The 60948-nt window shown below is 47.9% G+C and overlaps 1 protein-coding gene and 1 long non-coding RNA gene across 2 annotated transcripts; one reads left to right on the top strand and one right to left on the bottom strand.

Annotated features, from left to right (window-relative positions):
• Nucleotides 1–1758: 1758 nt before the first annotated feature.
• On the bottom strand, nt 1759–11199 carry LOC308617120. Its single transcript, XR_014015822.1, has 3 exons — nt 10393–11199; nt 8815–8906; nt 1759–2932 (listed from the first exon to the last, which is right to left on the bottom strand). It is a non-coding gene; the product is annotated as an uncharacterized lncRNA (long non-coding RNA).
• A 209-nt stretch (nt 11200–11408) lies between these two features.
• LOC308616212 (uncharacterized protein C1orf198 homolog) lies at nt 11409–45312 on the top strand. Its single transcript, XM_081232387.1, has 4 exons — nt 11409–11792; nt 24100–24150; nt 39212–39751; nt 42445–45312. Exons 1-4 carry the CDS (start codon nt 11460–11462, stop codon nt 42499–42501), a joined length of 981 nt encoding a protein of 326 aa, XP_081088513.1. The 5' UTR covers nt 11409–11459; the 3' UTR covers nt 42502–45312.
• Nucleotides 45313–60948: the final 15636 nt, after the last annotated feature.

Genomic DNA, 60948 nt, shown 5'->3' with positions numbered 1-60948 from the left:
TTGTTACTCAAAATGTGGTCCACAGGTCCTCAGCCTCAGCCCTGGAAGCAGGGTGGAAATGCAGAGTTTCAGCTGCTGAGGGGTAGCATTCACTCACTATTCCTTGGAATCCTAAGACACGCATTTGGAGGAGAGGCAGTCAGTGTTATAGGTAATCCTCAGGCAGGGAAGATGATGAGAGAACAGAAGGCCAGGGCTTGGGCCTTGGAGAAGAATAGGAAAACAGGGAAGGAACGGTGAGAAAAGCAGAAACAAATCCAGGATGGCAGCACAGCAGTGGAAGCCTGAGAGAAGAGAGTTTCCCACCAGGTCCCAGAGCAACCAGGCCTGGCTGTCTCGTTCAGCAGGGGGGACCCTGAGGCTTGGCAATTAGGGGACAGGGTACAACAGCCAGGTGTATTCAGAGGGGTTTGTCTTACAGGGCCAGAGGGCAGGGGAAGATGATAAGAATCTGAAAGTGGTGAGAAAGAAGAATGAAATAAATAAGGAAATAGAGAGGAATTCAGTCTACTTTTTTTCTTTTTTTTTGCAGTACGCGGACCTCTCACTGTTGTGGCCTCCTCCGTTGCGGAGCACAGGCTCCGGAAGCGCAGGCTCAGCGGCCATGGCTCACGGGCCCGGCCGCTCCGCGGCATGTGGGATCTTCCCGTACCAGGGCACGAAGCCGTGTCCCCTGCATCGGCAGGCGGACTCTCAACCACTGCACCACCAGGGAAGCCCAAGTGCTACTTTTAAGAGACAAAACAGCTAGGAAATGTCCCCCACACATCTGAATGATGAAGGGACCACGGTGACAGCACAGCAGCCCCAGTGCTTTGGGGGAAGCAGAGAAGGATCTTGGGCAGAGGGTGAGAACCCAGCCAGTGTCAAAGAAAAAAGAGAGCTGGACACCAGTTAAAGGGATAAAAACAGATTTCATTCGGGACTATTGCAATAGGGCAAAAGACACCTCAGTATAGAACAGGGCTCAATTCCGAATACAACTGGGCAAGTGGGAGTTGATAGCCAAGGACCAGAGTGGGGACCAGTGGATGGACAATTATCCATGCATGGAAAATTATTATTATGGCCAAAGGTCCTCTGGGGGATGTGGGGAGGGAGTGGTGAGGAACCCTATCAGATATGGAGGGTGAGGTTCTGGTAGAACTGACTTAGCAAGGTTCTTGCTGAAACTGGATCTTACAGAGAGGTCCACAGATGGGCCTAGGAGAAGGTTCAGGAGTCTGACTAAAGTTTGGCCAACAAAGAATCTTTATCCCTGGAGATGGGGGGGCAGCTTTGGTCCCTCACAAGGTGCAAACACCCAGCCGTCCTAGAATAACCCTGTGCACCCCACACTCCTCTCCACATCAGGCTGCCACGGCCATCGCTCTCATCTGTCTCCCTGGGCCCAGCTCCCTGGCCTTCAGAGGTGCTGCCAGCTAAGCCACAGAGGGCTTCCTCGTTTCTCAGCCTCCTCGGCTAAGTAAGGATGTTCCTGGTCTGGGTGAAGACAGGAGAGGCTCCATGGTAAGAGGCCGCACTATCTAAAAACCCATCTGGGTGCCATCTCCCTTGCCTATGGTTCTGAGACCATGGGAATCCTGGCAGTAGTGGCTTTTCTGGGGCAAGCCGGGGTCCCCTTTGGACCGCTGAGGCTTCTGTACTCCATGTTTCCTTCCCAAATCTAGCTCCTCCAGGCACCGAGGCTCTGCTCTCCACTCCCTCCCACAGTGGCAGCCCTCCTCCTTGACCTGGTTTCCACCCTCCCACAATCACCCTCCCTTCCCTCCCACCCTTCCCCCCGTGATCCCAATCTCTTCCTGCTTCTTCCTCTACCCTTCACAGCCCATTCATATCTTCTCTGAAATCTGGCAGCTCCCAGAACTTCCTCTCTGGTCCTCAAGAGTGGAGGTCTCTGCACACAATGTTCCTTATGAACGCGCGCCATCCAGTCATATCCCACTCTGCTCTGGTGATGGAATTTAATTCTGAGATCCTAATAGCTTTGAGAGCTTAATCTGTGCCAGGCATTCTTTGAAGTACTTTATATATGTGGAAATTTGTCCACGTCACACTGCACCGACAGTGGTGACAGTACCGGGATGCGGGCTGCCTTTTTCCACATCTCACACCCTCTGCCTCTATGAGACATGCTTTCTCTTCGCAGGCCATGACCTCCTCCACTGGGGGAGACACAGTCTTCCGGCTGGGGAACATTGGCCCCCATGGAGGAGAAGATGCAAAAGCACCCAGCAGAATGAAGGGCCATTCGTCTTTCTCAACACAGAAAAAGCAGGAAAGTTGACATCCAAGATGTTTCTGACTTATATGTGCCAGGCTCCATGTGTATGTAGGAGAAAGTGGGATTTTTGTTTTTCTGAGTTTCAGAAGCTTAGCTTTGAATGTCAGGAGGCAAACACTTCACGTATGGAGCTCAGGCTACAAGGATGAGAGGGGTCGACAGCACCGTGATGGAGGTGGCAGGCTGGCACGGCCGGGGGAGGAGAGTGATGCAGTGGACTCCCGGTGCGAGCGGGCCAGGGTGGAGACTAGTGGACCTGCAGGGGATGTTGAAGAGCCCCCTGGTGCTGTGTGACCCTGCAAAGCTGGCTTATTCTTTGGGTGGGAGTTTGGAGACTGTCCTGTGGTCTCCTCCAAGACCGTGAAGTCTGTTTTCATGTCTCCGGGACCATTCGCCTGTTCTCCTGGATGAACAAGCGAGGAGAGACTCAAGTGGCATCCAAAGGACACTTGAGAAAAAGCAGGCACTGTGGCCCAGGCCAGGGCTGGACTGCCCATGGGAGGCGGGTCCTGTGAGTGGGGGGACATTGGCTGCAGGGTGAATGGGCACGGGGGAAACAGCAGCATGTCGGGTTCCTGCTCTGCACGTGCCGGTGGGCAGCCTCTGAGCTTCCATGTCCTGGCTGGTAAATCTTTCCTTCACGAGGTGCTGTGAGGAGGAATGCCAGACATGGTGAGGACTCAGTGGAGACTGCTCCCTTAGACCCACCCTCGTTACTTTGTCCACACCTATTAGATGATAAGCTGGCTGAGGGCAGGCCCTTGCTCACTCTTGCTTCCCGTGACTAGCCCTGTATCGGGCTCACAGTGGATGAAAGAACAAATGAACATCAAGGAACAGGCCGTGAGGCACACCAGCGTGAGACACCGTCTCCGCCACTGTGTTCCCTGAGTGCAGGTAAATCACTTTTCTCTGTCTTTACTAGTTTCCCCACCATTGGGGGAAGACAATGTAACTTCCCTCTGTTTAAAATTTTTTATTAAAAATTTTTGCATGAAGGTATAATTGACATATTAGTTCCAGGTGTACAATATGATTCAATATCTCTATACATTGCAAAATGATCACCATGATAAGGCTAGTTACCATCTGTCGCCATTATACAGCTATAAAAACTTTTTTCTTGTGATGGGGACTTTTAAGATTTAATCTCTTAGCAACTTTGAAATATGCAATGCAGTATTATTAAGTAGAGTCGCTGGGCTGTACATGGCATGCCCAGGACTTGTTCCTCTTGTAACTGGAAGTTTGTACCTTTTGACCCTCCTCACCCTCTTTGCCCTCCCCTCACCCCCGCCTCTGGCAGCCACCAAGCTGTTCTGTATATTTATGAGCTTGGTGTGTTTTCTTTTGTTTGTCTTTTTCTTAATAGGGGTGTTATCAGGACCTAGGTGCTAACGTGCTTACAGCACGCAGAGCTTCTTAGATGAAAGTTTCTATTAAACAGATGAGCTAAGCTTCAGAAAATTCCTTGACTTTGCCCCCAAATATATGATACACAGCAAGCTTGGCTTTTGTGTTTCTGACTCTGGTTCAGAGGAGAATGCAGAGATTGTGCAATAGTTGGTTCCATCTAGCTCTTGGTTATTGATATAAAAACATAAAAACATAACTAATATTTCTGCAATGTAGTTTTCTCGACCTCTCTCTGGCCTCTGTTGTATGATGTTTTCAAAACAGCTTAATCAGAACTCTCCATATTTCTGGGGTTTTAGCCTAACAATTCTTCTAGGGACCGAGGGAGGTCGCTGAAGGGTGACAGCCTATGGGCGCTGGACCAGCAGGGAGAGGGGCGGGGCTGGGGGTGGCTGTGTGGAGGCGGGCAGGGAAGCTCCCAGCGGATGGCTCGCCTGTAGGCGGGCATGCAGCAACCTGTGTAACCACGATGGGTTCCGCGGAGCCACTCAGGTCAATGCCCATGGTGTGCTGGTGGGCATGGATGCTACGGTCACCACACTACAGCGAGAGGGGATGCAGTAAGGGTCAGTGACATGGCATTTAAACCAGACTTTCAAGAATAGGTAGAATTTGGACAGGTGATCATGAGGAAGAAAGACTTCCTAACCAAATAGACGGCTGGGCACAGAGCTAGGAACGAGGATGAAGGTGATTGCCAGAGAGAGTTTGGGCCTAAAGTGGTAGCAAAAAGAATGAAATTGGGTCATCTGTAGAGACGTGGATGGACCTAGAGTCCGTCATACACAGTGAACTAAGTCAGAAAGAGAAAAACCAATACCGTAAATTAACGTATTTATGTGGAATCTAGAAAAATGGTAGAGATTTACAGGGCAGGAATAGAGATCCAGACATAGAGAAGGGACGTACAGACACAGGGTTGGGGGAAAGGGGTGGGTGGGATGAATTGGGAGATTAGGTTTGACTTATATACACTACCATGTGTAAAACAGATAGTTAGTGGGAAGCTGCTGTATACATAGCACAGGGAACTCAGCTCGGTGCTCTGTGACCCAGATGGGTGGGGTGGGGGGGTGGGGGGGAGGTATAAGAAGGAGGGGATGTATGCATCCGTACAGCTGATTCACTTCGCTGTCCAGCAGAAACTAACATAACAGTGTAAAGCAACTATATCACAATAAAAATAATGGGAGACACCCAACTGGAGGTGCTGTGAAGGAGGAGGCTGGCAGAGGCAACTTGGAGGGAGTGGCTTGGAGTTGGGAAGGCCGGCCACGCCAGGACGGACGATGGGACCTGGAGTATGGTGGGGACATCGGGAAAAGGATGAAGAGATACTTCGAAGACCATTACGAATGTGATACAACTTGTTTTTTGAGTCGACCTCTAGGATGAAGTTGTGAGCTGTATCACAACATGATGGGGGCCAAGTTGTTGGTGAGATTCCCTCCTCCACCCGCCTCTCATCCGTTTGACAAGTATTTATTAAGGGCTCCCCTTGGCCACTGGCCAGTGACTGTCATTTACTCAAAGGCGGGAGCTGCTCTCCTTTACTTCCTGTCTTGCAGGTTAGACGGGGTCAGCACACATATTTCATATTTTCAGGGTTCAGTAGCATCTCACTCTTTGTTTGGAAATGTGAGTGACTCACAGTACTCGACAATTTTAATGTATCAAATGTTTAAACAACATCTTCACAAAAATTAAAAAGTAAAATACAATCACAGAAACTTAACAGACAACTGTTTTCATTTTTCCATAGTCATTTTCATTCTCTATAGCATCTTGGTATTTTGATAATATTTCAAGTTAAAAAGATTCAAGGACATAGATCAAATCCAAACAGGGACCATAGAGTGAAAATACTATGGTCCCCGAAAGTCAGTCTTTTTTAACTTCATAAAGTTTTAACCAAGTGCCTGAGCTCTGGCCAACGATGAAACAGGTCAGGAGAAAGCTGGCTAGTGTCTCCCGTGGAGGAGAGAGCTCCAGGGGCTTCTACTGAACTCCCCCAGGGAGCCTGGACAACCAGCTACAGATCTCAAAGTGGTGACATCCACAAGCCAAGAGCCAGGAGCCCATGTGACAAATGTCAGGGCAGCTGACATGAAGAGAAGAACAGAAGGAAGAAAAACACATTCCACATGTGGGAGTGTGTATAAGTTGAGAGCAGATTGTTTAGAGGAACAGAGAGAGAGGAATTCCCTTTACTTCTCAATCAATAAATCATTGCCACATACTTTAAAAAAATATGTGTGTATATATATATATATATATATATATATTTATTTATTTATTTTGGCTGCACCGGGTCTTAGTTGCGGCATGTGGACTTCTTAGTTGTGGCATGTGGACTTCTTAGTTGCAGCATGCAGACTCTTAGTTGCGGCACGCAGACTCTTAGTTGTGGCATGCATGCGAGATCTAGTTCCCCGACCAGGGATCAAACCCGGGACCCCTGCACTGGGAGCGTGAAGTCTTACCCACGGACTGCCAGGGAAGTCCCCATTGCCACATACTTTTATCTCTTCTCTCCCTCAGCCATTTATCATCTCCTTCATCCTCTAACTACATCTATACACTCTCAGTAAGCCAAAGATTTTATATGAATTTGAAGCCATTTCCACATTGTCTGAGTTCAGGCCGCTATAAGGATACAAACAACAAATATTTATTTCTCACAGTTCTGGAAACTGGGAAGTCCAAGGTCTAGGTGTCTAGACCTAGCAGATCCGGTGTCTGCCTGCTTCCTGGTTTGCAGATGACCTCATGGTGTCCTCACACGGTGGGGAACTGTGAGAGAAGCAAGCTCTCTTGTATCCTCTCATCAGGGTACTATCCCATCACGAGGGCTCCATCCTCAGGACCTAATCAGCCCCCAAAGACCCCACCTCCAAATACCATTCCATTGGGAATTAGGGCTTCAACATGTGAATTTGACCTACAGTCCATAACACACATGTACAATGCCAAAAATGTTGGCATTGTTCTTCCCAGGACACAAAAGACTATCTGAGGGTGGTCCAGTGGTTAAGAATCCGCCTTCCAATGTGGGGGACGTGGGTTTGATGTCTGGTTGGGGAACTAAGATCCCACATACTAAGGGGAAACTAAGTCCACGTGCCGCAACTACTGAGCCCGTGTGCTCTGGAGCCCGCACACCGCAACTAGAGAGAAGCCCTCGCGTCACAACTAAGACCTGACGTAGCCAAAAATAAATAAATATTAAAATAAAAAGGCCTACCTGAGATCAAATTATAAAGGAGACAAACTGTCTCTTTTGTGCCTACCTACCTTCTTTTCGGTGTGGGTGGTCATGAGGTCCTCATTTGGGCTAGGTCTTAAGGATGGAATTTCTATAGTTGGCGACAGTGGGGTGGGAATTTCAGGTGAAGGGGAAAAAGTGAACAATTGCTTCTGGACTTACTTATATTCTTACGAAGGACTAAAAATTGCAGAGGCTTTTCTAAATGGAAAATTTTGGACAGGTAGGGTCTTGTTGTTTTCAAGAGGTCTTTCAGCATTTTTCACAGAGCAGTTAAGCCGGTTGTCTTTGCTATGTAAAGTATGGTGTTGACAGGGAAGGACCCAGTTTTGAGCCTCACGTGGATCATGCGGCCTTACCCAGAGAACGTGATTCTGCTCCTGTAGGCTCAGGGAGTGTCTCACAACTGCCCGGACGTGGTGACAGACCATGGTTGTGTCAGTGAAATCTCTCCCTACAATTGCAAAAATAACCCAACCCTTCAAAATATTCAAAGCACATTTCCTGCCCATAGTAGATTTGTAAATTCATCTCTTTGTATTTTCTTTCTTGCTGCATCTCTTTTTTGTCTTGGTCAAGAACACTGCCCTCCAATCATACAGGGAAGTCGGTCTTCTAAATACACCAGGCCAACTCTCTTCCATGTCCTGTTCTTTCTGGGTGTGGGAGTGAAGAACAGAGAATAGTCCTCTTTCAGGGCAGCATCTGGAATAACCAGTACCAGATGCAGGAATGAATCATCGTCCTCAGGGAGCCTGCCTGCATCCAAGCTGAAAGCGTCAGTAAGGAAGGCTGGCTTTATCTACCAGCCTGCTATGTCACCAACAGAGTCCCTTCCCAAAACCGTCATCTGTTTGCCACAGTGCCTGGAATTTCACCATGAGCTTCAATAACCGGCTTGTAAAATGTCACAGCTGGTCACTCGGCTCTTAGAAGCAGGGCTAGAATGCGTGCCCTATGGTTTTCCATGAGCTGGCAGTGTCTTCATGGGGGGAGTGGGCTCACAAATGATTTGTTTGGGACAACAAATTCATTCAACAGACATTTGTACTAACTGGCTGAGGGAGGGTCTTTCGCATGTGTCACCCACCCCTCTCATTTGACATGCTACCCTTGAAGGCTGGTATAGTTGTCCCTGTATCAAAAATGAAGGGATTGAGGCTTCAACAGGTTTTGAGCACCTCTCTGGTGGACAGGTGCCTGACCACGGTGCCCCACTTCAGGTGCACCAGACTTCATTGCCTCTGGGCTTTTCCCCAAAGCCACTGAATCTTGGCAGCCCCCGGGTCTCCCAGAGGTGCCTGCAGGGCAGCCTCCAACCCTGGGGGATGGCCTTGCTGTTTGCGTCTCTGTCAATAGGTTTAAGAAAGGTGCTGACCTGGGGAGAGGAGTTCCAGGCCGGCAACTGTTAGCTGAGATGTCTGATGTATAATGGGAATGTTGGTGATCGTCTTGGGTATTCAGTTATTATACTGAAAAAATTAGTACTGTCTTTTACTAATGAGTAATTTGGAAGCTTTAATAAACTGTAGCCATAAACCCAGTTTATTATTAATAATCCAGTAATTGGGCTTCCCTGGTGGCACAGTGGTTGAGAGTCCACCTGCCGATGCAGGGCACACGGGTTCATGCCCCGGTCCGGGAAGATCCCACATGCCGCGGAGTGGCTGGGCCCGTGAGCCATGGCCACTGAGCCTGCGCGTCCGGAGCTTGTGCTCCGCAACGGGAGAGGCCACAACAGTGAGAGGCCCGCGTACCACAAAAAATAATAATAATAATAATAATAATCCAGTAATTAACCTTAGACACATTAATCTAATGTTAGAGATTTAACAAAAGGCAAAGGAACCTCTGTTTTGTGACTCTCCGTTCCATCACATGAGGGGCGATGGGGGATGATCTCAGGTGCATTTTTTTCCTTTGATGGCTCAGTATCTTTATCTGTAAAGAGGGGATAATAATGTAAACTATGCAACATTCATTCATTTCGTCATTCATAATTCATTCAGCAAAGAGTCACTGAACCCTTAACTCTGAATCAGGCACATGCTTGTTCCCAAGAGTAAACAAGACAGATAAGGATCTCCCTACTGTGGAGTTTACATTCTGGTGGGGACTCAAGAACTCTTCTGAGAAAAATAGCTGAAATGACACTGGCCAAGAAAGAGCTCCACAGTTCAAGACACCGAGACAGTTTAAACCTTAGTTAAAGCACTCTTTGCTATGTCTCCCTAGTTCCTAAGAAAAGCCTTCTAGGAACAAACACCAAATGCCTCAATAAAATGTCGATGAATAAAGGAATGCTCTTTGGAACAGTGCAAGGTTTTAAAGCATTTCAGAGGGTCAGTGACCACGTGCTTTTCTCTTCATTTTGTGAAGAGCCCACTGGCTAAACCAAATCCACAAAGGACAAGGCAGCCTGCCTCTATCCAAACTCTTGCCTAAGAAGATGCTTAGCATTAGAATCATCCCATTATTTCACCTTACTACATATTTGGAGTTGGGCTATCTTTATTTCTTCTCTGGAGTGAATATCTATCTATCTATCTATCTGCCCATTTATCTCCTAATTTCAGCAAAGTCATCTGTCAGAGCCATTTAATTCCCCTGAGTGTCTTCTTTTAATCTGGAAGAAATTTTCTTTTAGTGACCCCTTATCACCGAGATCATGGATTTTACATACTTTGGCTGATGTCCCTGATTTATTTCATACTATATTTATATTATGGCTTCTCTAGTAATAAGTTATATTTGATCTGAAACACTTAATTGGGTTGTGCTTTTCTGCAATCAACATTTATTTTTGCAATTGCTGTGAAAACCACATGCAGCCAAGTTTCTAACAGCACAGAACCCTTTCTATGTGACTTTCAAAGCAACCTTGAAGAGGTTAAATTTCAAGAATACATCTTTAAACATCACCCACCTTATTAAACAAGTCTTAGAGGTGAGAAAGTAGGATTCAGGTTGGTGTATTGAGCTTATATAAAATAGACTTATCTAGAGATAGAATAGTACCAAAAAACTCAACCTCCTGGCCTCATAAATAGACCTTCAAATACTGTGCAATCCAGGCTATTACTTGGTGGCTTTTCCCACTGCTTTTCAATATGGTACGCTGATAACACTGTTGAGAGCAATATGTTTTATTGCAGAGCTTGTCACATTCATGGCAGTCTAAAAATATTTTCTAAGGAATTCTGGGCCAGAAGATAAGGCCGTCTCACATTTAAAACAGAACCCTGCAAGTTATTTCTATGACTGTGTTCAGAATTATCCAAGTGCTTTATTGTTATTATTTGAGGTAACACTGTTTTATAACACTATATAAGTTTCAGAATTAGCCCAGTGTTACTTCAGAGGCAATGACCCTAAGTAACAGCTGAAATGCAGTTTTTTGTTTTAAATGTGGACATTTAATTCTCACCTGAGACCTGTTACAGTCAAATCAGCCAGAAAGTAAAGCAGATGAGGGCTCTGCATAATTTTAATCGTTGTGCTCTGGGACACACTTCAAAATGGCCCGGCTGACCTGCCTATGAACACTTTCTGCCGCTCTTCAGTTGGTTTGCAAACATCAAGCCGCCTAGAGTTCTCGTGATTTCTGAGATTCCAAGAGAGAGCAAAGGCCCTGCGGCCGGCTCGGGGAAAACGTCTTCACCTGCAAAAGCAAAACGAAGTGCAGGCGCACCAGCCCGCTGGCCCCAGATGCCTGCCGGCAGTTTCCTTTTAGGGAAAGGCGCTGTGAGCTACCCGGCACTTCATTTTACTCCTCTCTTTAGGAGGCACAGAAACCGATTTTCTTTCGCCATTCCCGACACCAGTCCAGTCTCCCCAGCTCGTACCTTCGGCGCCCTCGCTGCCCCGAACCCCCAACCCCCTTCCATCAGCTCACCGCGCCAGGACCCTGACCCAGGTTTGGGACAGCTCAAAGAAAGCGAAAAAGATTGCTCGGCAGGGAAAGGGAATACAATAGGCATAGGGCGGCCGGTGGCTCGGACCAGAAATGCCGCACTTCGGAAGGAGAAAAAAGTTTCCTTTGTCAAACAAGTGACCACGTGGCGCTATGGCGCTCATCCCCAGCAGTCCCGTCAGGCTGCCAGGCGCGGACCTGGGGACGCGCCAGCCACCTCCGGCGCTGGCCGAGGGGAGCCCCGAAAAGCGGGGGCCCCGCAGTAAGCCCTGAGAGCGCGGATCCGGAGGACGCAAGGAGGCGCGACACGGTGGCTCCGGGAGCTGCGCTGAGGGCGGGGCTCCCGGGGGGAGAGGGGCGAGGAGCGTAAGGTTCCCGGAAGCAGCGGGGCACAGGGGGCGGGACCCTCGGGGGCGGTGGCGCGGAGGGCGGGGTCCCCGGCGTTGGGCGGGCGCGGGGGGCGCGGCTTCAGGGACTGGGCGGGAGGCGGGGTCGCTGGGGCCTTGGGCGCTGGGCTCCGGGCCGCGGAAGGGCGCCGTTCGCGGGGCTGGGCGGGGCGGGGAGCGGCGGACAGGCCGGGCATGGCGTCCATGGCGGCGGCGATCGCGGCCTCGCGCTCGGCCGTCATGAGCGGGAACCGGCCTCTGGACGACAGGGAGCGGAAGCGCTTCACCTACTTCTCGTCGCTGAGCCCCATGGCCAGGAAGATCATGCAGGACAAGGAGAAGATCCGGGAGAAGTACGGGCCCGAGTGGGCGCGGCTGCCGCCCGCGCAGCAGGACGAGATCATCGACCGGTGCCTGGTGGCGCCGAGCGCCCCGGTGCCCCGGGACCCCGGGGACCCCGAGGAGCTGGCGCGCTTCCCCGGCCTGCGCGGGCCCACGGGCCAGAAGGTGGTGCGCTTCGGGGACGAGGTAGGTGCGGAGCGGGCCGGGCTCCCCCGTCCCCCGAGGCGCCCCCGGCCGGGCGGACCCCAGCCCGCTAGCAGCCGCCCCCGCCAGGCGCGCGGGCAGGGGCTGGAGAGGAGAAGGCGCAGGAACCGATGTGGGTGGGACGGGCGGCCCGGAGCCGGAGGTCCGGGGCTGGGGGGCTCCCCGGGGCAGTTCGTGGAGGACCGCCGAGAGAAGGAAGGAGGTCATTCCAGACCCTCCATCTGGAGCTGCCCCGCCGGGCCGCAGGGGACCCGAGACTTGTCAGACCAAAGTGCCAACAGCAAGGGATTTTAAGCCAGGCAGGCCTGGGTTCTGATCCATTCTGCCATTTAGCGCTCTGGCCGTGGGTGACCTAACCTTTTAGAGCCTCAGTTTCCCCCGGGAATAATAATATCCACCCGAGGCCTGCCAGGGAAGGCAGTCAGCCTTTTATATGTAATAATATTAATATTTGTGATGAGCTGTGTGCGGAGAGTAAAATTGTCCAGCAAGGTAACAAGAAGGAAGAGGTGCCTTCCAAGATTAGGAGGCAAAACCCGAAGCCCTAAGATGTTTCCGAGTGAGCCCGATGTGTTGCTTAGTTTTGGGAATGAGTACGGTGGCCTCCTTTTTCCAGTGAAAAACGAGGGATACGTTCAAATGAGCTGGTACATATAAGGGCATGCCTGGGCCTCTGACCTAGACACTCCGCTGGGCCTTCTAGAGGGCCGGACATTGTGGAGGAAGAAACACTGAAACTAGAAAAAACTCAGGGGTGACCCATACTAAGTCACAAAGGCCTGAGTATTCTGTGCTTCTCCGAAAGTCGGCCTTTTCCTGGAAATGTGTTTAACTAAAACCTGTTTGGTGCCAAATCTGCGGCTCTTTGGCCTTTCAGACTCAACTTTTGTGGTGAGGGTCAAAGTCCAAAGGAGCCTGCAGTATACAGGGAAATCCGCAGCCCTGAGAGCTCTGAGGCTGCAAGCAGGAGGGGCTGGGCTTGGAAAGGTTTTCCAAGGGAGTCGTAGACTGTGGAAAGAATTCTAGTTGAGGATGAGGTTTTAATCTGATTTTCCGGCGTGGGTGTGCTGAGGCATTTATTAATACAAAATGTTTGTGGTCATAAACCCGCTTTCTCGTGGGGGAAGTGTGAGAGAGCAGAACTATGCTTCCAACATTGCCTTATACTGAGAGAATTAAAAGAAGAGTCTTCCATGGATTTTAAACTCTGAAGGCTTCGCCAGGAAAAAACGAGGGTGTGGTAACGGAAGAGATGAGAATATAGGTTTAAAATGTAAGCCCAGAGCTGAAGCATTTTTAGTGTGAACATATGCATCTCTCTAAAGACATTCGCAGGGCTGGGGCTCAGATTTGGGTGATGGAAAAGCAGGCAGCCCCTCTTTGGAAAAGTCACGAATAAATAAACTGTGAGAAGAAATAAATCTGCAGGTACTTACAGATGTTGCAGGGTCCCTGTCATTTTCCCTTAGCTTGCTGTCCGGCTAAGAATATCCACATGCCCGTTCACCATCCAAAAGCCCGTGCCATATAAGGGTCCGGTGTGGCTGATAAGGAAAGATGTGGCCAAGTGAATTTTGTGCTCCGATTCCTTAACTGGGTGCCAGACTGAGCTGTTTGCAAATTTGTAAACGCAAAGCGATTTAACGGCCAACAGAACTTTTTGCTGTGGGACCTGCATGTCCTTCCAGGAGCCCTGATTTTCAGAATTGAACTCAGCTTTGCCAAACGGGTTGCGAGTATGTCCTGGAATGCCTCCGACCAACTTCTCAGCACGGATGGCGGAGAGACAGTGAGTTTGAGGACAGGTACAGAAGTACCTTGCCCAGAGCTTTTGTTGTTGTTGTTGTCTCCCCCTGCCCTCCTGCAGCGGCTGTGTGATTTCATCCCACTAGGGAGTTTAAAATGTGTTACCTGGACTTGGCAAGAGGTTGGCACCAAAGTGGAGTTGGTGGTCTCGTGCCCAAGAGGAGGGTTGTACTCGGAGGAGGGTTGGCTCCTGTGCACAAGGGGCGATGATAAGGACAGGGTGGCGGGTGACCCCTCGGTAGGCTGCTGGACAGAGTGGCCTGAATAGGTGGCCCCAGGTTTGTCCAGAAGGGCCCCGAACCAGACTGAGTCAGGCACTCTGACCCTTCCTGTTTGATGTGTCCTCAGATGTAGTCCGTGGGGCCTCCACGGCCAATCTGGCAACAGAATCCTCCTCCTAGCTCTGCCACTGCCAGCGTCCACCGTGGGCCCACTGAAGGACGGGTGCTTAGGTGCACCCCAGCTCTTGCTTTAGCCAGCATCTGACCTTGGATGATAAGCAGGGTGGGCCCCGTAGATACTTGGGAAAGACCACCTGGGATACTGGGTTCTGAGGGCCTTTCCTAAGGCTGTAATAGAAAGCGCCTGGGCTTGGTTGTGAGTCTTGGGTTTGTTTTGGCTTCCATCTACTAACCTTTTGACTGGTGAACCCCTAACCTCTCTGAGCTCCTACAACGGGAAGAACATTAACAGGATGATAGTAGAGACAGCGTCTAGGAAAGGCCTGTGGGATTAAAACATGGTTGCTGCTGGTGAGAATATGAAGGTTGTTAGCTCTTGTCTCTCCATGTCCACTTTTGAAAATCACTATCGTGAAATCAGTAAATTCCTCCTGTTGCTAAGCCTGGAGCTGGCCACAGAGAGTCCCACGTGAGAAGGAGCTCTGCCCTGCTGAGCTCTAGGGATGGGCCTCGGGGTACATACTGAAAGCTGGGCTTGCTCTGTCCACAGTGTGGCCGTGATGTGCCCTGTTTCCTGATCAGCAGTCACACCCGCCTCAGATTGGGCCCCCCTCTCGGCTACCCTGAAGGACCAGGACGTCGCCTGTTTCTTTGAGTACTCTCCCTCATCGCCAGTAACGTTTCTGGGTCCCACACAGAAGCATTTGACGTCACATCATGCCCATATGGCCTTCAAATGGGACTGCCATCCAGTCATTGTTAGGCGTTGAGGGAACAAACAAGTGGAAGCTTGCTTGCGCTCAGGGCTCAGCTCACACGTCCAAGTTGCCCAGCCGGGGCTGCTCTGTGTAGGACAGGTGTGGCAGCGTGCCATCCGCGTGTTCGTTTTTACCTTTGCTCTCTGTAAAGTGAGGAGACCAGCGTCCAGGCCCAGATCCACCCTTGCTTGGAGGACGTGCCTGCCGAGGAGAGGGAGGCTGGCTGCCTTTGCACGTTGAGGCCGTGAAGGGTCCTGTCGGTTTCTTGGTTCTTACCACCTTGGCAGTCAATTGAGTGCCTATTTCCCAAAGCCCAGTGTATTAGACACTAGAGCCATTCATGCTTTAGGGACGCTTAGTCTTCCCCTGATCTTCACCAGCTTTTCTAGAAATCCGTCCACGTGAACATATGATCTCAGTACAGCTTCAGTGCAGGGCCTCCAGCCCCTCCTGCCCCCTGGTCATCTCCGCAAGCCCCTCCTGTGCAGAGAATCTAGAGCTGCTGCCGGTGGAACACTTATCTCTCAGCAACAGAAGAGGAGCACTGGCGTCCCCATACCTGGTTCTGGTCCTGCCGTAGCCTGGCTGCCCTCTTAGGGCGGGGTTCTCCCTCCACCAGGGAGCAGCTCCTTGGACTTCTCTCGGGTTCATAGGCCTTGCTTAGAACAGACATGGACATTGAGGCTTGCCCTTTGGGTCAACTACTTGGTCTGAACATTGAAGCATGTCTGAGAATGGATGCTCTGAGCAGTCTGACTTTCCCTGTGCTTCTCAATTACGGCGTTCTTCTTCCAGCAGTAAAAGTTTTGGGAATGGCTTGCTTTGGGAGATGAAGAGTTTTCATTTTAGAGGGATTTAGCCATCACCCCAGTCTGCTTCTGCCGCTTCCTGTTATCAAATAGCAAAAAAACCACACCAAAAACGGAGAAACAAAAAAACCCGAAAAACGAAAACCCTGACTTTGCAGGCACGCGTCGCTCTCTGCCCCTTGCCCCCACTTCCAGACTCTTCCACTGATCTGAGCACGTCAGTGAGAGTCACAGGGTTCCGAGCTCTGTGCCACATTCTTGGCTCCCAAAAGGCCATAAGCAAGTGAACTCAGAAGTTTGGGCAGCCGGCGTATTGGCTTCTCAGGGGCCTGCTTGCCTGTTTCATTTCTCTGTAAAGTGGGTGGGGCTGGGCAGGAAAGGTGTTTCCATATGCCAGCCCTGGGGACCCTGATCTGGATTTCGCGTGCTGTAGAGCACCGGTTTTAAGCCCTGGAGCGAGGTAGTTCTGTCCCCTGTTCCGCAGCTTAGCATGACCCGCTGCTCTCAGAAGGAGGTGTTCTCTAGCACCTGCATCCCTCCCCCTCCTGCAGGAAACTGGAGGCTTGCTGCCTGCTCTTTTACTCCACCTGGCCTTCACCTCCTTTTCTGGGTCTGAGTCTTGGCCTCCCTGACCCCTGGATACCTTCTGCAGGCCTCTGAAGGCCCCGTGGCTTCTCCCATGCCCATTGCCCATCCGGCTTCTGCTCCCAGCTGGCTGACGAAGCACCTTTCCCTGAAGTGCTCAGGAGGCTGGGGGTCAGTATGGAATCCCCCAGTGCAGCAGACCTTGCTAAGCCGCTGTCATCCAGTCCATGCCCTTGGGGCTGCCTGCCAAGGGCCACCTTGCCCTTGCCCCTTAGGGTCCAGGCTGGTCAGCTGTTTGTGTTTGAAAGTAAACTAATTAAATGGGTATACAATTTCTAAAATAACGACCCTGTATGTTACTGTTAAAAGTTTCAAGCAATGCAGAAAGAAGCAGCATTATGAAGCAGAAATTGGTAGTGTCCTTCCAGAACTTTTCTCACTTATTCAGTCTTCATTAGATTTGAGTTTGGTTGGATATGTGTCTTCCTGATGCAGGACCTGTGACATGTGAGGTCACCTCTTCCCCATTCACTTCAGCAGCTTGGCTTCTATTTTTCAGCCTTTGGCACAAAAAATGAGAAATTTGAGAGTTCCTTTCTCAGCATTTGGACTTGTTTTTTAAGGAAGGCAGAATGTGTAATTATGATTCCCACCTTCTGTCTGGCAGATGCATGCATGTTTTAGAAAAGGTGACAGGGTGGACCTGGCTTTTCGTGTCCCTGCCTGGGACTCTGCATAGCTGGGGCTCCTCGGGTGGGGGAGGTGTATTGAACAGGTGGCCTTGGGAGCTGAGGCAGCAACACAGGCTCCCCCTGGCCCCTGTGGGTGTGGCCCAGTGGCTACCAGGGAACAGGTTTTGCAAAGAAACGACTCGCTCCTTGTCTTGCAGGGAGGGAGGGGGCAGAGCTGGGAAGCCTGTTGGCAGGTCTGGAGTCATCTTATAATTGACGGGAGTTACCTTTACACTCTAAAATGAGAGATTTCCTTAGTACCAGAGAAAGTACCCATTTCTCAGAAAAAGAAATCAAGGCCAGACCTGTCTGTTAAACTTCTGCCTCGTTCTCCTCTTCATTTCCTTAGACCTGTGCCCCACCCATCCTCCCATCACTACCTTGGCATGTTTCTGCTGAGGTCTGAGGAGGCCTGAGTTTCTGTATTTGTATTCATGGTGGAACCTGCCCAGGAGTTAAATCATAACTGCTTTTCTGTTGTTGGAACTGCCCTTTTGTACTTCTGGTGATGGCAACCCTCTGATCTCAGTAGAATTAAATATACTACAAGTCAAAGGGGATAACATCGATTCCATAAACATATAAACAATAGTCCCTAAGAATAACCACTTGGTAAAAAAAAAAAAAAAAAAAAGAGCATATTCTTCTTCCTCACTTCTCCCTTTTTTAAAGTAGGCTTTATTTATTTATTTATTTATTATTTATTTATTTTTGCGGTACATGGGCCTCTCACTGTTGTGGCCTCTCCTGTTGCGGAGCACAGGCTCCGGATGCGCAGGCTCAGCGGCCATGGCTCACGGGCCCAGCCGCTCCGCGGCATGTGGAATCTTCCCAGCCCGGGGCACGAACCTGTGTCCCCTGCATCGGCAGGTGGACTCTCAACCACTGCGCCACCAGGGAAACCCCTACACTTCACTCTTGATGTTGGACATTCAGTGGTTTGGACAAACATCTGAGGACACAATTCTGTCGTTACAGTACTGTGCGGAGTACTTTCACTGTCCTAAAAATCCTCTGCGCACCTCCTGCTCATCCCTCTCTCCCGTCCAGCCCCTACAACTACTTATCTTTTTACTGTCTCCACAGTTTTGCCTTTTCCATACGTCATATAGTTGAATCGTGGAGCCTTTTCAGATTGGCTTCTGTCACTTAGCAATATGCACTGAAGGTTCCTCGGTGTCTTTTCATGGCTCGACAGCTCATTCTTCCTAGTGTTGAATAGTATTCCACTGCCTGGATGGACCACAGTTTACTTAGCCATTCATAGCCATTCGCCTACCGAAGGACATCTTGGTTGCTTCTAAGTTTTGGCATTTATGACTGAAGGTGCTGTAAGCATCCATGTGTAGGTTTTTGTGTGGACCTGAGTTTTCAACTCATTTGGCAAACTACCAAGGCGCATGATTGCCTCCCTTCTGTTTTTTATATGCTCCTGTGAATTTGAGGTACGGACCGACACTAACCAGATCACCAGGCAGAAGGGGCTCCATGCAGGATGTGCCAGGAGGCCCCGGCCAGCCCACATCACTGGAGCGATGAGACAGTCAGCAACACAGGGTAGCGTCTGTCCTGCTCCCACAGGCCCTGCCGTCTGAGCTTCATTTCTCTAGCTTAGAGTATTTCAGAGTTTACATTTCTTACTTTCTTTTTTTGAATTTTATTTTATTTTATTTTTTACACAGCAGGTTCTTATTAGTTATCTGTTTTATACAAATTAGTGTATACATGTCCATCCCCATCTCCCAGTTCATCCTCCCCCTACCCCGCCCGCCCCCCGCTCCTTTTCCTGCTTCGTGTCCATACGTTTGTCCTCTACATCTGTGTCTATTTCTGCCTTGCAAACCGGTTCATCTATACCATTTTTCTAGATTCCACATATATGCGTTAATATATGATATTTGTTTTTCTCTTTCTGACTTACTTCACTCTGTATGACAGTCTCTAGGTCCATCCATGTCTCTACAAAGGACCCAATTTCGTTCCTTTTTATGGCTGAGTAATATTCCATTGTATATATGTACCACATCTTCTTTATCCATTCGTCTGTCAATGGACATTTAGGTTGCTTCCATGACCTGGCTATTGTAAATAGTGCTGCAATGAACCTTGGGGTGCATGTGTCTTTTTGAGTTATGGCTTTCTCTGGGTATATGCCCAGTACATTTCTTACTTTTAAGCCAAGATGCCACTGTCTATCACCCAGAAACTCCCCTCATTTATGGACTTCAGGAGGACAGTGACAATATATGGTTCCAGTGAGCACTGTTTCTGAATCACTCAAGAAAAATCAGATATATTTCTGGGGAGCTTAATGGTTGGGAGTCTAACTTTTTAGAGACTCAGCCCTCTAGGTGGCAGGAGAAATTTAACAAACAGTGCACCATATTCTGACTACCACCTAAGAGTGTTTATTGTTTATGGTTACATACTAAGGGCATGATTAGAAATGCTGTTGCAGTAGTTTTATGTAATCTTTGAACTCTGGGAAGAATGAAATGAAAACGGCCTTTAAACGTGATTTGCTGGGCCCTTGCTGTGTATTAGGAGACCGTTTGTGTGCCTTGGTTGATTATACTGATGCGCAGACGTGATTCTGCCTGCTCCAAAGTTGGGTGGGTGAGAGCCAGCCCAGAAAACCTTGGGCTCCTTGTGACGGAAGCCTGAACCCAGGTTGGTTTAGTAGAAGTCCTTATTTGAGGATGATGAGAGTCACGTAGCAGTATTCATTGAGGCCACCTTGGCAGGTGGGGTGGCCTGGGAAGACAGAGGTGGATCCCTGAGCCTGGGAGGTCAGCAACTGCAGCCTGTGTGGCCAAGTGTCCCCAGTGTGAAGAGGCAGTCAGGTGTCCTGTGGAGGACTGAAGTAGGTAAGCTGCCCAAGGGGAACAGCTGCATTAGAATTACCTAGGGAGTTGTTGGTTTTCTAAAACTAAGTCAGGTGGGACCCACAGATTCTGCCTATTAAAACAGCACTCTAGATGATTCTTTTTTTTTTTTTTTTTTAAATGTGGGAGTCTTGTCCTTCTAAATGAACTTGTTAATTCATTTGGTGGAATCTTTTTTTTTAAATTAATTTATTTATTTTTGGCTGCGTTGGATCTTCTTTGCTGTGCACAGGCTTTCTCTGGTTGCAGTGAGCGGGGGCTACTCTTCGTTGCGGTGCACGGGCTTCTCCCTGTGGTGGTTTCCTCTTGTTGCGGAGCACGGGCTCTAGGCATGCGGGCCTCGGTAGTTGTGGCACACGGACTCAGTAGTTGTGGCTCGCGGGCTCTAGAGTGCAGGCTGAGTAGTTGTGGCACATGGGCTTAGTTGCTCCACAGCATGTGGGATCTTCCCGGACCAGGGCTCGAACCCACGTCCCCTGCATTGTCAGGCGACTTCTTAACCACTGCGCCACCCGGGAAGTCCCTAGGTGATTCTGATTTACAGCCAGACCTAGAACCTCTAGGCTAGGGGTGCTCTCCAGAGAGTATTGAGTCTGGTGCCTGTGAAGGGCGGCAGTGTGGACCCAAGACCAGTAAGGACCCAGGAGGTGGTCATCCCCTCTGGCTACCTGGGACAGGTATGCCAGAGAGAGGGCATCTGCAGGAAGGTGCAGTTTGTTCAGTTTGCGGAATGGTCCCCAGCCTGTCCCTCAGAGAGGCCCAGAGTGGAAGCGAGACTTTCAGAGCGCTGCAGGGGTCTCAGAAGCAGTTCTTTTGACTGTTGCAGGAAAGGTGCCGCTCCCCGTCTGCGGGCTGCTAGCGGCCTGGCTTTGTGTAGGAGGAGCTCAGAGCTGCTCTGTGACGCCCGTGCTCCTTGCCCCACTTGCTCAGGCTGACCTATGGCCGCACTAAGGGACACCCGCTGTGGACAGCGCCACTTACAGGTGCTGTCCACTTCACACGCCTGAGACACGATGAAATTCACCGGCCCCAAAATTGGAAAAGAAGGTTATAAAAGAATAAATGGCCCATTAGTCTCCAACTTCATGAAGAGGAGAGGCTAATATTTATAACATTTCACGTTTGAAATGAATTCTAAGTCCAGAATTTTTCATTTTAGAATAATTTTGGAACAGTCCTGACTTTTACAGAGGAATCAACCAATTATAGAGGAGTTACTTGTCACCAAATAATTTCCAAAGCAAAATTACCAAAATCCTTTAAAAATTTAAGAGTAGCCGTTACATTTAGTGTAGAATGTAGTGAATTTCAGTGTGTTTGATATTGGTTGCAGCTTGTGGTGTGTTCGGAAATGTTTAACATCTGGCTCCAGGGCAGTGAGGGGAGCAGCCCTGATGTGGAGCACCTGCTGGTTGCCATGGAGATGCTCCCCCAGGGGCTGTCCAAGCCCCCAGGTAGCTCACTGCATCAGAGCCGGTCAGGGAGGTGCAGTGACCCCGTTGTGTGGTGTTATAGATGCACTTTCCATCTTGCAGGGGCAACAGATGTAAGTAACCTCAAGAGCACAGATAATAGCAAAAGGGACTAAAGTAATTAGGAAATGATGTTTCCAGCATTTGTTACCTTTGTCAGGTTTTTTTGGGGGGGGAGGGGACACTTTTTTGAAGAATAGATTTTAATTTTTGGAGCAGTCTTAGGTTCCCAGCAAAAGTGAGTAGAAAGTACAGATTTCTGACCTACCGCCTACTGTCACACATGTGCACCCTCTGCTACTACCAACACGCCCACCAGAGTGCAAGATTTGTTACAATGGATGAACCTACACAGCAGTGTTGCCCAACATCCATAGTTTCCACTGGGGTTTACTCTTGCCGTGGTACATTCTATGGGTTTTGAGAAAAGCATCCATCATTACCGTGTGGTACAGAGTATTTCACTGTCCTGAAAATCCTCTGTGCTCTGCCTAGTCAGCCCTTCTTCTGTTCAACCCTCGTAACCACTGATCTTTTTATTGTCTCCATAGTTTTACCTGTTCCAGGATGTCATATAGTTGGAATCATATAATATATATAGCCTTTTCAGATTTTTTTTATTGTGGTACAGTATTCATAACATAAAATTGACCGTGCTAACCATTTTTAGGTGTACAGTTAGTACATTCACAGTGTTGTACAGCCATCACCACTATCCATTTCTAGAACTTTGCAATCCTGATGCCGTTTTGCATACAACTGCCTGGAAAGCCTGTGCTTGCCCCCAACGCTCTTTGTGGCTGGAGTGTGCAGCCAGTGGCTGACATCAGAGCTTCAATCACATTTTTGTTTGGCATGTTTATTTTTGTTAAGTGCTTTATTATTTTTTTTTATGAGCTCAGAATTGCAGAAATCTAAGGAATTTGCCCCTTGACTCTGTTTCTTGCTGGAGCAAACAAAAGATTATTGACTTGACACCAAGTTGGGGAGAAATCACAGTGCACCCCTCTGTCTGCAGCCCCCTCGGAATTTCAGCCTGTCTGGGCTGCAACCACTGGAACCTGCTGGCTCACCAAGCTCCAGGCTACATCTTTGTTCCTCAGAGTCTTGCACTCATTCATCTTCCAAAGCCAAAAACCTTCTTACTGTGTTCTTTGCAGATTTCAAAGGGACTCAAGCAGCATAATTAACATTCAGAGGATCGATCATATCACATGAGAAGGGGTGTCCAGCTCTGGTGTGTCCTGCTTTTGGCCAGTGGTCCTGCTCCCTTCTCTGCCTCTGCCTGCCCACTGAATCTCCACACGCCTCCTCTGTCCCCTGAGGTGGCCACTGGGCTTGTCTCCCCCACCACCTCCCCACAGAGGGAGCACATTTACCAGTTGGTTTCCCTTTGCCCTTTTCCACAGGTCCAAATCTAGAACAAAGGGAACATACATTCCATCAGCCTCCTTTATTTTTCCCATGTGAAAACAAAGTCCTTCTTGTTTTATTGCTTCTGAGAGGAACTTAGAGGGTCCTGAGATCACAGAATTTTAAGGACTTTCAGGTCATTGAGCTCAAGTGCGCTCTTCTCCCACGCCCTGACCACACACATAGAGACCTGGATGCAGGAGCCCCCTCAGCCGAGACTTGTTAACTCACATTTTTACTTTTGGAGGGGCACAGTTTGTAAGTTGAGGAGTACACTTGGACTTAACTGAGATTCCCAATGGGATCGTAGTGGCCCACGTTCCCTCTCATTTTTAAAGTTTTGCCTGACAGCCAGGAGTGATAGGAGACATAGCTTAGAGGCCAAGGCTGGGGATGGAGTCGGTACTGAAGGAAGTGGACCCTCTGCAGAACTGGTCCCCCTCCTGGAGGAGGGGGAGGGGAGCCAGGTAACCTAGCTCTGGGGCTAGGGAGTGACTCTGGGCGCGAAGACATCACGTACCTGCGGTGCTTTATGCAAGGACAGTCTCAATTCAAAATATTTTATCCCATTTTCAGTCTGTATCACCCAGGATGTCCCAGTTTTTGGTTCAGAAAATATGATTCCCCAGCAGAAGCTGGGCACACATGAGACATTTGCTAGTATAGGAATACAGCTGGAGAGTTGGAGGGGTGGCCTAGGAAAGGCGATCTTACAAACCTTTGTTCAGGTCAGTGGATCCAAGGTCAGATTCTCAGTGACTGTTTTGAAGGGCTCCTTCTCTCCTGTTCCGCTTGTGAGGGTCAGAAGGATTTCAGAGTTTTCACTATAATTAGGCAGTTGCATTCAGTTGGCATTTTCTTCATTGATAGGCCGATTACTGCCTTTCAGATCTCTGGCAGGCACTTAGGAGGATGCGGGGAGGATGCTCAGACAGTACAGGTGTTGACTGGCAGATAATCTCCCGACCTCCTTTTCCTCTGTTACCTCATTTTATCCTCACAACAACCCCTCAGGGGAAGCGCAGTTCTCCTTTTACAAATGAGGAAACTGAGGCTCAAAAGGCTAAGTCATCTTCCCCTGGCCGTGTGGCTAGTCGCTGGCAGGGCCGAGACCTGAGCCCGGAAGCCCTGTTTCCTTTCTCCTCGGCCTCCCTGTCATCGAGTCCGTCCTGGGGCTCCCAGGCATTCATCGAATGTCTGTTTGGCAGGGGACGGGCGTGCCTGGCAGCCGCGGCCAGCAAGGTGAGGGGGGAGCCAGACCAAGAAGGTCAGCACATTCTCTGCAGAGCGCGACAACTTCAGGCTTGTTTTGAGCCAGGACTTGGGATTCTTCTTGCTGAAGTTTGGTTACCCCATGGCCTTGGGTGGTTGTCTGCGCGGGGTCCCTTTGGGTTTGGATTTCAGATTTATTCTTGAATTTTTATTTCAGGACATAACTTGGCAAGATGAGCACTCTGCCCCTTTCTCCTGGGAAACGAGGGTAAGTTGGGTTAAATTTAGATTTGTTTGTGTTCTTAAAAAGCGTGGCGGCCTTAGGTATTTTCCGTTCAGCCTTGGTGGGCTCAGAAGGCCGCGGGCTGCGGGTGATGCGCCCCCTGCCGGTGGGAGAGGAGAGGCGGAGGGGCGGGGCCTACACCACGTTGGGCTTGGTGAGGGATGGAAGCGTGGCGGTCAGCGCGCTGGGCACGGTCGGCGCCCCTGTCCTGGGAAAGCAGGGGCAGCCCCTCGGGGGGCTTTCTCGGCTCACACTTCTGCCCACCAGCACTCAGTGCCTTGTTGGGGGCTCCATAACGCAAAGCTTTGAGGGAAGCTTTTCTTGGCGGGGGGGGTGGGGGGGGTGGGGGGCGGGGTGGTTAAGAGCTGCTTTTATTAAAGTGAAATCCGAAGGGCAGCCGAGATAGGAAGGTGGGTGGGTGTGGAGACAAGGCAGCAGATGCATCAGAACTGCCTGCAAGAGTCACCTCAAAGGCAGAGTCCTGAGGGAGGAAGGGAGGAGGGGAAGAGTGCCCTTTGTACCCTTTGAAGCTGGAATAGCCAGTGGATACAGATGTGCAACCCAGCCTGGGTCCCTGATGCTGGTCCCCAGTCATTCGTTTATTGCTGTTAGTGTCATTGTTGCCAAAGTTGCTTAAGAGTATCAAGCTTAACGGGGTTTATCCGTTTCCCCATTCTCCCTAGTTGTCCCAGTACAAGTGCATTAATAAGTAGCGCAAAATGACCAAAAGGCAGGTGTCTCAAACCCGAGGAAAAGAAGGAAAAAGACCAGGATTCTCTGAATTCTAGAACATTCTCTGCTGTGTGTTGGAGCGTCCTTTCCCTAATGGGGGTGACCAGGACGGCTATGTACCTGCAATAGGGCTTAGGCTTGAGGTTGGATCAGGGCTTTCAAGCCCTGACACTTGAAGGGGCTCGTTTCTTGGTTTTTCACTTGCCCCTACAGTTGCTCATCCCGGTAGAAACGGCGTCCAGGGGGCCGTAGGGAGGGTGGGTCAGAGCGGGATGCGGCAGTGGTGGGGGGGTCTGCAAGCCACCTGAGAGGCCCTCAGGTGGGCGTCTGTGTCTTAAAATGAAGGATATGACGAGGGCTCAGATGGATCAGGACAGCCATGGTGTTGCCCACAGGCGGCGCGGTTGGTTAGCTGATTGATTGCCCCAAGTGACGCGAGCTGCCCTAGGATGAGGAAGCCTGTGAAAGTTGAGGGGACCCTTACGTGAGAGTTGAGAGGTGGCTTTTGCGAATACGTGGCATTAATGCAGATAACCATGCTCCTCCCGCAAGCACAGACTCCTGCCTTTGGGGGTCCAGTACGTCAGGTCCTAAACATCCCAAAAATAAAGATGCAAATACCTGCATCCTGCGTGCGTGATTTTTTTTTTTTTATTTCCGTGGCAGATTAATAACCTAGGTCTGCGCAGAGGTCAGGGTGAGTGACGACGTTGTGCCTGGAATTGGAGTCTCCTTCAGGATCTGGACACTGGTTAAGGGGTGGCTGAACCAGCGAGGATGGCTGGGAGGCAGCCAGGGAGGGTGAGGGGCAGCCTGGGATTGCAGCTTCCGAGCTCCAAGACCCACCCATAAATCCCTTGTGCAGTGACAGGGCAAAGGGAGTTGGAGGTGGGTAGAAAGGACCTCGCCACATTGACGTTCAGCCAGGGCCATCAATATTCCTTTTATATGGGTTCCCCAGATGGGTAACTGACAAGCACTACAGTTAAGTCCCCTACACACGAACCTTCAAGTTACAAAGTTTCAAAGACGGGAACGTGCGTTCTACCAATGTCAGGCGTGCATGAAATTGCAGCTTGCCCTCCATCTCTTACTGCTGACGATCCTTCAGCTCTACCGTCTCCCACCTCCTCTCCCCCCTCCAGCCAGTAACTCTTCTTGCCTGTTCACTCGATGCCAGCCCCTGGATGCCAGCTGTTGTCCTGGACTACTGTCCTTTTCAAGGGACTGTACTGTAAGATAAAAAATGTTTTATTTTTTGTTTGTTTTTTATGTGTTATTTGTGTGAAAGGTATTTTAAACCTGTTACAGTACAGTACTAGATAGCCCATTGTGTTAGTTGGGTACCTACATACAACTCATTCGTATGTAGGGGCCTTACTGTAATCCTAGGCAGATGGGTAGTCTGCAGTGGGGAGTGGACAGCCTCGGGGACAGTGGCCCAGAAGGCAGCACAGATGTTACTGGACTGGGCCCTGTGTTTGATGATGTCTCAGTGATGAAGACAGAGAAGTCAAATTAGTTAAAATGCCCCGAGCCCTAAGTCCATCATGCCCCCCACGAGGATATCTGCTCTCGTAAGAATTTACCTTGTTAAATGTTCCTGAGTCAGCCGTTCGTGGGATGGGATGTTTCATCTATTATTACCTTGATGCAGATGACATTCTGGGGCAAGGATGGGGCAGCACCTGGGGCGGCTGCTGAGAATGAGGCTCAGTGTGGGAACAGGTGCTGGGAAAAGGTCTCTAGAACAAGGTGTGCTGACACAGTCCAGCACGGGTCACACTCGTGCTGGTGTTAATTGTCCACAGATACCATCCAGGTCTCTTAGGAACCTGCATAAATTGAGAAGGCTTGATAAACTTAAGTCAATATGTGTTGCTCACATTTTAATTAACTTGTTCTTTTGTTTTTTTGTTTTTTTTAGTGAAAGGTATAGTCTTGTGGCTGAGAGTTCTCAGTTTCATTTTTTTTTCCGTTGGAGTATAGTTACTTTACAATGTTGTGTTAGTTTCTGCTGTACAGTGAAGTGAACCAGCTATATGTATACCTGTATCCCCTCCCTCTTGGACCTCCCTCCCACCACGCCCCTCCCCCCATCCCACCCATCTAGGTCATCACAGAGCATGAGCTGAGCTTCCCGTGCTATACAGCAGGTTCCCACTAGCCATCTGTTTGACACATGGTGGTGTATTTATGTCAAACCTAATCTCCCAATTCATTTCACGTTCCCTTTCAATGAGAGAACCAACTTATTTCATGAACAGGTGGGCTGTGTCCTCACCTTTCGATTTGAGCTCTCAAAATCACACTTACGTGATTTGAAGTCAGAACTTTGTAGAGGCAAAATAGAGAGCGTTCCAGAGAGCAAAGGGCCTCACCCCTGCTCTGTCATCAAGAGTCGGAGTTCCCCCACTCGCCTCTCCCCAGCTGAAGCGCGAGTGCCCACCTCTCTGCATTGTCACGCTCTTCCTTAGGACTGAAAGACGGATGAGAACTTCTTTGGAGAGCTGCATGCAGGAGGTGGGTTAGCCAGGGCAGGGTGGCCCTGACCTCCAACTGCAAGGCTGGAGACTCTTTGTCATTTGACGTCTTTGATGCATGGCCGGCACCTCACTCCTTCGCGGCTTGAAGCAGCCATTTCTTTTCTCCTGATTCTGGGGGCCAGTGGTCTGGGCAGGGCTCAGCCGGGCTGTTCTTCTGTGGGCCTCGCCAGGCACCGCTCACGTGTCATCTGACGGCCGATGGGAGCTGGTTGCTCTAGGGTACCCTCTCTTCCGTGTCCGGTTGGGGCCACGTGTGTCCAGTGGAGCTACGTGTTGGTGGAAGAGTTCCCTCGGGTGAGAGCGGAAGCTGACAGGGTCTTCCGAGGCTGAGGCTTGGGCACCAAAGTATCCCCTCTGCTTTGTTCTGCTGGTCAAATCGAGGCACAGTCCAGCCCGGATTTGGGGTGTGAGGACATGGATTGCAGCTGCTGACGGACCGTTGCAGAGAATGTGTGCCATTTCGAATCAAAGACTCCACGCTCTGACAACCCTGACAGCGGGTCGTTTCATTTGATTGTCTATCATCCACTGATGGTTTGTTTTGAATCTTAAATTGTGGTAAAATACACATCCCATAAAATGTACCGTCTTAGCCATTTGCAGTTCGGTGGCCTTAAGTGCATTCCCACTGCTGTGCAGCTGTAGCCACCATCATCTCCAGAACTGTATCATCTTCCCAAACTGCAACTCTGTTCCTTTTAAGCCGAAAACCCCCTTTCCCCCTCCCCCAGCCCCTGGCAACCACCCTTCTACTTCCTGTCTCTATGACATCATTCACTGATTTTTTTCAAAAATCTGGCGGACGTTGATTATCCTTCCACTCTGGGACAGACATTATGCTTAAGGCTCAGAGGTGAGTAAACACTTGCTCTCGGCCAAGATCCCAGTGTGGGGGTGACCGCGCCGCAGAACTCACACAGGAGGACCGCTTTAGCCACACGATCATTTTCCTTCATTCACATAACACATATTTACATACATGTTGGTAGATACGGTCTCGTGCCTTCTGCAGCTATTCACTTCAGACTTTCTTTTTTCTTCCTTTTTTTTTGGCCGTGCTGCACGGCATGTGGGATCTTAGTTCCCTGACCAGAGATCGAACCCGCGACCCCTGCACTGGAAGCGTGGAGTCTTAACCACTGGACCAGCAGGGAGGTCCCCACTTCTGCAGACATTTAATGATAGCCAACTAAGTGCCTAGCTCTTTCTCAGCTCTGACTTCTCAGCCACCAGTCGATCAGCTGAGGCCAGGGTCAACCTGACCCAAGGTGATGATTGTTGGGCACAGAGCCGAGAATCTCAGGGATTTGAGATTTCTTCCCAATTTTTGCACCTCTGTCTGGGCTCCTTCTTTTGGGCCAGCCCGTGGCCGAGGACCCCTGCAGAGACCTGCAGAGCGTGGACGAGCTGGTGCTGTCCGTCCCTGAAAGGCAGCTCTGACCAGGAGAGGCCTCGATGCCGGGCAAGCACTGCCCGTTTCCTCGGATCCTGCTCGGTCGTCCAGCCTGCCCTCCCCTCCTGGGTCGCCTCCTGCCGAGGCCGCGCCAGGCCTGATGCCTCTGTCGCTCCGACCTCTTCCCCACGGAAGGGAGGCTCCGAGGCAGAAGTGCCCGTCCCGGCCGGGCGCTTGGTCATCATCTTTCCCCTCATCCGTCAGCTTGGCAGGTGTGCTAGGGGCAAGGGCGCCTACAGGGCCCCACGGCGGATTCCCTTCTCCTGTCCTGAGGTTCCACAAGGAAAACACTCAGCACTTGGAATGCTCCAGAGAGGGGAGTCGGGAGGAGAGGATGCTTTGCGCTGCCACCCCTCTGGGCCGGGGGGTTTACAGGAGACTCCTGCAGAGGCAGGTCAGGCCCTAGCGCCGAGTGGCTGGACTCTGGGGACGCCACGCCCACCGTGCTCGCCTCCCCCAAGGCGGTCTGGATTTTCCCTGTCTACCCGAGTCCTTCACCTGAGGTTCGGCTGCCTATTTGGGGATCGTAAGTCAGCTGGGTGGGGATCAGCTCCTTGATCTCCGAGGGTCAACGCAGACCACTCCTGGAGTAGGGAGGCCTCTCAGCCGCTCCTCAGGAGGACAAGTAAGCCTGGGAGCCAGAGCGTCTCCGCGGGCTGAGGTCCATACCATAGGGATCTGCAGCACGTCAAATTCTCTCACCCAGGAGGTCAGCGTCGCTGCCTCCGCTGCGGGCCGGATGCCGGTGCTTAGGGGCGGCGGTAACGGCCAGGCGGGTTGAATCGATGAAGAGGGATTGGAGCTTGGGTCTGTCTGTGGCTAACAGGCATCTCTCGCCCACGCAGGACAGAAGGGCGTTCCGTTGGGATGTCCGTACGTGGAGAGTTCCCTGGGTTCGCAAGTATGGCTCTGCCTGGCTGTACCCCCTCACCGCCAGCCAAAAGTTTCTGAGAAACGCAGGGCCGTGGAGCCACGCCATGCTCCCATCACAGCATCGCTCCTGCTTGGGGGCCCTCACGGAGACCCCCGGCTCTGGCCAGCAGTGAAGTCTCCCTCCCCTCCCCCTGCCCCTCCCCCGTGCTGTCTGTAGCTCACCTTCCTGAGATCCAGAGCAGGCCTGTGGCCCCCTGCTCGGGACCTTTCCTGGCTTTTGTAGGTGCAGTGACCTGTCAGCTCCTCAGCCCGGGGCCCAGCCTGCTGCTCTGGCCCCAAGGGTCCTTACCGCCGGTCTCTTCTCCAGCCCCACAGCCCTGCCCCATGGCACTGATCTCGCCTGCCTCGGTGCCTTGCCCAGCCCCCTGGCCCCCAGCCACCCGTGCAGGTCCCACCTGCCCCCACACCCGGAGCAGATTCCGTTCCTGTGGTTCTCCCAGTTATTGTGACAGCCGGGCAGCTCCCACAGGCCCCTGATCTGTGCTGAGCACCTTGGGGGCATTTCCTCAGCTAATCCCCACAATGCACGCTTTGACAAATGAGGAAACAGAGGCCCAGAGTGAGGGGTGTGAGCTAGATGTCCTAGCCCAGCGCCGTGTGCTTCACCCCTTGCCGCAGCGTCTGCAACTGTCCCCCTTCTGTGTCCCCCCTGAGAAGCTCTGCGCTAGACGGACACACGTTAATGTCACCGGTGGTGTTCTTTGTTGGTGCATCTTGTCCCTGTGAGACGACAAGCACCTGGAGGGCAGAGGCTCCTGTCCTTCCCTTGGCCCTTATAACCGCAGGCTCCTTCACACCCACCGTCTGTTGGGTGTCTGTTGGCTTTTCCCCAGGCTCGTTGCCGTGGGGCCCAACAGCTGGGCCCTGTCCATTGTCCGCCCGGCTCCCTGGTGAAAATACAGGAGTGTTCTCTAGCCCCTGGGTCCTCGGGGTTAGGGGCGGGTGGTCCCCAGACCCTGTCCCCTGTACCCCGCTGTCCTGGAGGGTCTGACAACCCCAGTCTCAGTGGCTAGGCCATGCTCTCTTCCCCACCAGATTGTCATCCTACTAATTTTGAGATTCTAAAAGTTTTTCGTATCTTCCCCTCTTCTTCCTTTTCCTCCTTTGGCAGGGGAGGTGGAGGAGGATAAATGTTAAATGGTTTGTGAATTTATTAGGATTTGCTCCAGTAAGCTATTACATTTTCTGACAATGTTTCTGCAGTCTTCATCTCAACAGTTTAGATCTGCCAGAGGCCGCCAAGCCAAACAGTTAGTTTTGGCCGCCTGCACCCTCCTTTACTGAAATATTACACATTCCTCTCCAGTGAGTGGGACGTAAAAATAGGCACTGGGCTCAGTTGTGGGCTTTCTGTTTTTAGAACGGACGTGGCCAGCTAAGACCCAGTTAGTTCCCCACATGGGGAGGCTGACACCCAGGCCTGGCTCAGTGCATAGCCCTGGGGCTCCAACCGGGGCGCCTGGGACGTAGAGGGTAGCGCCGTCAGCATCGCTGTGAGGAGGGGAGAGGGCTTCCTGAGTACCCCTCACTCTTCCGTCTCAGCCATCTCCTATAAGGCCACGGGCTTGAATCCCCCTCCGACTTGCTGTCCGAGCTGGGGGCTGCTCTTCACGTGGAGCAGCATCCTGTTGCTGGGCCCAGCTCGGCGCAGGGGACCGCGTTCCCGAGAGCTCTTTGTCCACACCTGGAAAAATGGACTTTTTCCAGAAATCAGAAGATTGCATGGGAACTTCCTAACTTGCTAGCGTTCATCACAGGCTCCAGACGCAGTCCCCCTGCTGGCCTGTCAGGTCGCGAGCCAGGGCTGTCTTCTCCTGCTCACTGATCTGCTCCAGTGTCAGAGGGCCCCCTTGCATAGCCTCGGGGCCATGGGGGAAGGTGAGGTCAGAGACCCCGCCAGAAGCACAGGCTCTGGGGGGGTCCAGGGACAGCACAGTGGCTGCAGTACATCCCTGTGGGGAGTGTCTCAGCTCAGATTCCACGCCAGACACTGGGCCGGGATGGGGCTTCAGAGTCACGCTCACTTCTGGACGCAGACACGGCCCGCGTGTCCCAGCCATGGGCACCACGTCCCTGGTGACCAGAGGAAGGCGGGGAGGGGCCAGCACCCGGAGGGGATCCAGTGGGAATGCTGCTGACCCCCCGGGGAGCTTAGATGCCTCTGACCAAGCAGAACAGAGCCAGAGCCCAGTAGCCTGCGTTTACTGAGCACTTACTATGTGCCGGGCCTTGTTCTAAAGCAACAGCCCAGGGAGTAAGAATACTCCGTTTTTACTAGAGAAGAAAAGAGTCCAGGTTCAGGCTGGGTCGTTGGTGGGTTTGCCCTTTACTGAGAGGAGCTGGTTCAGGGAAGAAGGTAGCTGTGGCTTTGGACCGGTGAGCAGGAGGCGCCTCTGAAGGGGACCTGGGGCTTAGGGGCCCTCCCGGGAGGAAGCAGAGACACCAGGCCTCAGCCTGGTCTGGGAGGGAAGGGGGCGGCCCAGGGAGGGTGGAGTCACCGAGCACAAAGCAATGAAACCTCTCCTAAAGCACAGAGGGAGCTGCAGTGCAGGTGCCACTTCTGTGTGACCTGGACAACAGCGCGTCTTTCAAAGTGACCAGGAGCCCCTCTTCACCATGTCCTGGTCCAGTTTTGCTGGTGTTCTGGGGTCTTGGAGCCAAGTAAGATGAACTCTGGTCAGGAAAAAGGACGTTTTGCCCCTCTTCTTCTTTCTTTGCCTGCCCCTTCCCAACAGGCATGTGTTTTAAACACAAACCACAAACCTTTGCCCTTTGGGGCGAGGAGTGGGAAAGAAAGAGACCCTCACCAGTGTAGCTGATCAAGGAGGACCGTTTCTTAAAAGGGGGTTGTAGTCATATTTTATTTGCAGAATGGAAAACAACAAATGCCTGGGCAAAAAGGCTTAGAAGCTGATACACTAGAACGTTTTTTCTTCTGTAAGTTCTTGTTTTCCTCATTTTCACCCTGGGGCGCCCCAAACCAAGTAGCCACCCCTGTCAGCCTGGCCCTCTCTTCTACCAAGACATCACCCTCCCCGAGGGGCTTTCACGAGGGCTCCAGTAGCCCAAGGAGCCCTGAAAGCCTCCGTGGTTCTCTTGCAGGTTGTCACTCCAGCCAGCTAAGTGCTGCTCGGTGCCCTGATCGAGGGCCGGAAGCAGTCCTGGAACCACTGTGGCTGACTTCTCTCCCCAGCATCCTTGGCTCGGCCCAGTGCTGTCCTGTGCCCAGACTCATGTTCAGCCCAGCTTTCTGGGAGCTTCTCCCCACTGGAGAGATGGCTGATCCTAAAAGAGCCTAGTGTTTGACGAACCGCTCAAAGTGTTTTCTTTACCCCGCAATTTCCAGATCAATCTCAACTCTGTTCTCTCAGGCTCAGTCCCCACTTCCAAGCTATTTCTAGCACTTTGCTTATTTAAAGAACTCATCATCTCTGTACCCACATTCTCCCTGTATTTTATTGTGGAGTTTGGAAATATGCAGAGTATTGAGAATGACTCACTCAGAAACAGCCCTTTAAAAATCAGATTAGGTCATTGACATACAGAAACCCTGCCACGTATGGGGATCGCTGGTGTTCACACAGACATCGTCCCTGGCGGCCACTGGCTTTTTAGATGTGGTGTGATGCCCAGCACAGCTGCAGGCCTCGGAATCACTTGCTCCAGACTGAAATCCCACCTGCTCTTAATGGACTAGTGACCTAGGACAATTCACTCATTTGCTCCAGACCTCCATTTTCTCCGTTGTAGGATAAAAACTTTTTAGGAGAAAAGCCCAACAAAAAAGAAAACTGTGCCCGGTGCACTGGATGCGCTCAGAGTCTGCATTTGTTCTGAGCCCCAGCACCTGAGCTTTGATTTTTTTTTTTTAATGTCTAGATTAAAAAAAAATTTTTTTATTGAAGTATAGTTGATTTACAATGTTGTGCCCCTCCCTGCTGTACAGCAGTGACTCAGTTATACACATACATACATTCTTTTTTTATATTCTTTTCTATTATGGCTAATACAAGATATTCAGTATAGTTCCCTGTGCTATACAGTAGGATCTTGTTGTTTATCCATCCTGTATGTAATAGTTTACATCTGCTAACCCCAAACTCCCAGTCTATCCCTCTCCCTCCCCACTGGCAACCACAAGTCTGTTCTCTGTGTCTGTGAGTCTGTTTCTGTTTTGTAGATAGGTTCATCTGTGCCACATTTTAGATTCCACATATAAGTGATATCATATGATATTTGTCTTTCTTTTTCTGACTTACTTCAATTAGTATAATAAGCCCTAGTTGCATCCATGTTGCTGCAAATGGCATTTTTTCATTCTTTTTTATGGCTGAGTAGTATTCCATTGTTTATATGTACCACATCTTTATCCATTTATCTGTCAGTGGACATTTAGGTTGTTTCCTAAACATGTTTCCATGTTTTGGCTATTGTGAACAGTGCTGCTGTGAACATAGGGGTGCATGTTTCTTTTTGAATTATAGTTTTGTCCAGGTATATTCCCAAGAGTGGGATTGCTGGGTCATATGGCAATTCTATTTTTAGTTTTCTGAGGAACCTTCATACAGTTTTCCATAGTGGCTGGACCAACTTACATTCTCACCAACAGTGTAGGAGGGTTCCCTTTTCTCCACATCGTCTACAGCATTTGTTATTTGTAGACTTTTTAGTGATGGCCACTCTGACTGGTGCGAGGTGGTACTGCATTGTAGTTCTGATTTGCATTTCTCTAATGATTAGTGATGTTGAGCATCTTTTCATGTGCCTACTGGCCACCTATATGTCTTCTTTGGAGAAATGTTTGTTAAGGTCTTCTGCTCATTTTTGGATTGGGTTATTTGTTTTTTTGTTGTTGAGTTTTATGAGTTGTTTGTATATTTTGGAGATTAAGCTCTTGTCGGTCACATCATTTGCAAATATTTTCTACCATTCTGTAGGTTGCCTTTTCGGGTTTTTTTAATGGTTTTCTTTGCTGCACAAAACTTGTAAGTTTGATTAGGTCCCATTTGTTTACTTTGTTTTTATTTCTATGGCCTTGAGAGACCGACCTAAGGAAACATTGGTACAATTTATGTCAGAGAATGTTTTGCCTGTGTTCTCTTCTAGGAGTTTTATGGTGTCTTGTCTTATGTTTAAGTCTTTAAGCCATTTTGAGTTTATTTTTGTGTATGGTGTGAGGGTGTGTTCGAATGTCATGGATTTACATGTGGCTGTTCAACTTTCCCAACACCACTTGCTGAAGAGACTGTCTTTTTCCCATTTTATATTCTTGCCTCCTTTGTTGAAGATTAATTGGCCGTAGGTGTGTGGGTTTATTTCTGGGTTCTTTATTCTGTTCCATTGATCTGTATGCCTGTTTTTGTAGTGATACCACATGGTTTTGATTACTGTAGCTTTGTAGTATTGTCTGAAGTCTAGGAGAGTTATGCCTCCTGCTTTTTTTTTTTTTTTTTCCCCTCAGGATTGCTCTAGCAATTCTGGGTCTTTTATGGTTCCATACACATTTTTGGGTTATTTGTTCTAGTTCTGTGAAAAATGTCATGGGTAATTTGATAGGGATCACATTAAATCTGTAAATTGCTTTGGGTAGTATTGCCATTTTAGCAATGTTCATTCTTCCAATCCAAAAGCATGGGATATATTTCCATTTCTTTGAATCCTCTTTTATTTCCTTTATTAATGTTTTATAGTTCTCAGTGTATAAATCACCTCCTCGGTCGGGTTTACTCCTAGGTTTGTTTTTTTTTTTTGGTGTAATTTTAAGTTATTTATTATTATTATTTTTTACATTCCCTTTCTGACATTTCACTGTTAGTGTAAAGGAATGCAACTGATTTCTGAATATTAATCTTGTATCCTGCTACTTTGCTGCATTCATTTATTAGATCTAGTAGTTTTTGTGTGGAGTCCTTAGGGTTTTCTATATATAGTATCATGTCATCTGCTTATAGTAACAATTTTACTTCTTCCCTTTCAACTTGGGTACCTTTTATTTCTTTTTCTTGTCTGATTGCTAGGACTTCCAATACTATGTTAAAGAGAAGTGGAGAGAGTGGACATCCTTGTCTTGTTCCAGATTTTATTGGGAAGGCTTTCAGCTTTTCACCATTGAGTATTGTATTGGCTGTGGGTTTGTCATAAATAGCTTTTATTATGTTGAGATATGTTCCCTCTATTCCCACTTTGGTAAGAGTTTTTAATCATGAATGGATGTTGAATTTTGTCAAATGCTTTTTCTGCATCTATTGAGATGATCATGTGGTTTTGGACTTTTCTTTTGTTAATGTGGTGTGCATTGATTGATTTGTGTATGTTGAACCATCCTTGTGAACCTGGGATGAATCCCACTCGGTTGTGGTGTGTAATCTTTTTTATGTGTTGTTGGATTCGGTTTGCTAATATTTTGTTGAGAATTTTTGCATCTATATTCATGAAATATATTGTCCTGTCATTTTCTTTTTTAGTGGTGTCTTTGTCTGGTTTTGGTATCAGAGTGATGGTGGCTTCGTAGAATGTCTTTGGGAGTGTTCCCTCCTCTTCAAACTTTTGGAAGAGTTTGAGAAGAATCAGTATAAATTCTTCTTTGTATGTTTGGTAGAATTCACCTGTGAAGCCATCTGATCCTGGACTTTTGTTTGTAGGAATCTTTTTATTACAGATTCTACTTCACTTCTAGTGATCAGTCTGTTCAAATTATCTATTTCTTCTTGATTCAATTTTGGTGGTCTGTAAGTTTCTAGAAAGTTGTCCGTTTCTTCTAGGTTGTCAAATTTGTTGGCATGTAATTGTTCATAGTATTCTCTTATGGTTTTTTGTATTTCTGCAGTATCAGTTGAGATTTCTCCTTTTTCATTTCTTATTTTATTTGGGTTCTTTCTCTTTTCTTCTTGGTGAGCCTGGCTAGAAGTTTGTCAATTTTGTTTACCCTTTCAAAGAACCAGCTCTTGGTTTTGTTGATTTTTTCTATGGTTTTTTTAACCTCTGTTTTATTTATTTCCTCCCTGATATTTATTATTTCCTTCCTTCTGCTGACTTTAGGTTTTTGTTTTTTTTCTAATCGTTTTAGGTGATAGGTTAGGTTGTTTACTTGAGAATTTTCTTGTTTTCTGATGAAGGCCCAGTCCTCTCCCCAGGGTCTGACCCCCGAAGCCTGAGCCTCAGCACCCAGCCCCCATCCGCTCCAGTGGTCCAGCAGACAAGCGCCTCAGGCTGGGGAGTGCCGGTCTGCAAAGACCCTCTGTGCAGGTCTCTCTCTCCACTTTGCCCTCTGCACACCTGTTGCTGCGCTATGCTCTGAGGCTCTGAATGGGCTTTGATGTTTTTTCTTGGGTTCTATTTCTTATAACCCTGAGCTTCAAGGCAGCCTGTGCTTGTGTTTGGAGCTGGAGTTCCTTGTGGCCTCATCATCTTGAGGAGAGACCTGTGGCCATCAGAATCTGGGCTTTTAGGAAAAGTCTCAGCCAGAGAGAAGTGAAGGCATATGCATTAAAGTAATAGAGAACCATGTTAGCACAGTTTTAAATTATACTCAGTGACAACACGGAAGCAGTGGCTGCAATTGCTACTCTGATATATAGCTGGCAGCATTAGAAATCAGGGCAGCCACTGGCAAACAAATTTGATATGCACCCAAAACCATAATAAAAGAAAGGTTTAAACCTGTTGTAGTTTGGTACTTTGCTTCTGGAGATCTGTCTGAAGAAATTAACTCCAAATGGGGGAGAGCTGTATACATGAAGATGTTCTGACAGCCTTAATTATAACAACAGAAATTAAAAGCAGCAAACTGATAAAAAGAAAATGGGAAAGTAGATGGTGGGACAGCCACTCAATGAAATATCTTGTGCCCATTAAAACTAATGATTACAAAGACAACATAACACCATTGATGATGCTTCTGGTTAAGTGAAGAAACAATACCCAAAATTATATGCATAACAGAACTGCAACGTCATAAAATACATATCTGAGAAAGATTACATGAAACTACACAAACTAATAGAGATTATGGGAAGAGGGAAAGGTTATGAATGATTTTTTTCTAATTCCCCAAATTTTAGTATGCAGTTTTAATACTTTTATTTTAAGAAGAATAAGAGGAAGGGAATGTATGAGGGAGTGGAAGTGGAGAGGAAGAGAAGAATGTTCCAGTTTAATTTGAGAAATGCCTGAGGCAGCAGACTGCTCGCTCTGCAGGGCTTGGGGGCGCCACCCTCCAGGGTGCTCCACTGTAAAGAGGCGTCAGGTTTCCACTCATGGTTTGTTGGTCAGAACAGCTCAGCCCTACCACTTTTAGAGGTCACAGTGGTTAGCAGCATCAGATCAAGGAAAGTGTTTCTGGGGCACTTGGATGTGGGGTGTGGACCCTGCCCTGCCCTCAGGGGTTCCCCACCTAACAGGGCCAGGACCAGCTGAGAGCAGCAGGGTAGCACCGAGGAGATCACGGGAGAGGAAGACTGTCTTGTCAGTTCGGGCAGCTGTGACAGATACTGCAGACCGGGGGCATCCAGTAACAGACGTCCGCTTCTCACAGTTCTGGGGCTGGGAGTCCGAGATCCCGGTGCCAGCAGGGTTGGTCCTGGGGAGACCCTCTTCCTGATTTGCAGACAGCCGCCTTCTCACTGTGTCCTTACATGGTGGAGAAAGAGAGCATCTCTCAGGGCACTAATCCTGTCCTGGGGGCTCCACCCTCATGACCTCACCTAAACCTCCTAAAGGCCCTGCCTCCAAATACTAACTTTGGGAGTTAGGCCTTCAGCATGTGAATTTGGGGCACACAAACATGCAGTGTATAGCAGGCGTGCAGGCGGAGTGTGGGGTGGAGGCGTGCGAGGGGGATCACATCTTTGCAGCCGCACACAGGCCTGCCCTTGACTTTCTTGGTTTAGTCCAGGGAAGCAGGGTCTGGCTGTTGGTTTTTCTTTCACCCTTGCTGGCTGCCATCGGTCAGGAAGGCAGAGGCCCGTGAGGTGGGGACTTGGTTCTGGGTTTTGACCCCCACTGCAGTGCTGTCACGCTGACTGTGCACCCTTCCTTGTCACCCCCAGGGGGGCAGTCGCCCTCCTCAGGAAAGGGCGTGAATCCCTCCTGAAGAGGCGGGTGGGTGATCTGCTCACCAAGCAGCGGCCTTAGTCATCAGTCAGATTCAGGAGTCCGAACTGTTCGTAGCCTCCAGTGTGACAGGATGTGACGGCTCTCAAAGCTTGTGCCGTGTGTCAGGGCTGTGATGGCGGTCCTGAAACTAACCACTGGGGACAGACAGTGCCAGCAAATGGACAGCAGGCAGTGCTGTTGCTACTGGGGGGACGTGTGGGCTGGCACACCTGTCCCGTTGACCGAATGTGTTGCTCTCTTCTTTCCCTCCCTCCCCGCATCCCGCTAGAGTCAGATGGAGTTCAGCGTGTCCTCCTTATCCATCCAAGAGCCAAGCTGCAGCACTAACACCGAGCCCAGGCCGCTGTCCAAAGCTCCTCAGGGCTCGCAGGCCCTCCGACCCTCCCAGGGCAGCAAGTCCTCCAGTCTGGATGCTCTGGGTCCTGCCACCCGGAAGGAAGAGGAAGCGTCCTTCTGGAAGATCAATGCAGAGCGGTCCCGGGGGGAGGGCCCTGAGGCCGAGTTCCAGTCGCTGACCCCCAGCCAGATCAAGTCTATGGAGAAAGGGGAAAAGGTCTTGCCTGTCTGTTACCGGCAGGAGCCTGCCCCGAAGGCCAGAGAGGCCAAGGTGGAAAAGTCCAGCAGCCTCCGCCAGGAGCAGTGGGTCCTGCCCAGCATCAGCGTGGAGCGAGAGAGACCCCAGCCCACCCAGGCCTGCACCAGCCCGCTGAGTGAGGCCACCGCCTCCGAGCCCATGGGGAAGCCACCCTCTCCCGAGGCCGTGGAGGACATGGAGGGCGCTCTGTTCTTGGAACCCGTGCCTGTACAGGTGGGTGCCTTGCTTCAGGCCAGGGGCTCCTTCATCCCGAGTTACCAGGGCCACCTCACGTGGGTGGGCGGACCACAGATGCCCCCTTTTTCTCCTTCCTCTGCCATCCCTCAGAGGACTTCTGGGTTCAGGTCTGCTGGGTTGTCACTCAGCTTGGTGACCAACATACGGGCAGGAGACATGTTCTGTGAAGCCGTCTGGTGCCGTGACCTGTTTGCCTGTTCCGTGGTTGTGTCCCAGATGCCCACTGCCCTTCCCCGGTTGTGTGAGGGCAGGTACGGAAGGGATGCAGGGGGCAATGAGCAGAGGACTCGAGGGGGAAGGCGGCGGTGTGGGTGGGATTTGGACGCCGGCTCCACGCAGGGGCCTGGGAGGCTGGGCTGTGGTGTCGGTGAGGAAGGGTCCCGCAGATGTCCTGAGGGACATGGGGGAAGTGGCTGGGACCCCAGGCCTCTGCCAGGAGAGCAGCCATGCTTGTTTGGGGACCACAGGAGACTTAATTCAGGAATGATGGGCCGCTTCTTGTTTCCACACAAAACGGGGTTAGGTGTCCAGGGAGGAGTCCTAAAGAAAGGACTTCTTTCTGAGAACGGAGGGAAAGGAAGAGAGAGATGTGAGCGGCTCACGGGCTGCGGTGCCATGTGTCGTGAAGAAAGGGCCCTACAAGAGAGTAGGCAGCGTGGGTGGCTTCTCCGTGTTTTCCAAGTTTGGTGGAGCACCAACTGTTGTCTTTACCAGCTGTTCTGCATTGCTTGAGAAAACTCAGCAAAGAGAAGAGAAAATGTTTGGTTAAGGATCACCCAAAACCAAAATAAATAAATAAATAGGTAGGTGTATTTCAGAGGGAGGCTGTGTTTTTTTTTTGTTTTTTTAATACATTTATTTATTTTATTTATTTTGGGCTGCGTTGGGTCTTCGTTGCTACACGCAGGCTTTCTCTAGTTGGGGCGAGCGGGAGCTACTCTTCGTTGCGGTGCGCGGGCTTCTCATTGTGGTGGCTTCTCTTGTTGTGGAGCACGGGCTCTAGGCTTGAGGGCTTCAGTAGTTGTGGTTCGCGGGCTCTACAGGGGAGGCTCAGTAGTTGTGGCGCACGGGCATCTCACTGAGGTGGCTTCTCTTGTTGCGGAGCACGGACTCTAGGTGCGCAGGCTTCAGTAGTTGCAGTACGCGGGCTCAGTAGTTGTAGCTCGTGGGCTCTAGAGCGCAGGCTCAGTAGTTGTGGTGCACGGGCTTAGCTGCTCCATGGCATGTGGGATCCTCCCAGACCAGGGATCAAACCCGTGTCCCCTGCAGTGGCAGGCGGATTCTTAACCACTGCGCCAGCAGGGCAGCCCCTGGCTGTGGGTTTTGTTTTTCAGCTGTGGTCGTCCTCTGGGTGTTTCCTGGATTGGGGTTCCAGGCACGTCCACACCTCTCTAGGCAGATGACCTAGTCAGTTGTCCTCCTGAAGAAGGGGAGCCCTGGGATGGGAGGCCCTCTGCCTACCATCGTCTCTACATCAACTTTCCAGCCTGTCCCTCCTTCAGGGTCTCCCACCGTCTTAGGCCGGCACTTTGGGCCCCTCCCTTGCCGCTGTGGTGCCTGGCTCCATCTCCGCCCTAATCTTCCTGCCTGGTGCTCTCTCTCCGACACTTCACAGTGGGGTCTTCCTCTGAAGGAAGCATCTATATAAGCTACGTGAGGGTCTTCATTGTAACGCGACGCAGGAAAGCGTGTGTGTGGGGTTGGGGGCTGTGAGTATGACAGAGCACCTGAAACCCTTTGAAAGAACAGATTTCCGAGTGCACAGCACAGCGTGAAGTGCTGCCACACGTAAGACACTGGTAGGAAACCAGAAAAAGGAACGTGTTTGAACGCCTTTGGCTTTTCGAGCTCTGGCTCAATCTGAGAGGCGGCAAAACTGGGCCTGGGACGTGCTTCAGAGGGAGCCGCTCAGCTCCGTGGCCTCCGCGTTAGCATCTTCTGTTTGCCCCTGTGTGGAGAGCACAGGGTCAAGGCTCCCTCGCTCGGGAAGACTGTGGCCACCAGGGAAACACGCACTCGTGTGAGACCCGGGAGACGGGCCTCTCAACTCAGGCAGCTGGCGGAAGCCTGTGCAAATGTGTCTGAATCAGCGGCCTGTGCTCGCAGACGGCCCTTTAAACCAACCCCGTGTCTTGTAAGTGGGCAGTCTGTGACCTGAAGAATGGCCCTGGGTTAGGGAAGATCACTCCAGAACCTTCCGCATCATCTGAAAAGAATAAACTATACATCCTTTCTCCATATTTTTCACTCCCTCAACTTGGTAATTTATTTTATTTTGTTTCGTCTGTCAGTGTGTGTGTGTGTTTCACACTAGTCTCATATGAAACTTGTAACTTGTTCTCACACTCCACAGTGACTACATTTAAACATGCCCATCATTCAAAAATAGAAAAGCTACGTTTTTCTCCTTTTCTCTGTGGGTAGGTTCCACAGGCTGCCCTCAGACATGCCTGGGGACGGAGTGGGGTATGTGTTGGATCCTGGCAGAGTGTGGCTTGCATTGAGCTTTATTTAATTTTCTGGTTCCCAGCACTGAGGCAAATTGAGGTCAGGGAGCCTCTGAGACGGAAGCAGACTATTTCATTTGGGTCATTTTAAATGAGATGCTGTTTTTAGATTATGCTAACTTAGTCTCATGCCTTATTTTGGTGTTTTTGTCCCTTCTACAGGTCAGCTCAAGTAATGTCATCTTGAAGACAGGATTTGATTTTCTGGACAATTGGTAAAATGTGTTAGACAAAACAAACCAATAATCCCAAAATGTTTTCCAAAGTGGTGTGGCGAAGGAGAAGAAGGAGGACGGCGTTCCCCTGTGTCTTTTGCTAGTTTCTGTACACTCTCTTCTTAACCGTTTGGAAACTGGTAAATATGGCCTTGTCCAGCTTTCCAGATTTTTCCCTTTTTGGTAAGACCAGATACCTGTGCTATTTTCAACGATCTGATGAACAGAAGTTTTACATTTGGAATTTTTAAAAACTCTTAGGAATTCAGTAAACCTTGTCAATAAAAGTTCTGTTCTAGCTCCACCCAATTTTTCCCCCTCCTCAGAGAAAGATTTTTCTCAACCCTGTCACAAAAATCATAAAGTGATTTCCATCTCCTCTCCTGTATCCCCTCCCTTTTAGAAATGCACGGGGCTCCTTTCAGTGGGTGGCTGTCCTCAGCAATAATGGTGCTGGGTGCTGGCTGTGCCCATGGGGAGAGCTGCCCCACGGGGCGGGAGTCCTCAACCCCACGCGCCAGCTGTCCAGGCTTCCCTTGCTGAAGCCACACTTCAGCATCATGTGCCACCCTTTCTTCTCATGTCATTTCCAGGAAACAGGTTGGCACGTGATGGAGGTCGTCTTTAAGCTGCCGTGGTACTTATTCAAACTATTCATCATTGTTTATTAACGAGTTGCATGCTTAAAAGTTTTGTATTAACTTTACATTATTTTATACCTGATGTAGCAGTTGTAGGGCTACCACTTTTCTTGGGTTTGTACCAGTTTCCCTTTGGAAGTTCTTTGCTACTTCTGGGGCCTGTTGGGTGTTTCCTGTCCTGGGCACCTGCGGGCGTTGCTGGCAGACCAGACTCTTCTGATTAGTTGTGTTAGAACCTTCCAGCGTGAAGCTGGCAGGGGCACTGGATGCCCTTCATCCCAAGGACTGGTCAAGCTGCGTCACGGTGGAGCCTCCCTCAACCCTGACCGCCAGCAGAAGCGGAGTCGAGTTTCTGCATGGCCCGAGCGGCGCCCCCTGGAGACCTTCGTGGTCATGGCAACAGCATCTCCTGGAGGTGGACTCGGCTGCCCGCTTGACCTGTGGTCCCTGCTGCTGGGGAGGGGCGTTAGGGCAGCTCCGAGGCTGCCCAGGAGGACAGGGCGGGGTAGGGCGGGCGGGGAGCCACTACCCCGTGGCCCCGGGTGGTGCGAGCCTGCAGGACGTGCCCGAGCATGGTCTCCACGTTGCCTCTCACTGTGTTCTCCTCACCTGACGCCTTAATCCCTGCGAGGCCTGCCAGTAAGCACCTAGTTTCAGTATCAAAGTGTGTCTTTTTAAGATGCCTTTCTGTTTCATAGGACCTTCTGAAATGATTTTTAGAATATTTTATCTGGCTCCAAGGTAAAGCACATGGCGACTTGTTTTTTCCAGCAAAGTTTCTGCCAAAGCTGTGGCCTAGCCAACTTTTGGTTTGGTTTCTGCCAATTGCATTCTGTCCCTAAACCTCATTTGGCCCCTTGGGGTCTTGCATCTGACCTTCCTCCTTCGGTGACTGACGGTACTGTGGTGAATACATGTCCCTTCTGTACTGTTTAAGTATAGTTGAAACATTCAAGAGAAGAAAAGATTCCTAGCACGGCGATGAGGGGAAAACGAAATCCCAGCTGGAAATGCACGGCCGGGTGCCAGCCCTGCAGGTCAGCTGCTGAGCCTTGGAGCCGGGCTCGACACCTGCCCTCACTTCCAGCTTTGAGGGCAGTGACCTTAGAACCCATGCTTGCCAGCAGGTTCCCCGTAAGAAAAAAAGATGTCTAGAAGGGAGTTTGCATTCCTTGGTGTTGGTGTAGCAGGGAAGAAAGATCTGCATCCCGGGACAGTTAGCCCAAGGTGATCTGTCTGTTCTTTCGGGAGATGACTCTGATTTCTTTTCCACTTTCTCATAAGACCCAGTATTCCCTTCAGGTTCTCCTGGGAGCTGAGGGGCACGGGGGCTATTGAGAGCTTCTACCTTCTTTAACACCATCTGGGGTCCAGTACCCAATAGTATTCAGTTATCCGTAACAGTGTTTAAAGTTTCATAGAGGTACAGCCTCCTGAGATTAAATGTAAAACCACAACTTGGGAAGTCCTAGAGGGAGTTCTAAAGTTGTGTTGCTTTGCTTTGCTTTCGGAAGTACAGAAGTGTGAGACGGAGAGGTGAAGGCCTGGAGGACACGTGCTCATGGGTCTCCATCCTGCCTGACCCTGCAGATTCTCCTCTTAACCCCGGGCAGCCTATGCAAAGATGATTCCTTTCACTGTCCTCCTGGGAATCTATGTTTAGTGTGTCCAAGTAAAGGAAAAATTAAACTCTTATACGTTTTGCCCCCTTTTTTGCCATGTATCAAGAGGGCGTTTCTAAAACCAGAAGTTTATAGTTATGATTTTAAAAACACATGCTTTTCAGTTGAAGCCTAATGTGGTTTTGCATCCCCTCCCTCTGGCCACCCTGTTGTCTGCCCCTGGGGTTCAGCTCAAGGATTCAGTGTTTTGCTTTGGGTGACTGTCATTGGAAAATCTCCACCAGGAGGCTAGAGACCAGTCTCAGTTCTTTCACCTGGGACCCCTCCCCCGCCCCGCCCCACCCCCACCCACTGCCCCTGCCCTCTGGGTTTGGGAGTGCCACCCGCTCTGGGAACAGCAGGGTGTGGCACCCAGCCACATCTGCCCCATGGGTGTCACAGCAGCCTCCCTTTCTTTGATATATGTTTTCAAAAATGAAAAATTCTTACTGACTACTCATAACTTGGTTGTATTTTATATTAACAGCCTTTAATAAAGCCATTTAAAATTTGCTCGACGTGTCTATTTGGGACCTCTGCTGGGGTCAGGAAGCCTGGTAGGATGATTGCTGTTGAACACAGAGGAGGAGAAAAGGACTCGTACTAGTGAAAACCAGCTTGAAACCCCTTCAGCAAGCCCACTTTGCACAGTCCTACCTTCGACCCCCTGCACTCTGGTGGGAAGCAGTAGCCGAGGTGTACAGGCCCCTAGCAGAAGAGGTGGGTTTTACCCCGGAGAGCTCTCATACCACCTTCCAGTGACATGGAAAGCACGGCTTGTCTTTCCAGGGCCAGCTGATTGCATCAGGTGACTGACTCAGAAGAGCAGGTGCAATCTCCCCGAATGCTTTCCCCTCCAATGTTGTTGAACCTGATTTTTCTTGGAAGACATGCAAATTTAAGCATGGCCCGTCAATCTATTCTGTTCATTAAGGTGCCGGTGGTAAGTTACCAGCTGTAGATTGATGAGAATTTTTAGATGTCAATTTTTAAAACTAATATCCCCTCAAGAAAATGGGGATTCAGGCTGTCAGACTTCTCCTGAGTTATCGTGCACAGTGGGGCCTTGCTGCCTTGGGGACCACAGATTTCTGGGTGAGCAAGTGATTGTACTTGCTGCCTCTTTGGGCTAAGGTGATTTGATGAAGTCTGTGGGCCAGCAAGCACTGGGTCACTGTGTGCACATGTTATGAGAGGAAAGTAGCTCCTTGGGAGTTACTTGACAAAGTAGCTCCCAAGCCCATAGGTTTGGTAACTTTTATGGCAGCTCAGTATGTGGTACCAACATAGCTACCAAAGGAAAACAAGTGTTTCTATGTAAGAGGGACCTATCAGCGTAGACACAAGATATATCTGGGGGTATTCAACACTTTGCAACCCGGAGGGAAGATGTTGAATCTGGGGGACGAGAATGCTCTCGGTCGTGGGTTGGGGGTATTCGTGGGGCTTTTCTAGAAATTTCTTTGGTCTGATCCTCTGCTTCTATGCAATCTTCTAATGAACTTATCAGCCTTCTGGGTGCCTTGATCCCAAAGAGAGGGACACCCCAGGAGGGAATCAGTGATTCTGAACCCCACCCAAACTCAGACAGAAAGCAAGTGAGCAATTCTGAATGTAAGATTAACATAACAAAAACCGAGAGCTAGAAACATAAATAAAAAGAAATCAACTCATAATGGCAGTCAAAAGTATAAAGTACCCAGGAATCAACTTCAACAAGTATACAGTCTTTAATGAAAACTATAAAAAAAGTAAATAGAAGATGTAGAAGAAAAGCTGAATAATCCTAGGTGGGATAACTTAATATTATAAAAACGTTCATTTTCCTCAAATCATTTTATAAAGTTAGTGCAACCTCAACAAAAATGACAGTTGGATATTTTGGTAAATTTGATAAATTTACACTAAATTTTAGGTGGAAAAATAATAGTTCACTGAGGAATGAGGGGGGCCTTGCCTGTCAGTTATGAAAACACGTTTATGCGTATTGGTGCAGGGCTAGATTATTAGATCAATGCAGAGCTTGGGGACAAACCCACACATATAAGGAGACTTAGTTTACAATCAAAGTGGCATCACAGATTGGCAGGGGAAAGGTGGATTCACTGTAGGAGATATAAAAGTGGTTTCCTACACAATTCCACATAGAAGGTTGGGTTCCATATGGATTCAAGACCAAATTACAAAAGGTAAATGTGTAAAGCTAATAGAGGGAAATACCTTGTGACCTAGGGCCAGGAAGGACTTCTTAAAAAAAATTCCAAAGGACAAACCATACAGCAAAATACTGACGACTCTCATAGATGAAAATTTAGGATTTCTGTCAGTGAAGTGCACTGTGGATAGAGTTAATTAGTGCAAACGATGGGAGAAGATACTTGCTATGTCAACTCCAATAAAGGACAAATACCAAGAATACAGAGGGCACTCCTGCAAATCAACAAAAAGAGGCCAGCAACCTTAACAGAATTAACATTACAGAAAATCCTTAAAAACTGTCAAGCATATGAGAAGGTGCTTAAAATAATTGGTAATCAGAGAAAAAATTAGCTGGATAATGCCAAGTGTTGCAGAAAGGGGATAGAGCAGTGGTTTTCAACTGGGGGTGATTTTGCCCCTCTTGGGGACCTTTGGTAGTGTTGGGAGACATTTTTGTTTTTTGTCACCGCAACTGAGGGAGAGTATGCCGTTTCATCTAGGGGGTGGAAGCCAGAGATCCTCACAAACACCCTACAGTGCACAGGACAGCCCCAGAACAAAGGATAATCTGGTCCAAAATGTCAATAGTGCTAAGGTTGAGAAACCCTGGGATAGAGGAGATGTACAGCCATGTGTCAGGAGTAATCTGGTGCTAATTTGCTAAACTAAGTGTTCGTATGTCCTGGGACCCTGCAGTCCCCCTCCAGGACATGTCTTATGGAAATTCTCACACAGGTACTTAAGGGACTATGTACAGGGCTGTTCACTGCAGCACTGTTTGTGGGAGTTGGAGGCTAGGTAGCTGCTATCATTGGGAAGATGGTTTGATGAAATATGATGGACCCATACCATGGGTCATTACTAAAAGCAGCAAATTGGAAGTGCACATGGCAACGTGGGTGGACCTGAACAACTAAACTACTGAGAAAAAGCAAGAACAATGGGATACAGAATAATCCCTTTTGCATAAATTAGAAACATGCACACAAAATAAGACATTTAACAGTGGAATGATTGCCTGTGGGAGGAACAGAAGTGGAAATAAGGGTAGCAGGGAAGAAATATAACAGAGAGCTCTAGAGTGGACCGGTGGTGGTCATGTTTCAGTAGACGCCTTTTGGCAAACAAGTTTGCCATCTTTTGTCATCTAGGTCTGTTACTGATCTCTCACATCAGACAGGATGTGAGACACTCTTTTGTTTAACTGGTGTGTTAGGTCGGAGGTGGCCCTTGGCCAGCACTGGTTAGATCTTTTGTGGCTTGGCTCTGTTTGCTTTTAATTTGTGTGACTTTGCAGTTGCACATCAGCCAACATCTCTAAACCCTGAATCAATCCAGGCACTTCTCTAATAGCTGGTGGGGCAACTAAGCAGATTGGGAGGAGAGTGGGGGTGGGAATTAGTGACACCTGATGTTCTGTGCCTTAGGGAGCAGAGATGACACAGGCTGTGAGAGACTGGGCAGGGCCCTCTGAGGAGGAGAAGGTGATTTCATCAGTTGGCCAGTGCCTTTACCACAGCAACCTGAAGTTTACCCCAACTAAGAATCTGCAGTATAATTATACACAGTAATATGTGCAAGGATCTTTAAAAATTATTCTAAATGTTCTAACTACACTACAGAGAGTGTAGAAAACATAGTCTACTGCTTTAACACAATACTGGCATCTTGAAGCATTTACTGCCAGTCTTTTATTGTGAAAGTGTCCAAGTCCAAGCATGGAAAGCATGTGTCACAGGGACAGCCCAGACTGGAAATGAGGTCCAAATGCAAGTCTGGCAACCACATGGGCCCTGGTCGTTCTTTTTGTGCCGTGTGCTCCATTGCTCTCCCTCCATCCCCTCGTCTTGTCTCCCTCCATAGATTCATGTCAACATCTAGCTCCAGGATTGCAATAATATATTTTTTTCTTCATAGTTCTTACTGTGTTGCAGCCTGGTGCTAGTCACTGGGAATTTCATAGTGTATAATACAGACAGAGTTGCTACCCTCACACAGCTTACATTCTAGTAGAGAGGTGGACTATGCATATGACCACACAATTTCATAGTTGGAAATTGTTAAAAGTAAACAAGATTTCTGCTTCTGGCAATGATAGAGTAATCAGGACTAGACTCAACCCTCTTGTCATAAACAACTAGAAAACTGGAGAAGATATATGTAACAGCAACTTGTGTAGCCTTTGGGCAACAGTCATTGCAAGACTCTGATCTTGAGAGAAGGGAAACAAGTGAAGTAAAAGTCTTATAATCTTGGTTTTCTGACTTGAGGCATTTTTTAGACTGTGTGGCAAGGAGTCCCACTGAGCTGAGGAGAATGAGTTCGGGGATGAAAAAGATAGCTGGAATTTGCAGGGGGGGCGTATTGTGTAGATAAAGAGCTCCAGATAAGTGCCTAGGATTCCCCTTGAGTATGTTGGAGACAATTTCTAGACTGCAGCACAGGGAGGGGACAATCCAAACAGAGCCTGGCAGTCTTCCTGAGGTGAAGAGAATGAATTTGGAGTTGGGGAGGCAAAGGGGACTAGAATTAAAAGGGCAGAGTTCCAGAAAGGAACTCTGCATAGGAACTCCTTAAGTCTTTGGCCCAAAACAAATCTGTACATGTGTTGGGTGAACTCTTAATGTGCTGGGCAAGAACAACTGCCAAGGAAGAATAACCTCCAGTTATCAGGGAGCTGTTAAGATAAGCAATTCTTAAAGTTCACACAAGGCCAGGAATCATTCAAGTTCTCTCCAGTAAGGGTGCAGACCATGTTGAATATGTGGCCTCTCATCAGAGATTGTAGAAGGGCCATGCACTTGAAGTGGGGTTAAATTAGTCTACAAACAAAGGGTACTCTAGGTCTGCCCTAAAATAGTTTTAAAACAAGACATGAAAAGATCAAACCAATTCACAAATAACTTTGCTGCCTGTCAGAATATGTCCAACATGCTTTACAGGAATACTACAAAGTCCAGCATTAAACATAAAAGTCACAATGTTCAGCAACCAATAAAAAATTACTAGACATACAAATGAGCAGAGATATGTGACTTAAACAGGAGAAAATAAACCAACCTAGATATGACAGAATAGATAGAATTGGCAGATAGGAATTTTAAAACAGCTATTATAAATATGGTCCATATGCTCAAGGATGTAAAGTAAAATGTGAAGAAGAGAGAAAGGGAACTTACAGAGATAAAACAATATCTTAAGTGAAAAGTTCATCAAAGTAGATTAAAATTAAATGACACACTGCAGAGATAAGTGAATGTGAAGGTAGCACTAGAATCTATCCAAAGTGAAGTAAAAAGATTAGGGAAATAAATGTGGGAAAATATTAACTGATCCAGTAATCAAAATCCCAAAGGGCAAAGAGAGAGGGAAGGATGGAAAAAATATTTGAAGAAATAATGGCCAAATTTCCCCCAATTCAATAAAAACTATAGATGCAGAGATACAAGAATTTAATGAATCCCAAGTAGGAGAAGCACATATACAGAGACACCCCAAACCATGCTGCAAATGGCTGAAAATAAGTAATAAAGAGAAAAACTACAAAACAGTCAGAGAAAAAGACATATTAAGTACAAACAGGGGAATAGAAAGAATTACTACAGAATTATCATCCCAAAATATGCAAGCTTGAAGTAAATGGAACCACATCTTTTAAAGTGCTAAAAAGAAAAATAGGACTATCAAGCTAGAAGTTAATATACAACAATGACAACAATCCTTCCTAACCAAAGCAAAATTAAAACACACACACACAGAGACACATATATAACAACCACAGAATACACAATTTTTTCAAGTGTATGTGAAAAATTCACTAAGATACAATATGTGTTGGGCCATACAATGAGTCCCAGTAAGATGAGAAGAATTGAAATCATCCAGAGTATGATCTCTCATACCCGCATTGGTGGTATAGTGGTGAGGACAGCTGCCTTCCAGACTATGACCTCTGATTGTAAAGTAATTAAATCAGAGATTAATAACTGGAAGATACATGGAAGATCCTAATGTATTTAAATATTAAATATTACATTTGAAAATAACCCACTGGTCAAAAAAGTAATCACAGGCTTCCCTGATGGCGCAGTGGTTGGGAGTCCGACTGCCGATGCAGGGGACATGGGTTCGTGCCCCGGTCTGGGAAGACCCCACATGCCGCGGAGCGGCTAGGCCCGTGAGCCATGGCCGCTGAGTCTGAGCGTCTGGATCCTGTGCTCCGCAACGGGAGAGGCCACAACAGTGAGAGGCCCGTGTGCCGCAAAAAAAAAAAAAAAAGTAATCACAAAAAAAAAATTAGAAAATATTTTGAACTGAAATTACAGCATATCAAAATTAGTGATAGGCAACTAAAGCAGTGTTTAGAGCGAAATTTACAGCTTTAAATGCTTATATTAGAAAAGAAGAAAATTGGTCTGAAAAACCAATTAGCTAAACTTCCACCATAAGAAACTAGAAGAACAATTTAAGCAGAAGGAAGGAAATAATAAAGAGTGGAAATCAATTAAACAGAAAATGGGCCAAAAATAGTAAAATAGATGATTTTTTAAAGTTAGAACTTTGAAAAGATCAATAAAATTGATAAATTGCTAGTTAAGCTAATGAAAAACAAAGATATATCATTTACATGCACACACACAAAGAGACAAATTACTAATATCAGGAATGAAATAGGGACATAACTACAGATACTTCAGATGTTAAAATGATAATAAAAGATTATTATCAACAATTTTATTCCAAATAGTATAAGTTAGATGGAATGGACCACTTCACTGAAAGTTACAACCTATTAAAAGTGATTCAAAGGAAATAGAAACCCTGAATTTCCCTACAAAAAAATTTATCTTTATTTGAAAACTTACTACCAAAAATCTCTAGGTTCAGATGATTTCACTGGTGAGTTCTACTAAAATATGTAATAATACCAATCTTCCATAAACTTTTTAAAATAGAGAAAGGAAGAATTCTACCCATCTCATGTTATGAGGTCAACATTACCCTGGCACCAAAATCAAAGATATTACAAAACAATAAAGAAAAAAAAGGAAAAACCTGTAGATCAATATTCATATCATGAACACAGATGCAAAAATATCTAACAAAATATCGGGAAAACAAATCCGGTAGTATTTTAAAATAATAATGTATCATGACCAAGTGGGGTTTATGCCAGGAATTCAAGGTATGGTAGTCAATTTGACTAGGCTATAGATACTACCCAGTGATATAATCAAACAGTAAGTATGCTGTGAGGTATTTTATAGATATGGTTAACATCTACAATCAGTTGCCTTTATAGGAGATTCCCTTGATAATATTTGTGGGCCTCATCCAATCACTTGAAAGGCCTTAAGAGCAAAAACTGAGGTTTCATAGAGAAGAAGTTCAAGTCCTGCCTGAGTCTGTCCTTCAGATTTTGGACTCGCCAGGCCCCACAATCATGTGAGCCAAGTCCTTCAAAGAAGTCATTCACGTACATATATGTTCCCTATTGGTTCTGTTTCTCTGGAGAACACTGACTGATACACAAAATTTGTTTAGCATTTGAAATTCAGTTAATGTAATTTACCATATTAACAGAATTAAGGAAAAAAGCTAGTTGATAGTCTCAATAGATGCAGGAAAAGTATTAGGCAAAATCCAACACCCAATCATGATAAAAATTCTCAGCAGGCTTGAAATAGGCAGGGGCTTCCTCAAACTGATAAGGGGCATCTTTGAAAATTCTACATCTAATGTCATATTTAATGGCAAAAGACTGAATCCTTTTCCTTTCAGATTAGGGATAAGCAAGGATCTCCTCCCTCACCACTTCTACTCAGCATTGAGTTGGCAGTCCTAGACAGCTTAATAAAGCAAGAGATAGAAATTAATGTCATAAAATTAAAAAAAATAAACTCTATTTACAGTTGACATGATTTTACGCATATGATATACATGTGGATGCCTAAAGAATCCATAGAAATAATATGCAAATTTAGAAGTGTTACAGAGCAGAAGGTTAATATAAAAAAATCAATTGTATTTCTATATATTAGCAATTATATGGAAAATTAAAAAATTTAATGGCATTTACAAGATTATCAAAAACCATGACATTATAACACAATATGTGTACTATGTATATTCTAAAAACTATAAAACATTGCTGAAATTTAAAAACAGTTAAAAACATGATGTTCATGCTTTGGAAGACTCAGTATTGTTAAAATAGTAATTCTTTCCAAATTGACCTATAGATTCAATGCCAACCAAATAAAATCTTAGTTTTTTTTTTGTAGACATCAACAAGTTGATTCTAAAATGTATATGGAAATTCAAATGACCTAAAATAGGCAAAACAGTTTTGAGAAGAAGAACAAATTTGAAGGACTTAGCCTGATTTGAAGACTTATTATAAAGCCAGAGTAATCAAGGTAGTGTGGTATTGACATAAGGACAATTATGGAATGGAAAATCCCCAAACAGCCGCAGACATAGAGAGTTGAATTTTTTTGACAAATATGCCAAAATAATTAAATGAGGAAAGAATAGACTTTTCAACAAATGGTTCTGGAAGAATATCCATTTGGGGAAAAAAATGATTTTGACCCTTACCTCACGCCATATACAAAAATTAACTTCAAATGGATCATAAACAGAAACAGAAAAATTAAAAGTTTAAAATATCTAGAAGAAAATAGTAATTGCACGTATTAGAAGGATTCTGGGAGAACCCACCACTGTATCATAGGGAGAGCTGAACAAGTTGGCCTGGGCACAGTGCGGAATCAGCGATTCCTGTGGGCCTCTGCCATGAGGACTCCTCTAGGATACGAGAGGAGGTACACAGCACCACCTAGGAAGTAGTCTTGCCAGAAAGAAAACAAGATTAAATCTGAATGCAGACAAGCCTCTACAGTTATCCTCCATTAACAGGAAAAACGAGATGGTAGAGAAACAAGATTGATGGGTCCACAAAAAAGCAAACTGACTAATCTAGAAAGTGGGGCATTCTAGAGGCGTGTGTTTCCGTCCTCGGAAAAGCAGATGCCAAGATCATGGCGTCTGAGATGTGCAAGGGATGTATTGGGGGAAACAGTTGTGAGGAAAAATGACGGGGAGTTGGTGGAGGAGGCTGGGAGAGCCATTGGTCTGTAGTGCAGCTCCAACCTCTGCAGAGGAAAGAGGGAAGCAGAGGAGGTTGGGTCGGAAAAGTCTTAGCCTGTGGTTAAGGCTGCAGTGGTCTACGTGGTCATTCTCTAGGAGGTGGCAAAAGCTGACTGGGCTCCAAGCACCTTCCAGCTGGTGTGTCTCTGCTCCAGTTAGCAAATTCTAGGGAGAGAGAGAGAAGAGAGGAGAGGAGAGAGAAAGAAAACGATCCAGCTTTGGCCAGCTGTCTACAATCACCCCTGAATCCACGTGGCAAGGGGACAGAAAGACACGCCCTGTTTCATAACCTCAGGGGCTATTACTCTGGTCCTTGCAGCTCCTCAATTGGTCTGTCCCTTCAGCAGGATGGTGAGGACAGGTCACTCCAGCAACTGTATGGAGAATGGCTGGTGTAGGGCTGGAGATGTTTAGTGGGAGACCATTTAGCAAACAATTACAGGTACTTTGCAGTTTAACACTTCCCTGAATGTTTTCCAATCCCCTCACTCACCTTGAACTGCAGTGCTCATTGGGATGGGTTATTTTACTTAGCTCACAGGGGGTGATTTTCTTTACATCCACTTGCCATCATGCTTCCCTAGAGACTTCCACGGGGCTTGCCCTTATGCAGACTCTGCCCCCAGTACTTTCCCCAAGAGACCAAAAGGGAACATGAAGAAGGAAGCTGATTCTAGAGCCCATAATGGCAGCTGAATTTTTTGTAACTTCTCAAAAGCTGGTCCCAGCTGAATGGACCTTGTAAACTGAAAGAAAAGTCTTGGTAGTTAAAGGGGTAGTGTCAGGCAGAAGTGGGCCCCAGGCACCAAACTGGTCTGGTTTGGATCCACTTGAAGGCATGGTGACGGATGAGGTGGCCTATCAAGACCCTTCCTCCTTATATTTCAGTTAAATTGAATGTTGAATAGGCTGGTTTATTAAGCCAGATATTCTGAAGGAGCTGATTTTAACCAGCTTTCTTGTATAGCATATTTGATGGTGGGACTCTTATTTTTTTTTTTTTTTTTTTTTTTTTTTTGCGGTACGCGGGCCTCTCACTGTTGTGGCCTCTCCCATTGCGGAGCACAGGCTCTGGACGCGCAGGCTCAGCGGCCATGGCTCACGGGCCCAGCCGCTCCGCGGCATGCGGGATCCTCCCGGACCAGGGCACGAACCCTTATCCCCTGCATCGGCAGGCGGACTCTCAACCACTGCGCCACCAGGGAAGCCCGGGACTCTTATTTTGAAGTGCCTATTTGGACATAGCTGCATCAAAATGTATGACAATGAAAACCACAGTTTGTTGTTGATAAAGAACATGCACAGTTCCTCATTAGTACCCCATTCAGGGACCATGCCCATCTCTCATCGCATTCCCAATCCTCACCCCTGGAGTGGGCATCTGCATGGGGTGAGGCTTGTGAACTGGCTGAGGATATGTATAGGTTTTCCATTGATGCTATAAAAAATTACTACAAACTTGGTGCTTTAACTTCATTATCTTACACTTTGTAAGTTAGAAGTCTAATGCACAGGTCTCATTGAGCTAATATCAAAGTGTCAGCAGCAAAAGTGAATATAACATAATATATATAGTGAATAAAACAAAAAAAGCAACAACTCACAGATCTAGAGAACAAACTAGTGGTTACCAGTGGGAAGAGGGATTTGGAGGGGCAGTATAAGGGTCAGGGATTAAGAGATACAAACTCTTATGTATAAAATAAACTACAAGGTTATATTGCACAACACGGGGAATATAGCCAATATTTTATAATAACTATAAATGGAATATAACCTTTCAAAATTATGAATCACTATATTGTACACCTGTAACTTATATAGTATTGTACAACTATATTTCAATTAAAAAATTAAAATAAATTAAAAAAAATCAAACCCAAAGAAACTTTATCCAGTAGATAATGCCTTGTGGAGTAGCACCCAGTGACTATTTGTACTGTGTTCTTCACTTAGTGATGATAAATAGATAGGCACACAGCTGCCCTACCTTTGGAGATCCTTGGCCATCTGTAGAGCACTTGCCTTCATTCTCTCTCCATCACTGAGATGACTGATGGTGGCCCCCTGGGCTGTAGGGGAACGAGGAACCGTGGGATGACGATAAAGCCTCCTGCCAGGGTTGCTGGAGGCTGGCGAGAGCTCTGGGGGTGGGAACTAAAGATAGCCCTCCCGTGATGCCCAGCGTCCATCCTCCATGCCAAGACAGTAAGTCCAGAGGGTGTGCACTGCCCCAGAGCTGGGACATGGGGGAGACACGAAGAAGTATAAAGGCGTGAGTCACTGCTGCTCCCAGAAGTGTCGCTGGGGAGTTAGAGTGAGCTACAGTTGAAAGAGTCACTGCAATTTACCAACTGCCAGGACTTTAGGGAGGGTAACGGATCAGAGAGCAGGGGTGTGGGGCAAGCAGGTGGGGAAGGCACTATGAAAGAAGCAGGATTTCACCTTCTGTGCTACTTTTTACCTGCCCTCCTCTCAGATGGAACAGCTGTGGGGGGCAAGATGTCATTTTCCCTGTGGCAGTGGTGTGGTCTCCTCATTTGTGGTCGAGACAGCAAGAGCTCTCTGGTACGTTTGAATTAATATAATAAAAGTTATCATTTATTAAACACTTAACATATGCCAGCCAACTGGTATACTGGGTGTTTTATTTTTATGTCATTTAATCCTTACCATGCTACAAGTGAAGTTAATATTATTAATGCCATTTTACAGACCATGAAACTGAGGTGCTAAGTAACTTCTCCGAGGTGACTCAGCTAGTAAGTGACCAAACTGGGATTCAAGCCCCCATTCACCTGAGTTCCAAGCACATGCATGATTATTTTGCAGAGGTCATACTATCCTTCAAACTCAACAAAGCAGTGGTTTCCTGAAAGGGAAATCTATTTACTCTGAAACATCTTTTTGCTTCCTCTTGTATAACATCAAATTCACTAAGCTGTGATTCCCAAAACCTTTGTGTCCTTTCTTTCCTTAGAGCACAAAAGCTACAAAGAGCCCATTTTCCTGAGCTACACACTGGTCCTTCTTTTCATATGCTTATTTGGCGTAGAGTGAAAAATTAGTTTGGTCAGTTTAACACCCAGCTTTACATGAATAATGTTCTTGATTTTTTTTTTTTTTTAAATAAAAGCTGTTGTTCCCTTGTCCTCCAGTGGCCCTTGGTGTCTTGCGCTGCCATTCCCATTTGGGGTGAATCTCCGAGTGCCCATAATGGAGATATGCTGTGGCATTGCCTGTTGCTGGGAGAGGGGAGCTGTGTCTAAAGAACGCCATCTCTGGGAGGGGAAAACAGCATCTCCTCTCAGGGACAAGCAGCCCAGCATAGGAGGAAAAGTCACCTTCAAAACATACAGCAGGGGAATTCCTGGTGGTGCAGTGGTTAAGAATCTGCCTGCCAACGCAGGGGACACAGGTTTGAGCCCTGGTCCGGGAAGATCCCACATGCTGTGGAGCAACTAAGCCCGTGTGTCACAACTACAGAGCCCACGCTCTAGAGCCCGCGAGTCACAACTACTGAGCCCATGTGCCACAATTACTGAAGCCTTAGCGCCTAGAGCCCATACTCCCCAACAAGAGAAGGCACCACAGTGAGAAGCCCGAGCACCGCAATGAAGAGTAGCCCCTGCTCACCGCAACTAGAGAAAGCCCACTCACAGCAACGAAGACCCAATGCAGCCAAATAAATAAATTTATTGGAAAAAACAAAAAGTACAGCAGGGGACTTCCCTGGTGGCCCAGTGCGTAAGACTCCTCTCTCCCATTGCAGGGACCCTGGGTTCGATCCCTGGTCAGGGAACTAGATCCCACATGCATGCTGCCACTAAAGATCCCGCATGCCGCAACTAAGACCCAGCCCATCCAAAAAAAAAAAAAAAGAAAAAAGTACAGCAGCAGTAGCTTGCCTGGCCGTCTCTTTTCCTGGCTTTCAGACTTTGTCTGGTACTTCCCGTCTCTGAGCTTCATTACCCTTCTCTCCAAATTAGCATCAGCATAGTATAACATTTTTGAAATTTCTGGCACAAAATAGTCACTCAGTAAATGTTAGATGAATCCACACTCCTTCGAAGCATAGTGTTAGGCTGTAGATGCATTTAAATTATGTCCCTCATAAACTATATCTATCCATATGAGACATTTTAGAATAATAATATTTTAAGGGAACTTCCCTGGTGGTCCAGTGGTCCACCTTACAATGCAGGGGATGGGAGTTTGATCTCTGGTCGGGGAACTAAGAACCCACATGCTACGGGGCAACTAAGCCCATGTGCCAAAACTACTGAGCTTGTGTGCCTCAACTAGGGCCCACGCACGTGTGGGCTGGAAATGCAAGATACAACATTGGATTTCAAAGACTTAGTATGAAAGAGGAAGGTAAAATATTTCATTGATAATCTTGCTATATTGATTACATGTTGAAATAATATTTTAGATATACAGGGTTAAATAAAATATATTAAAAATCCCTTTCTTTATACATTTTTAGATGTAGTTACCAGAAGATTTAAAATTTTCCTAAGAGTTACAAATAACCAACAGGCATGTGAAAAGGTGCTCAGTGTCACTCATCATCAGGGAAATGTAAATCAAAACCACCAGGAGATATCACCTCACACCTCAGATTAGCTCTCATCAAAAAGATAAGAAATAACAAATGTTGGTGAGGATGTGGAGGAAAGGGAACACTTCTACACTGTTGGTGGGAGTGTAAATTGGTGTAGCCACTATGGAAAACAGTATGAAGGTTCCTCCAAAAATTAAGAATAGAACTACCAAGGACTTCCCTGGCTGTCCAGTGGTTAAAACTTCGCCTTCCAATGCAGGGGGTGTGAGTTTGATCCCGGTCGGGGAGCTAAGATCCCACATGCCTTGTGGCCAAAAAACCAAAACATAAAACAGAAGCAATATTGTAACAAATTCAATAAAAGATTTAAAAAATGGTCCACATCAAAAAGAAAACCTTATGCTTTGTGACTGCCTGGAGAGGTGGGATAGGGAGGGTGGGAGGGAGACGCAAGAGGCAGGGGATATGGGAACATATGTATATGTATAACTGATTCACTTTGTTATAAAGCAGAAACTAACACACCATTGTTAAGCAATTATACTCCAATAAAGATGTAAAAAAAAAAAAAAAAGAAGTACCATATGACCAGCAATTTCACTTCTGGTTATTTATCTGAAGAAAATGAAAACACTAACTTGAAAAGATATATGCACCCCTACATTCATTGCCGTATTATTTACAATAGACAAGATATGGAAACAATACAAGTGTCCATCAACAGACGAATGGATATATATATAATGGAACACAACTAAGTCATAAAATGAAGGAAATCTACCTTTTGTGACAACATGGATGAACCTTGGGGGCATTGTGCTTACTGAAATAAGTCAGACAAGAGAAAGACAAGCACTGTATGATTTCACTTATATGTGAAATCTAAAAACAAAACAGAACTCATAGATACAGAGAACAGATTGGTGGTTGCCAGAAGCAAGGGTTGTGGGAGGGGCAGAAATGGGTGGGTGTGGTCGAAAGGTACAAACTTCCAGTTACAAAATTTAGAAAAAATGATATGGCGGCTCACATTATATTCCTAGTAGGCAGCATAGTGCAGCACTTCGTCCCCTCCAGAGGGCCTTCCCATGCACTCTTCCATTTGATTTGTGTAACAGCTCTGTGTAGGACTGAGGTATGCACTGGATTCTCATGAGTCATGTAGACGGAAGGCTGAGGTCTCATCCTGCTTATGATGCCTGTGACTTCAATCAAGTCTGTTTCCTTCTCTGTAAAATGGGATCTCTGTCAGGCCCGCATGGTTCTCGGAAAGCTCAGACCAGACAGTGTACAAGACCAGACAGTGTAGCATAGGTGTCATCAACCACATAAGGGAATGAGAAGGCTTTTCCACTCGGGAGGTGACACCTGTCCCTGCTGGGCAAGCTCCCTTTCCTCTCTCCTGCCAGGAGTCCACCATGAGCCTCAAGGCTACACACTTCCTCCCAACTTGCTGGACCAATGCATTGTCAGATTAATTTGAGTGGAGAGGAACCTGCAAAGGGCAGGTCTGCCTGTTGGCTTACCCCGACCTTTTGGGATGGGGAGTCAGGAAAATAAACAAAACTGACCTCAAAGAATTGTACAAAATGGGTCCTGGGTCAAGGAGCTTCTCTGTGCAGCAGCTTTTCTTGCACATGAGTGGGTTTTGAATCTTTACCAGACCACTCTGTCTAATGACTGCTTCACCCCACCCCTGCTCCTCCAGGAAGATGGTGACCATTCTTTCCATTTTCCAGTTGAAAAAATAGAGGAAAAGAGAGATTCAGTGCTCTGTTCAATGGCACCCAACCAGACAACGGCAGAGCAAAAGCAGTGTCCAGGGACGTGGAGAGAAAGGAAGGTGAGGTAAGGAGGCTGAATGTGGCAGGAGAAGTGGAGCAGCTGGCCAAGGGCGGCCGCACAGATGAGTGGCCATGACACTCGTGGTCCATGAATGAGGCTGGACACATTGTCTGTGCTGGAGAGCCACTGGTCCTTTCTTTGGGTGAGACCCCTTCAGGCCTGGTGCTGCCCCCAGCCTTGCCCCACGTCTGATGGGAGTGCCAGTGTCGGGCCGGGAAAATCCCTCCCCTGTGCCTTGTCAGGGCATTCTGTGGGTTTGATTGTTGTTGGACGGCAGGGTGGAGCAACCCAGGCAGCAGCCACATCCTCTAAAATACAGCTTCTAAAAGCATCCCTGAGGGCTCAGGGTTGGGCGGAGGAGATACATGGGGACTCATCAGCTTGGG

This window comes from Mesoplodon bidens, assembly GCF_964165515.1.
Source record: "Mesoplodon bidens genome assembly, chromosome: 1".
In the NCBI taxonomy this organism is placed as follows: domain Eukaryota; kingdom Metazoa; phylum Chordata; class Mammalia; order Artiodactyla; family Ziphiidae; genus Mesoplodon; species Mesoplodon bidens.
Note: the sequence above shows the minus strand (reverse complement) of the source record. Positions and strands in the feature narration are given on the sequence as shown.

Bases quoted from the DNA above. Each gene is read 5' to 3' on its own strand.
- LOC308616212 (XM_081232387.1), top strand. From the start codon at position 11,460: ATGGCGTCCATGGCGGCGGCGATCGCGGCCTCGCGCTCGGCCGTCATG. The intron at 11,793-24,099 runs GTAGGTGCGGAG...TTTTTATTTCAG, and splicing joins TGGTGCGCTTCGGGGACGAG to GACATAACTTGGCAAGATGA. The intron at 24,151-39,211 runs GTAAGTTGGGTT...GCATCCCGCTAG, and splicing joins CTTTCTCCTGGGAAACGAGG to AGTCAGATGGAGTTCAGCGT.